Below are 67,467 nucleotides of genomic sequence, written 5' to 3' on the forward strand. Positions count from 1 at the left end.
GGGGGGGGGGGGGGCCGGGCATGGGGGGGCTCGCTGGGGGGGGGGGGGCCGCTCCGGCCAGGGCAGCACAAGCGCTGCGCAGGTCAGCTGGGGAGGGGCAGGTGGGGGGGGGGGGGGGGGGAAGGGGGGGGGCTATTTTGACCAGGTGGGGATTTTTCCCTTTTTTTTTTTTTTTTTTTTTTTGCATTTTGCTTTTTTTTCCCCATTTCAAGGTGTTTTTTTCTTGTTTTGGGTTTGGTTTTTTTTTTTGGGGGGGGGGGTGGTGGTGTTTTGTTGGGTTTTTTTGCACAATCCACAAAGCTGTACAGAAATTCCCAGGGACACACACACACACACACACAGAGGGGACTGGGGAGGGGGGGGGGAAGGAGGGGAGCCCAAAGCCCCCCCCTGGCACCCACGCACGCACCCACACCCTGAGCTCATCGCCGCCGCCGCACCGGGGGCCACAGGAAAGCCGGTGGCCCCCCCTTTTCCCCAACCCTTTACCCCAGCCCCCTCCCCGCCCCGGCTCCCCCTCCCCACCAAGAGGGTGTTTGTTTGTTTTTTCTTTATTTTTTTTTTTTTTTTTTAATTTTTTTTTTTGAAAATCTTTTTTTTTTTTTTTTTTTTTAATACAAATTTGGATCTTTGGGTGTGTACTGCCAAAAAAAACCCCGCCTTGTTCTTCTTAATAATAATAAAAATAAAACTCAAATCATCGTCATCGTCATTAAAAAAAGGCAACGGAAACCCAAGGAACCCATGCGGAAGTTGCACACCACAAAACCACAGCAGATGTACAGAATGCAATATACAAGACACGATTTATAATAAAACATTATATACAATAAATAGGTTATTGTTACTTTTTTTTCTTTTCTTTTTTTTTTTTTTCCGATCGATCTGTAAATAAATTTTTCTCAGTGCATACTGGTGGGTTTTTGCTCTTCTCTCCTGCATATTCGCCTCTCGGTTGTTTTAGGTCGCTGTTCTCGGTCACTTTTTGATTTCCCTCCGGTGCGTGGCTCTCTCTTCTTTTATTTTTTTTTTTTTTGTGAATTTTAAGCTTTTTAAAATTTTTTTTCCTTAAACTTTTTTTTTTTTTTTTTTTTACTTCTTTTCTTCAAAAGTATTTACAATTGCTGGTTTTGTGCAGAAAATGAAAATTAATAAAATAAAAAATAAAAATTAAAGAGTCCCTCTTCTGGCCGGGAGGAGAGAGAACGCGGCGCCGGCGCCACGGCCGAGGCGGGGGCCGGCGGGCGAAGCGGGGGGCGACGGGGCTGGGGTACCCCGCCGGCGGCAGCCCCCTCCTCTCCTCTCTGCTCCGGTGGCCGGGACGGGTGGGGGGCGCGGGGCCGAGGGTGCTGTGGCTGGCGGGCAGGCTGGGGGGGGAGAGGCAAGAGAGGGGTGAGTGTCCCGCCATCGCGGCACCTCGTCCCGGCTGGGGGTGCCAGGTGTGAGGTTGGGGCTCAGCGCCGTGCCAGGGCACCCATTCGGCAGGGCTTGTGGCAACTGGGTGGCAGGGAGCCCTCCGTGCCCCTGCCTGCGGTGGAGGGATGGAGCCCCCCCCCCCCCCCCCCATCAGCACCCACGTAAGGGCTACCCTGGGGTCCTGCTCACCCCCCATCCAGCACCCACATACCCAGGGCTCTGGGGTCCTGCTCACCCCCCATCCAGCACCCACGTACCCAGGGCTCTGGGGTCCCGCTCACCCCCCCATCCGGCACCCACGTACCCAGGGCTCTGGGGCACCCCCCCATACACCCCCAACTCTGGCACACGCAGGGTCCAGCACCAGCACCCCACCACCCTGGGGCCCAGCACCCCACCACCCCGGGCTCCAGCCACCCACAGATGCTGGGGCGGACGGGGTCCCCAGTTTGATGCTCGGCTGTGGGGCAACACCCAGGGCAAGCGCTTGCAGCCCAAAAGGGGTTGGGGCACCCAGCGGCTGAACCTCCCTGCGTGCATTTGGGTTAGATACCCCACCGGGAAGCGCGGAGCACCCAGCGCACCCTCGCTGCCCCCCAGGCTCCCGGCCCCCAGCCCCGCATCACCCTCCCAGGCGTCGGGCAGCGAGGGGGCTTGGGTGGCACTTACCGGGTGACGGTGGCATCTCCGAGCCCTGCTGGCGACGCTGCCGGAGCCTGGTGGGGGTCAGCTCTCCCAAACACCCATCGGTATCCATCCGGCAAGAAAAACACCCCCGGCAAGCGAGCGGACAGGGAGGGAAAAGAAAAAACCAACCCCCTACCAGCTCCCCGCCCCGGGGGTGGCCGAGGGGGCTGTCCTCGTCCCCCGGCCGGGCTGCGGGCAGGGGGCACCCAGCTGCTGACCCCCAGGCCCCATGGCCGCCTCCTGCCCAGCCCGCCTGCCCTCCCTGCCCACACCCCTGCCCTGGGCTCGGCGGGGGCCGGCGCCGTCCGTCTGTCCATCCGTCCGTCCATCCGATTGTCCTGCTGCGGGGCGGGAGGTGGGGGCGGCAGTCCGGAAAGCAGAGCCAGGCGGTTGGCAGGCGGAGCGGGTTTGAGTGCGGAGGGGGGAAAAACGGGGTTTTTCTCTCTTCGTCCGTTATTATTTTTTTTTCCTTTCATTTTTTAACTTTTTTTGCCTTTTTTCCTTTTTTTTTCCTTTTTTTTTTTTTTTTTTTTTTTTTTTAGAAAACAAACAAACGGTTCCAATCCCAGTTAAATACAGAACTTGAAAAGTGTTCCAGAAAAAAGTGCTGGCTAAATTACCTCTGAAAGAGAAACACAAGACGGAGGGGCGGGGGGAGGACACGGACATGACACACACAATGAGAAGGGCCCGGGGAGGGGGGGTGCCCCATCCCCCTCCTCGCTGCCCCCCCATCCTCGCCCCGAGGGGCTCCCCCACCTACCCTGTAACAAAACCTCGTTGTCCGGTTGGCACGTCAGCAGACACTACAATGAGGTGACCGTAAAAGTGTCCTCGGGGTGTTGTTGCTCTACCATGGGTCCCAAAAACCCGCTCTTCTGGGTGGGGGCCATGACGGGGTGCCCTTGGGGTGCAAAACTGGGGTACCTGTAGTTGTCCTGCAGCTGCAGCATTGAGTCTCTCGGTACGGGGGAGATGTTCAAGTCATTGATCAAGGGACAAGCGTAGGGTCCTCGGTGGTGAGCCCGGGACATCTCCAAGGGCTCCTTCTCACCCTTGGAGGGGTGGGTGCCGCTCGGGCTGCTCAAGTGGGGGTTGAGACACTGGGGGTCCGTCCTGCCCATGAAGTCTACCAGCATACCGGCCCCCCCTTTGCCGTCATACGAGGGGCTACGGGTGCTGGCGTTGGGGGAATACCAGTACGGGGGGTTTTTGCAACTGGGGGAGTCGTAGTGCGGTTGAGGCATGGGGAGATCGCGGCAAGCCAGGTGGGGGGCGTGCGGCAGGGCCCCCCCCTGCATGCTGTGTTTGAGCGAGTCGCAGGCGGGCAGCTTACGGATGTCGCCCGCCCGTAGGTCCTCCTTGAAGGCCAAGGTCGGGGAGCAGTTGGGCGAGAAGGCTTTCTGCAAGCCAGCCTCGAAGACAGTCTGCTGGCCGGGGGCTGCCAGCTGGTGCGGGAGGGCAGGGAAGTGCTTGCTCTCCAAATCCGGCTGCCCCAAACCGGGGGAGTCGCTTTGAAAACCCTGGACGAAGGTCCCGTCCGAGGGGGTGGAGGGGTTCATGGAGTAGGGGCCGGCGTAGTCGCAGGGGTCCCGCTCGCCCACCCCGAAGCCCCGGGATTGGGAGGGCAGGGGGGACATGCTGCTGTCCCCGCTGTAGTAGTCCAAGCCCAGGTCCGTGCTCTCCTGGAAGAGGGGGTTGACCGCCTGCGACTTGGTGGGGAACTTGGCCTTGCCCGTCCCCCTCTCCTTCTTGGAGGCACAAGCCCCCCGGGAACCCCGGGGCTGCCGGGGTCCTGTGCTCCTCTTGGAAGGGTAGACGGAGGAGGAGGAGGAAGAGGAGGAGAAGTTCAGGTGGGACGTGTCGAACATGTCCACCTTCTTCCGTCGGCCCCGACCGGGCTTGGAGTTGCTCTGGAAGAGGACGCTCTGGTTCCAGTTGTAGCCCGGGGCGGAGGATGCCTCGTTCCAGTCCATCATCAGCTTCTCCAGGCTGGAGAGGCTGGACTGGCCCTCGCTGGAGGAGGCCTCGCTGTTGGCGCGCCGGTAGCCGGCCGGCTGGTTGAACTGGGTGCTGTCGGAGGAGGACTCGGAGAAGGTCTCCGAGACCGTCTGCTGCTTGGCTTTCTGCGGGGTGTAGTTGGAGATGTCCAAGATGACGTTGGGCTCGTTGAGGTGGCACTCGAAGCCCGGGTTGTAGAGCTGGCTGAAGGCCTCCGAGCTCCAGTCCAACCCACCGTAGCCTTGCCGGAAAGCCCACGGCGCGGCGCTGGGGAACTGCCGGCAATTTTCGGGCGAGGGCTGGAAGGAGGCCGAACCCTTGGGCACCATGTAGCCGCCGGGCGAGACGGTGCTGGCCCGGCTGTCGCAGCGCAAGGGGGTGTGCGCCGCACTGGAGAACTGCCCCCCTTGCTCGGCGCTGTTGAAGAAGGCGGCTTTGCCCAGCGGCAGGCTGGGACCGGCCGTCTGTGGCGCGTAACCGGCACTGTGGGCGCTGCTGGGGGAGGACGGGAGGCTGCTGCCGCTGCCGTAGGCGAAGCTGCAGTCCTTGCTGTTGGGGCAGTCCTGGGCCGACGGGTACTGCTTCCCTGGTGGAAACACGCTGGCGGGTGCCACGCTCTGCCCGGCGCCGTAGCTGCCATACGGGGAGTAGCCAGGGGTGCCGCTGGCCACCGGGTGAGCCGTGGGTGACCGGGAGACGGCTGAGGGCGGCGCCAGCTTGGGGAAGGCCTCAGCCCCCCGGCACTCTGACGACCCTTGGGCCACCCCGTAGCCAGCGGCAGCGGCGGCGGCGGCACGGCCGGGTGGGAAGGTCGGCCGGCCCTGCATCGCTGCGTGGAAGGCGGCCTCGGCGCCGGGGGTTGCCGCGGCCACCTTGCCGCCCCGGGCCGGGTAGGTGGCCAGGCCCCGCTGGCCCGGCAGGGTGGCCGGGGGGGCTGTGTAGGCGGCCGCCGACTTGCGGGACTCGGAGCGGGAGGCCGAGAGGGCGAAGTCCAGCAGGTCGGAGGAGTCGTCGGAGTCCAGCAAGGAGCGGAAGTAGCCAGTGAAGAGGCTGTGCCTCTCCGGGCAGGCCTCCGTCTGCGAGGACGCTGCGCTCCCAGCGTAGAAGCCAGCCCGGCCGGAGGAGCCCGACTCCAGCCCGGTGGCATGGAACGACCTCGCCTCGGCCCCTTGGTAGCCACCATTGCGGCCGGCCTGGCCACTGGGGTGGCCATGGTGGGGGGCCCAGGGGCTGCCCTTCTCACCGCTGGCCCACTCGGCGGGGCCATCGCCAAAGCTCTGCCCAGGGTTGGGCTCGGGGAAGAGCGCTCCGTTCTTGCGGGCCCGTCGCTTCCGCTTGGGTTTGCCCACGGGGTCGGGCTCCGGCCGACCCCGCTTGCGCGGGTGCACGGTGTCGGCGTGGAGTGCGGCGGGGGCTTTCTTCTTCTTCCCGATGCCCTCGAAGAAATCGCTGAAGGAGCAACGGGCAGCGCGGGCGGCGTGGCCCCCTCCGCGCCCTCCGAAGCCCCCGGCTTTGCCACCGCGCCGGCGGAAGCCCTGGACGCGGTGCAAGAAATGGGAGATGCTCTGGGTGTCGGGGGCTTGGTGGATGGACTCGGGCTCACTGGGGGTCCAGCAGCGGGGCGGCGAGCAGCGCCCTGAGCACTGGCTCTGCCGGTTGAGGAAGGCCAGCTTGGCCAGCACGTCCGAGTAGTCAGCCTTGCTGTCGTTGGTGTCGGCAATGTAGGAAGGCTGGGGCGAGGCCAGCTTCTGCTTCCTCCTCCTCCTCTTCTTCACCTCTGGGGCGGGCTCCTTGGGCTTGGCTTGGCCCAGCAGCAGGTTCTTGGGAGGCCTGCCCCGCTTACGCTTCAAAATGATGGGCATCTCGCCAGGGGGGAAGACCACCACCACGTTGCGCCCGTTGTTCTTCATCTTGAGCAGCGGCGTGGGCTCCATGGAGCTGCTGGCCGCCAGCTCCTTGCCCTCCAGGTTCAGGTTGCTGCTGAGCGATGACACTTTGTAGGTGGTCTTGTTCCTTCTCCCCAGGGACACGGGGATCTTGGCCATCTTCACCACCATCTTCCTCACCCCTCGGCACTTGGTCTTTTTCCCCGTTGTGGGGGCCTTGGGCACCTCATCGGGGTCCAGGGGGGCAGGGGGTGGTGGCGGGGGGGTCAGCAGCGGGGCGCTGGGCTCCTCGGGCCCGGGGGGCACCTCGGCGGGCAGGGCGAGGGGGGACAAGACGTGGCTCTCGGGGGTGATGTCCGCCCGGCGCCCTCGCCCTGCCCTCCTCCGGCGGCACAGCATCTTTGGCTTGTCTGTCCGACGCAGGGCGTACTTGCGGTGGTCCTCGCCGCACCGCCCGGCCCCCCGGCCCCCGCAGGGTCCCCGCTTCACCACGTTGCCCAGGGGACACCCCCCCAGGCGGGGCTGCAGCCCGTGGGGCCGCAGCGGGTCCCTGGAGCCCGGCTGCGCCTCCAGCAGCTCCGACACGGGCCCCAGCGGCTGCGCCTCCAGCAGCGAGGGCTCGGCGGGCAGCAGCGGGGCCCGTGTGTCCAGCAGCGGCGGCTCCAGGGCCCCGGGCAGCGGCTCCAGCGTCTGCAGCCCCAACGGCTCCGCCAGCGGCTCCAGCGACTGCAGCTCCAGTGACTCGGACAGGGGCTCCAGCGACTGCAGCTCCAGCGACTCAGAGAGCGGCTCCAGCGACTGCAACCCCAATGGCTCCAGGTTTTGCAGCTCCAGCGACTCCGGCAGAGGCTCCAGGCTCTGCGAATCGAGCAGCTGGGGCTGCGACTCAAGGGACTGGGAATCCAGCAGCCGGGACTGGGAGTCCAGCTCTTGGGCTGGCAGCAACTGGGGCTGCGGTTCCATCGCCTGTGACTCCAGCAGCTGCGTCCCCGGGCACGCCAGGGAGGCCAGTTCGTTCAGGATGTCCGCCTCGGCCAGGTCCGAGTAATCTCCGGCGTCAGGCTGGGAGCAACCGGCTTCCTCCGCCGGCGCTTTGGAGGCCCCCCCCACGCCCCCGCTGTGGCCGGGGGGCTGTGGGGCGCTCCCCCCACCGCCGTCAGCTTCTCCATCGCGGGTCGGGGGCCGGGGATGCCGCGGCGGCTCGGTTTTGCAGAGCACCCCCCGTTCCTCGGGGCTGCGGATGCTGTTGGCCAGGGAGGGCGAGGAGAAGAAGCTGTACTGGAGGTCGCGGTCGGCTGGCAGGAGGCGGCTGTCCTCGTGGCCACCGCCGCCACCGCTGCGGAGGCTGCCGCAGTCCAGGTGCACCCCGCTGCTCTTGAGGTCCTCGGAGAGGCGGTTGAGGTCCTTCATGATGTCGATGAGCTGCACCACGGGGTGGAGGTTGATGTGCCCGTTGCCGCACTTGCTCCGGAGCAAGGCGAGGATGCTGTCGACGTTGCAGCGGCCCGAGGCCAGCGTCGCGTTGGGGAAGGTTTTGGGCGCCCGATCGCGGGCGGCTGCCTCCTCCGCGCTGCCCCCCAGGATCCGGGGCTCGCCGGCACAGCCCAGCAAGTCCTCCGCCGCCTTGGTGCCCCCGTGCACGCTCTGGCACCGGTCGGCCGGGTCGCCGTGCAGCAGCGAGCCTGCTTGGTGCTCCCGGCCGAGTGCGGGGCACGAGCCCTCAGGGAAGCTCAGCACACTGCAGGATAAGGCCTTTTCTGCCGGGCAGGCCGGGGGCCGCTGCGCCGGGTGCCCTGGTGGGTAGAACTTGGGCTCTCGGACGTAGTCGGGCGAGCCGCGCACAACGCTGGTCGTTACCACTGGGCCCGGGGGCTTCACGCGCATCCTGACCTCCTCCTCCCCCGCGTGCCACTTGGCCGAGCAGTTGCTGACATGGGGGTCGGGGAAGGTGAGACCGGGACCTGCGTGGGGCAGAGAGGGGGACAGTGAGGCTCCGAGGGCACCGCCGGCCGAAAGCAGCCAGCAGTGCCTGCTCCATCCCTGCTGCCCCCCTGCATTTGTCACCCGGCTCATCCCTGCCCCGTCACCAGCGAGGACCCAGCTGGCACTGCGGGAACCTGCCCCCACCGCCCCCAGCCTCCTCCCCTGCCCACCGCAGCGGTGGGGAAATGGGGTCCGACCCCTCCCTGGCTGGGGGGGGGGGGGGGGGCTGGAGACCCTCCCCTCAGCAGGACCACCTGTGCCAGCCCCTGGCGCAGAGCCACCTCCAAGGGGAAGCGGGGTGGCTGGTGCCCGTGGGGGTCTGGGCTGCCCCGTCCCCCCATGGGGCAGGGCTGGGGTGGAGGGGGGGGGGGTCCGGGGGCATCACGGGGCTGGGACTTACCCTCGGCTTTGCTGCTGCTCCTGATATTGCACTTGAGCTCTCTGTAAAGGAAGGGGTGCGGAGGGTTAGCCCCGAGCGGGGGGGACACACCTGGGTGCCCACCACTCCCACGGCTTCTTCACAGCGCCAGTCCCTACAAGGGACATACCAGGGGCCGATCCTCCCGAGCTCCCACAGCCGAGAGGGCAGCGCCCGCCCATCACCCTGGCGTCGGGGCTGCGATCGGGGCGGGGATGGGGAAAGGGGGGGGCAAGGCTGCCTCCGATCTGGGGGACAGAGGGGACAGGTTTACCCCCACCACCCCCACCAACAACCCCTCCGAGGGGGCCGGGGTGCTGGTGGTGGTGGCGGTTTGGGGGGTGAGGGGGGGGGGACGGACACACGGGACCCGGGGGGGGGGGGGGGGGTGGCGAGGCGGGGGCCCTGCGGCCGTGCTGCCGCTAGGTGTCCCCGGTGAGCCGCGCTCCCGCCCGCCGCCCCGGCCCGGCCCCCGCCGCCCCCCCCCCCCCCGCCCGCCCGCCCAGCGCCCCGGCCCGGCCGACGGGCAGAGCCGGGGAGGGGAGGGGGGGGGGACACACACGGGACAGCTCTTTGCCCGCGGAGGTGGCTCGGCGTGTTCCGGCACTCCCCCCCATTCCCACCCCCCCCACCCCCCACCCCCGCCCCACCTCTTTTCCACCCGCCCGTGGACACCCCACGCACAGCTGCTGCCCCCACCCGAGGTGACGCTGCCCGGTGCCGGCAGCCCCTGGGAACCACCCGCCTCACTCCTGCCTCAGTTTCCCCTCGCTGGCAATGGAGGCGCAAGTGAGGCCTGTGTTGGGGGTGCGTGGCACGAGCCCCCCACGGGTGGGTAGGGGTGTCTGGCACCAGGCATGGAGCCCACGCACCCACTGCACAGCCCACCTTGCACCCCACGGGGGGCTGCAGGCACCCATCTTTGCCCCCCGCCATCAGCCAAAGGCTTTGCAAAGCCACGGAGCGCCCCCCCCCCCCCCCCCCAGGGATGCTTTGCAGCCCCCCCACTCCCACCAAGGCAGGGACGGGCAGAGCAGAGGCGGCGAGATTTGCTGCCAACACCCCCCCCCCCCCCCAGCCCCCCTCCCGGTGCAGCCCCCGCTCCCCGTTCCCGGGGCGAGGGCCCCCCCGGGGTACCTGGGCCGCGGGTGCTTGCAGTGCAGGTTCACTTTGAAGCTCCTGCCGTCGCCGTCGCTGCCGGGCTGGCGGGGGCCGGAGCCCTGGGCGCGCGGGAACCACTCGGCTGGCGGGCTGGCACCGTTCTCCAGTGCGACGGGCTGGCAGGCGACTGAGCTCCCATCTGCTTGAGCAAGCACAGAGACCCCCACGTGTCAGCCTGGCAGCCCCCTCCCCAGGGAGCACCCCCTGCCCTGGGCTGGCGTGGGTGCCGGCAGGGTTGGGCATGCTGTGTGCCCCCCCCCCCCCACGCCCCGTTCACGCCTCCCACTCGAAGCCACAGCCCACGGGGACGCCACGCTGTCCCCTCTGCCCCACAGGACGGGGGTGCCTGGGCACAGGGTGACATTTTGGGGCAGGACACCCCTTTCCTCCCCGCCGTGGCTGTGCCTTGAGCTGGGGGGGCTGCCCACCCGAGGCAGGGCATCTCCCCCCCAGGCTGCGGGCGCACATCTGCGTGCCTACACGTGTGCGTGTCCACACAGATGTGCGTGTTGCACATGCGTGTGGCCCTGCCTGCTCTGGCCCCTGCTCCCCTGCATGACGCCAGCATCCTGGGGGTCCAGGCACCCCCAGCAGCTGCCCACCCAGCACAGGGGTGCACGGTGGAGCCCCACAACCCCTCACGGTCTCCCCGTGCCAGCGTGTCCGCCCGTTTCCCCCCCCCCCCCGCCCCGAGCGGCGTGTGAATCCCTGCCTGTTGGCTCCCTCCCCCAGCACACACCCGCAGACACACACACGCAGCCGCTCGGCGTGATCCAGGCTCTTCCCGGTGTCTGGATTAGCGTGACAACTTATCAACAAGGCAGGGAAAGAGAATTCAAACCTGTCAGTCCATCCGCATCCCCCCCCCGCCCCCCGTCTCCCCGCCAGCCTTTGGGCGCAGCGCTGGCACGGAGGAGATGCGGGCACCTCTCCGGCAAACGCCGCCGTGTTGCCTGCACGGTGTAGAGTTACACCAAGGGCAATGTGGAGCAGGAAAATATGTGCTAGAAATACCGGTCTAGTCTCTGATGAAGCTGCTAATGTGCCCGGAGAGCTGTTGGAGGGGAGGCAGGCAGGAAGGAAGCAAACAGGAGGTTTTCCAGAACAGCCGCTGGGAGCCGGTCCCCGCCGCACACGCTGCGCATGGCTCGACAGGGAGGACCGGGGCGTCGCGGGGCACGGGGCGCGGCCCCCCCATCTCTGCGCCGGTGTCCCCCCGCGTGCCGGCGGCGCGTGGAGCTGCGGATGCGTTGGCAAACCCCGTGGGATGCCCAAGGGCTCCCCAGCGGGGTGCACGGCACACACCGGCGTGCACCCATGGGTGCCAGAGGCGCTGGGCACGTCCCCACCACCCTGCCCTGCCCGTCCAGCCGACTCTTACCCCACACCGGCCGGCGCCAGGCTCCTGCCCTCGGACCCCCTCCCGGCCCCGGCAGGGCCACGTGTCCGGTGCCAAGGCGGGGAACACTCCCCGTGCCGTGCCCGCGCTCCTCCCTCGCCCCGGCTGAACCGCCGCCATCCGGCCACCCCCCCCACACAGCAGGGACCACCTGCGCCCCCCACTCAGCACCCACCACGCCACGGCGACGGGCAGCACCCACCATCCCTGCACCACCACCACCACCACCCACCCACGCCACAGGGCGCAGGACGGGAGCCTGACCCCGGGGCGGTGGGGAGGGGGCTGCGGTGGGGGAGCCGGGTGCGCCGGGATGCTCGCCGTGCCGCCGCGCTCACTTTCACCTCCCTGCTCAGCCCCAGGCAGCCGCCACATGTTTCGCATTAGGCTCTCCGGACCATTCCTGGCTTGCTCGCCAGGGGTAGGGCCTTTTTCCTTCTTTTTTTTTTTTTTTTCCTCCTTTTTTTTTAAATTTTTTTTTTATTATTTTTTTTCTCCTCGCTGGTTACAAAACACCAGCCGAGACCACACAAGCGAGGAGGGATGGAGGGAACAAAACGAGAAGGAGAGATAGATGTGGGGGGGGAGAGGCGGCGAGGTCGGGTGCTGCGGTGGGGCTTGGCGGGGGGGGGGGGTGCTTGAAGGGAGGCGGAGGGGGGGGGAAAGCGGGCGAGATTGCAGTCACCTCCGCTTCCCACCTCCTGACCCCGCAGCCCTGCAAAGATAACAGCCCCCGAAGACTGCTGACTCGCCTCGCAGAAATCCAATATCCTCGCCTGGTGAACTAATCGACTACCTGGGCTCGCCACCTCCCCTGCCCGGGCTTAATCCTGCTGCTGCAAAGCTTTAATTAGTTTAACGGTTTCAGGCTTGACGGAGGTTGGCGGCAAGTGGCATGTTCCCCCCCCCCCCCCGCTCCGCCCCCCCGGACAAGCTCCCAGTGTGCTCCCGCTTGGGTGGCAGGGATGCCGTGGGGTGGGAGAGGTGGCACCGTGAGGGTGCGGGGGGCTGCAGACCCCCCCTCGGGTCCCCCAAGGCTGCTGGCGCCCGTCCTCGACCCCCAGCGCTGGAAGGGAGCGAGGAGGGGGGGGACATGGAAGGGCTCGCTTGGCACCGGCGTGGCGGCAGCTTGTGGCGGAGGGATGGCCCCGCAGGACACGGACGTGGTTTGGTGCCCGGCTCCGAGGCCACCCAGACGTCAGGGTGGGGCCGGAGATGCCACCGGGAGACAGGCAGGCGGCGGGGACCCAGCCGCCACACAGATGGGGACACGCCGGCCCCACGCCTCCCACCCCGCCGGGGCGCCGTGCCGAGCTGTCCGCGGCGACAGCGCCGGGGACGGGGGTCCTCCCCATCACCCCGCTGCCTCCCGGGTCCCTGGGCGCCGGAGTCGGGGTGGCCCTAAATACCCCCACGTGGGTGTGGGGGGGTCTCTGGACACCCCTGTCACCCGTGTGCCGCACGCACAGCCGTCCCGGCTGTCCCTCGCGTGTGCACACGCGCATCTGGGGCGCTGCAGAGGTGCCCCCTCTTTGCGCACACACGTGATGTGGCATCACGGGGTGTCCCACTCCTGCGTCCGCCCTCGCACAAGCCTGGGGACACTGCGGCGGTGCCTCTCCCTTGCACGCTCACGCACACTTGCACACGGCCGGGGCATGGCGGAGGTTTTTCCTCCCTTGTATGCGTGCACACGCGCACACACACACACACACACTTGGGGCACGAGGGAGGTGCCTCCCTTGCACAATCCCTTCATCCGCTGCCGTCCCCTCTGTGTCCTGTCCCTCGCAGCCCCCTTGCTCGCTGACACGCACCCGGCCCCCCCCACCCCGTGAGTCCCCCCGGAGCCCGTCCTGCGCCTGCTGACACCAATGGAAAATCCCCTCCAGTGACAGCTTCCTGGCAGGCGCTTTCCGAGGGTTTCCGTGTTCCCCAGCCACCCCCCCCCGGCCACCTCCTCCCTGCGCCACGTGGGGGGTCGGGCAGGCAGGAGGACCCCTCGCCTCTGCCCCCACCACCCTGACCTCTGTGTCCCCCCCCTCAATTCAGCATCACAGCCCCCACCCCAAAGCACATGGGTCTTGCTCCCTCCTCTTCCTCCCCACACCTCGTCACCCTGCCTGCACCCCACGCACCAGGCATCCCCTGCCACCCCCCCTGCCCTCCTCCGGAACGGGGGCACCCATCGGCACCAGGGGTGATTTGGGATCCCACCTGGTACAACTGGGTACCCACCCGCCTCAGGCACCCACCGCCCCACAATGCTGCCGGCGCACAGGTTGGGAGCAGGGCAAGAGCCCCGGGGTCCAGAGGGGTGGGCACGGGTGGGTGCTGGGGCACAGGGTGCTTGCAGGCAGGGGTGCAGGGTGCTTGCAGGCAGCCCTGACCCCTCCTTCGGTTGTCACCCTGCTCCCACCGTGGTTTGAACCCGGCTGTCACCACGTCCCCCCGCCGCCCTGCCCTCTCTGCCACGCTGGTAATGAGGAGACGGAGCAGATGGCGCCTGGGCTTCATCTTAGGCAACGGGTCCAGCCGAGCTGCTCGGCTGCCGGTTCCCTTCATGGCGCCATCGGTCACCAGAGCAGAGGTTTTTTGGGGTGCCCCCTGCCCAAGGAGGGAGCTGGTGGGAGAACACGTCCCCTCCCCGCCACGGTGCCGGGCTGCGGTGCTGCTGCAGGGGATGGATGGTGCTGCCGGGAAGGGCTTGGCTGGTGTGTGAGGCAAACGCACCTGGGAGACGTGGCCCCAAGGGAGAGCTGGGGCTGAGCGCCACCCTCCCACGGCACCTCAGGGTGCCACGTCCCCAGGATGGGCTCAGGCACCTGCCCTGGCACTGGGGAGGGGGCTCGGGGCCCGCCGGGCTGGAAGCAGGGGTTGCCTGCAGGTCTCAGCATCCCCCAAACCACCCAGCGCTGCAGCAAGGCAGGGCGGGAAACTCGTTGCCAAAATAGCTCCGAAATCCCGGCTGGCCCTGCAAGCGGGGACCCTGGGGACACCGATGCCCCCACACTGCTGGGGATGACGCTGAGTCGGGGGACACAGCCCTTTTCTCGTTCCTGGCCTCAGGTGTGCTGCTGCCACTGGGGACTCCTGCGGCACAGTCCCCAGCCTGGCCGGTGGCATCCTCCAGGCCTGGTGGTCCCGGAGCTGGTGGGACCCTTGATGGGTTCAACCCTGTAACGTGCCACGGTGCCCTCGAGGTGGCCAGAGATGGCGATGCCTGGACAGGCTCCTCTTCCCCTGCCGCAGGAACCACCTCTCCTGCAAGAACCATCTCCCCCACACCGACCATCTCCCCTGCAATCATCTCCCCCTGCAAGAAACCATCTCCCCATGCAAGGACCCTCTTCCCCTACACCACAGACTTGGGGGACCGCAGCCGCCCATGGGCATGGACGTGGGGGGCACGCTGTCCTCCCACCCCTAGCGGCGTCCTCCAGCGTGGACGCAGCCCCCTCTCCCACCCCGACCCCTTTGGCCCCGGAGGGGTCTGACCGCCCTCCCTGGCTGGGGTGGGGGAGCAGGAGGCAGCGGGGGGGGTGGGGGGCCGGGGGAAGGTGGGGCGGCAAAACCGCTCGACAGATGGACTGCAGAGACGGTGGCACCTCGGCCGGCTGGAGCCCAGAGCCGCAGTTCAGAGCTAGCAGGGAAACGGGCTAAATTTAGCTGCCTTCCTCGGTGCCAGCTTTGTTCCCCCGCCCCGCCGAGCCGGCGCAGGAGGCGAGCAGCCGGCCTGGCCCCCTCCCCTGCCCTCTCCCCGCTGGGCGGAGGGGGGGATGGACACCCCGGCACCCATCCCTCAGGGTGCCAGGTCTGGGTGCCAGGGGCTCCTCGGGGTGCCGGGTATTTTTGCACGCACGTCTTCGCGCGACGGTCGTTCCCGGCGGTGCCACGGGGTGCTTTGCCCCAGCGTGGTGAGCGTGCCCCTGGCTCCCCCCCCCCCACCTCAGTGTGCCGGCAGGCCCGAGGCTGCGCAGACGGCCGCGGCCCCCCTCTCCGGGCTCCCTGTTATAGCCACAGCATGAGTCACAGCGCCGGTCCCTGCCCAGCGCCGGCCACGCCGGGTCATGTAACACCCACGGCCGCCCCGGCGCGGAGGGGGGCTCCGTCCCCAGCCCACGCCACCCCCTGCCCGCAGCCCGTGGCACCCAGGGTGGCTCCGCACCCCCCCCAACACCATGCTGGTGGTCCCCCGGGATGGGGGGACAGAGGCGATGCTTGGCTCCCCCCCCCCTCGTCCCCAGCCGGCTGCGAGGCCGCGGTGCGCTGCGGGTTAACGCCAGGCAGGGCCGGGATCCTGCGAGGCCAGTAACATTTGGAAGGCGCCAGATGGACGCGTGCCCGTGCCGAAGGCTCGCTCGGCACAGCCACGCTCCCCCCGGCGCTGGAGCTGGGGGGCTGCCCAGGGCAGCAAAGGGGCGCCCACCGGGATGCGGGGATGCTGACCACGTACCCGTCGGGGGCCTGGGCCACCCAGCACCCACCCACAGCAGGCAACGCCGCCGCGTCTCCCACACCCGTCACTTGCAGCCCCACAGCAGGGAATGGCGGCAGCGGGGTCCAGGTGCACCCGCCGAGCCCGCGGCATCGCCGCTGCACCCCTTCGGTGCCGGCCCAGTGCCGGGGCGGCCAGGTGGGGACCAGGGGGGTCCAGGCAGGGGGGGAGCAGCCAGTTGCCTCCCATGGCCAATTTTAGAAACTGGCTAGACAAGAAAAGCAGAATGGGCCGGGCAGGATTAACGGCCGGGCTGGTGTCAGGGTGGGTTGGTTTTTTTTTTTTAAATTATCTTTTTTTTTTTTTTCCTTTCTTTCTTTTTTCTTTTTTTTCTTTTTTTTTTTTTTTTTTTTTTTGTGGGAGGCACACACGAGTTGAGCGGAAACTCCTGGCTGCGGATCCTGTTTCCTGGGAGATGCGGCGCGGTGCGGGGCCGGCTGGGGCCGAGCTGGGGTGTGGGAGCCACTGGGGACGATGCCAGCACCGGCGTGCCAGGGGCAGGGGCGCGGGGAGGGGGGCAGCCCCCACTTTTGTGGGGGCTGCCCCCCTCCCCGCGCCCCTGCCCCGGCACGCCGGCACCTTGGCACCCCCCCATAGGTGGGCATGGAGGGGATGCACCCACCACCAGGTATGGGCGCAGGCAGGACTGCACATGCACAAGGCGTTTGTGCACACACACGCACACGTGGGTGCACCCACGTGGGAGGCTTGTGCACCCAGGGGTGCACCCACGAGGGGAAGGTTGTTGCGCACACATGGGTGCACCCACGCAGAGAAGCATGGGTACAGGTGTATGCACACACCTACGTGGGCGCAGGTGCGCGCACGGCTCTAGGAACAGGCACGGGCACTGGCGCGCACGCAGATGGGCGCGCACGCGGGTGTGCCGGCACATGGATGGCACGCGCAGAATCACGTCCGCAGAGGGGTACAATGCCGTGCCCCACGCAGCGCCGGCGCCCAGGCGGCACCCATGGGCTCCCGCAGTGCAGGGAACCCCTAGTCCCCCAGTACGGCCAGGCTGGCACCACAGACCCCCATCCCACACCCTGGTAGCGGCAGAAGCCCCCCGCTCCCGCTGGAGGGGGTACGTTGGGTTTTGCCCCCATCAGAACGAGTAACCCCGAAACACAATTCACCCTTTCCCTTTGAAAGGTGGTCCCCGAAAAGTCAGAGCACCTGCACCACAGGAAGCCGTGAGCGGAGGGAAAGCACCCGGGGTCCGGCAGCGATACATGGCTGGGTACGTGTGGGGAAACTGAGGCAGGAGCAGGGCGTGCTGTGCCCGGGGTGGGGATGGAAACAGGGAGCTGCAGCCAACTCTCCCAGAAGATCCAGGCATCCCGCGTCGCCCCAGCCCCCCGCTCCGCTCCGCTCCCACCCAGCTGCCCTCCCGGCTCCGGTTACAGCCGGGCCATGGCACAGCACGTCCTGGGGGGCCAGGCTCCCCGGGGCCGGGGGATCAGGGCACCCAGCTCTCCCCGCACCCAGCCACAACCCGCTGGCATCCCTGATCCAGCCACGTACCAGCCTCAGAGCACACACACCTATAGATAACGCCTATTTCCCCCCCTCCCTCGCCGGGGAGCTTTCCATTAAAATTGGAAGAACGCAACTTGCCGGCAGAGCCCCGGCGCGGATCGTACACAGCCTGTCACTCACACATCACTTTGTAGATGCCCATAAATTGCTTCATTACCTCTTCTAATTGAGGAGAACGCAGCTGCTGTGGGGCGGTGACAGAGCGCCTTCCCTTTGAAGGATGCCTCGCTCTCCAAAGACGGGTCCGGCAGAGCCGCAGAGCCCCACCAACATCCCAATAATAATAATAATAATAGTAATAATAAAGATAATAACAGTATCTGAGCAAAATCCCTCGGCAAAGGGCAGCGGGGCTCACGTGCGCCGGAGCCTGCTTGTGGGAGGGGGATGAGGTGCTTGGTGGGCCCTGCACCGGTGGGGAAACTGAGGCACAAGGGAGGTTGCACCACGCACGGGAGAGTGGGGATGCAAAGCCCCGCGTCGTGCCGGGACTCAGGGGGGGACCATGGCGGTGACAGCGTTTAGGGACAACCCCACGCTCAGGGGGGCAGAGGACAGAGCATCTCCCTGGCCCGCGGCGGGGATTTGGGGGGGGGGGGGGGGGCAGCGAAGGGGATCCACGGGACACGGCGCTACCAAAACTCCCCGGGGGAACTTCCCATCCTGGTCAGGGACTACATCCTCCCAGCTTCGCCGACACGAAGCCAGGGGTGCCTGCCACCCTCCCGCGTCCCCGTCCCCTGCGCCCCGTCCCCATGCGGGCCCCCCGGCTTTGTCTGGCAGGCAGCGAGCGGCTGCGGCTGGGCTCGGTCCCCTTGCAGGATACTGCAGAAGGATTTACTGTATTGCAGCTTGTGCTGGCTGCAGCCCAGCGCACAATAGATTAGCTGTAGCCCAGGGCAGCACGTTGCGGGGGAAGGAAGGTGGGATTCATTCGGATGCAGATTGCAGGGCATTTGCTGCAGTATACTGCAGGATCCGGCCACTCGCTCGGGACCCCCCCCCCCCCCGCCCCATCATCCCGCTCCAGCCCTGGCAGAGGGGCTTCAAGGGGCTCAGGCGTCCCCTCCCCGTCCCCGCGCCATCGCCCCTGTCAAATTTTATGGCACGGATGTTTTCCTATGGCTGCGGGTGCCCACACAGGCTGGGGGACACCCCGCTTGTCCCCCATCCCCATCCTGGGGGTCCGGAGGGGCTGCGGTCCCCAACGGCGCCCGGGTGCTGCTGGGGACGCCTGGGCCCCCCTCGCCGGGTGCGACGGCACAAAGCTGGTGCAGGGAGGAAGCCGGGGACTGCAAGCAGCACTAATTGATCGCGATTAATTCAGCTCCTACCTCCCCGGGTGGCAGGGAGAGATGCTGAGACACAAACCCAGCCCACAGAGCTCCCCAAACGGGCTCCGCTCTCCCCCGCACCCACCCGGGCCTGGGGGACCCACGCTGCCCATCCCTGGGGACGCGGGGGGGCTCTGGTGGGTGCCCGGCTCCTGCCCCAGAGGTGTTGGGTGCCCGTGCGTGCGGTTTGGGGACGGGTCCTTGGGGTGGATCCACGTCCCCAGGGTGCTTTTGGCTGCTGGGTGTGGGGGGGGTCCTGCTGGCACCCCGCACCTCTCCCCTCCCCGCCGGGACACAGGGATGGTGGCACTCCGGGAGACGGAGACGATGCTCAGGCGATGATGGCATGGGGGAGCAGAGGTGCCGGGGGTCACCGACGGCCTCGTGGTCACACCACGGCACCTCCGGCAGTGTCACCAGCCGGCGCGTGGAAACCAGGGGACCCAGGAGTGCTGCTGCCACCTCCTCCGGCACCCAGCCCCCACCCCGGCGGGGACGGCAGGCGCAGGCAGGCGCAGGCAGGCACCCCGCGGGCAGCACCGCCGCGGGCACCGTGGGCAGGGGGGCTGGCGTGGAGGGCTGGGGGGGGGGGGGGCCCGGTGACCGTCTGGATTTCGAGGGGAGTTTGGAGCCTGCGGATTCAGGCTCCGTAATCCTACGTGGGATGCAGTTTCCACAGCAACAGCGGGTCAGAGGGCAGCGAGGGGAGCCGGCTGCTCTGCTCGGGATTGCAATTGTGCCGCTGCTGCCGAAAAGCCGCCGGGGCGAGGTGCCGGGGCGAGGTGCCGGGCCGGACGGCGGGGCCACGGCGGCGAAGGCGGGCGGCGGTGCGGGGGCCGCGCGGGGTGCGGGGGCGGCCAGGCTGGTGCTGCCGGGGAGGCGGCGAGCGGCTCAGTGTGGCGTTGTCAGCAAAGATGTCACTAATTGTCTGCAGGAGCAGCAAACTCTCGTTAACCCTTGGGCAGCCGGCAGCGGGTGCGCCGCCGAGGCCGGGGACACCCAGGGACCCTCTGGATCAGTCCCACCTCTGCCACCGCCCCGCTTGCACAGCCCTGGGCAAGTCACCTCGCGGTCCCCACGCACACCTTCCCCCAGTGCGGCTACTGGGACCCCAGTACATCCCTGTTGGTGACCACAGCCAGTGGGGTGACCTCAGGAAGCCCCCCTCCTTGTCCCATGGGCTCCGGCTTTGCCCCCCGCTGCTTGCGGCTGTGACAGCACTTGACCAAGCAGGAGCACGGAGGCAAACACTGGCAGTGCCAGGGCCACCGGGGCAGGGCCACCTCCATCCCGGGCCACCTCCATCCCCGGCCACTTCCAGCCCCTGCCACCTCCAGCCCTGGCCACCAGCCCCATGGGCACACCCGGTGAGCGCAGTGGGGTGCGAGTGCAGGCGGAGGAGGATGCAGCACCCACACCGTGGCCACCACCCAACCCGTGCCGCGCTCCGCACATCACCACGGCTCTGTCCCCACGGGAAAAGGATGCACGGCCCCACGGTGACACGCGGGGACAAGGCACGAGCACCCACCCTGCCCGCCTCGGGAGGCTTTGCCGTGGCTGGCAGAGGCATGAGCACCAGGGCAGAGGCAGAAATGGCTTTTCCACCTCCTGGCCAGCTCCTCTACCTGGGAGCGCTGCCGGGAAGCGCTGACGTCGGCAGGAGCGGGTGGGGGCGGTGGGGGGAGGCCGGGGCCGGGGCAGCCGGAGCAGGGTCAGCAGAAAGCCTCCGGCTCCGCTCACCCCTGCCAGCCGCCCCGCAGACCTTTTGTTCCCATTCAGCACCTTTCCGAGCTCCCACCGCCTCCCGTGGCTCCTCTCTGGGGGGGCCAGGGCAGGGTGTACCCCCCCTCTTCCCCGGTAGCATGGTTTTCGGTGGGCAGATGCCTCCTGGGTGAGCCCAGCTTGGCTCACGGCACGGGAGATCCGTGCGGTGATGGGGATGTGGGCGCATCCTGCCCCAAGGTGGGGTGACGGGGGGGAGATGGCAGCTGCTCTGCATGGGGGATCTGAACCCGAACCCGAAAACCCGACACCTCCCCCCCCCCCCGATAGCACTGGGATGTGGCGGGGGGAGGGAGGGAGGGGAGGAAGGCAGCACGGTTCCCCATCCCCATGTCCCCCAGCATCACCTGGCTCCCCAACTGCTGCCCCTACGCGCAGCCAGCCCGCCGTGCCCAGGGGAGGGGACAGATCCTGCACCGCGCTGAGGAATGGGTACAAAACCAGTGCTCCCACTGCAGACAGCCACGAGGACTGGGAGGACGCAGAGCACAGCCCACAGCCCCCACCCCCGGCATCCCAGCACCCCAGCAGCACGGTGGGGACACCGAACCGCCACCCCTGGCAAAGCCCACCCGCAGGGTGACAGCACCGGGGACCCCAGGAGAGCTGTGGTGGGTGCAGCTCTCCTGTCGTCCCCCCCACAGCCGTCACCGGTGCCCAGGGAGGAGCCGGGCCTGGGCAGGTCTGTACAAGGCCGGGGACTCTCCCAGCCTCCAAGGACTTTTGGCTGGGATTTCCTGAGCAGGACACGGGTTTGCAGATGTCGCAATGCTCCACGATTTCTGCTCCACGAGCTCCTCGGACCCACACACGCAGCTGGTGGCCTCACGGGCACCCATCGGTGAGGAGTCCCGTGGGTCGCACCCGTGGCGGCCGAGCCTCCTCCCTCTGCCGAACGCCTGGCCCGGCATGCCGCCGGTGCTGGGCGAGCACCAGCCCCAAACTGGCTACTGGGTCCTTGCAGAGCTCCCTGGGTAACACTGCCAGACAGGGCTGCGGCCGCAACTCTTACTGGTCATACTGGGCGTGCTGCAGCCGGTGCTGGCCCTAAGCAGTTCCCCCCAGTTCCAGCACTGCTTGGGGACCTCCTGTCCCCCGGCATCCCACCATGTGCCCTCCAGCTGGGGTGCAGACCCACTCCCGGGTGCAGACCCACCCCTGGGTGCAAACCCACCCCTGGGTGCAAACCCACCCACAGGGTGCTGCAGCCCATCCCATCACCCTTCGGCCCAGCACCCCTCTCCTTCCCCAGCTGCCCAGCCCCGTGCCGCCCCGTCCCCCCGCAAAGCGCCGCAGGTCCCCCCGCTGCCAGCCTCGCCCTCCGGATACAGCAGACAGGTCTCTTCCCCCCAGGCTCCCTGCTCGGCGTCTGGCTGAGCTAAGCGTATTTAGCGCTTTTAATTGTTCTTAATAAATCAATCCCGCCAGCCCCTTAAATCATTTTTGTGGCTTCCCTCTCAGCCGTCCCCGCGGCCGTGCTGGTGTGGAGCCTGCTGTCTGCAGCGCTGCCGGGGGGGGGGGGGAACCGGCCAGTGCGGGGTGGGGGGGGCCGGGACGCACCCTGCCTGCCCCAGCACCCACCTCGCTGCTCCTCACCCGTGGGTGCAGCCCAGGGGCAACTGTGAGGCCCCAGCAAGCAGAGCACCCACCCGGGAGCTGGGTGATGGGGTGCTCTGCCTGCCTGATGGGTGCCCGTGCCTCAGTTTCCCTCCCTGCATTGGCTGCTTCAGGGATGTGCCTCTCCCCGCTCTGCGGGTTCGGTCACCCCAATATCACCGTGTTTTGGGGGACACAGAGGGAGCACAAGTCCCTTCTCTTGCTGTGACTATGGCCTGGCTCCACACCCCGCGCCCTGCCCAGCTTGGACCCAGTGGGAACAGCACCCTGCCGGCACTCTGCCCAGGCACCGCGTGCCTCAGTTTCCCCCAAAGGCACAGCCCCAACAGGACAGGCCCTCAGCCCCGGCTCTCAGGCAGCAGTGTTGGGGCTGAGCACGGGGAAACGTGGTGTGGGGGGACCCTCGCCGAAGCTGAGCCCGTGCCCACAGGTGCTGACAGCGGATGCCGCTTCTGCCCCAAGCCGGCGCACGACGGACGCGTGCCTCCCCCTCTGAGCCCCCCGGTGCCATCCCCTGCCCGTGCCCAACCACGGGACCACCCAGCACTGAGCCACCGACACCCCAGGTGGGATCAGCGCAGCCCTCAACCACCTCCGGGTGACTTCCTGGGGCTCGGTGCTGCACAGGGGTGACAGTGATACCCGGCTGGGCGACAGCACTCCTATTTCTGGAGACGCACCACGCACCCACGCCATCACCAACACCCTGTAGCATCCCCTGGCGCACCCAACCCTGCATCCCCATCCATCCCGCCACCCAACCCCGCATCCCCATCCATCACCCCACCAACCGCTCCAGCCCCGCCGGCATTTTTTTTGTGGAAGGGATGAACACCCAATACCCAAGACGGTTGCTGGGGGGGATACGTCACCAAACAGCCTGAGCTGGCTTTGGGCGAAAAACAAACCCGGCAGGGCTTGGAGGGAGAGAGCTAACCTTGACACAGTTGCAGCAGTCACTAATAGCAGGCAATATGCCTGTTCTTGGGGGACTGTTGCAGTTGCTAAGATACTGGCAGCCGTGTGAATGGAAATGGGTCAGTAAACCTGTGGAGAGATAGTGTGACACTGTAACCGGCACAGCTGTTGCAGCCTACATCGAAATCCCACCCTTTCAATATTTATCACTCTCCGCCTTCGGTTCCTTCCTCCCAGCAATTTTCCACATCGGTTTTTCCCGGGGTTGGTGAACGCACCCCAAAGACTTGAATGCGGCGGAGACAGGAGAGAAGGTGGGATGGGGTGGGAAAGGCGAGTTGGTGGAAGATGGGGAGGGGAATTAAAGGCCCCCTTTGGGTGGGTGTCCCCCCCCCACCCCCCTGCTCCCTGAGCAGGATGGAGCCAGTTCTTGGAGAGATTTAACAGGAAACAGGCTATAATCCCCCTGGTAGGAAAACGGGTTAAAAGGTCAATTTACTTCTGTCCCTCGTTTAGGCACTGTGGTGAAATTACACACTCGCAGGAGCCGCTGCGCACGGTTGGGAGAGGACGGAGCGGGCGGTCGTGTCCGTCCCCGACTGTCCGTCCGTCCGTCCCCACCTGCCGCGCTCCCCGTGCCTTCCCGAGGTGCCCCGGCCGGGAAGCGTTCCGGCTGGAGCACCAGCGGCATCCACACGGCCCCGAGAGCGGCATCCACGCGGCCCAGCGTCTCGCCCCGCGTGGCTCGGCGCACGCGTTGCACACGCACCCGGCGAGGGGCCCGCACGCACACGCACGCCCCGTCCCGACCTGTCTGCCCGCAGCACCGCTGGTGCAAGAATTCAGCTCTGCTGCCTGCCCCGGCGCTGGGGCAGGTGTGAACCGGCAAGGAGCTCTGTGCGTCCCCCAAGTGCTCCGGCATCCCCCCAATGCCCAAGCACCCCCACCCCAAATGCTCAAGCACCTCCCTAAATGCTCCAGCAACCCCTCTAACGCTCCAGCATCTCCCCAAGTCCTCCAACATCCCTCCTAATGCTCCAGCACCCCCACCCCAAACACTCCAGCATCGCCACAGTGCTCCAGCACCTCACCCCAAACACTCCAGCACCCCCACCCCAAACACTCCAGCATCCCCCCAAATACTCCAGCACCCCCCTAGTGCTCCAGCACCCCTACCCCAAACACTCCAGCACCCCCCCAAATACTCCAGCATCCCCCCAGTGCTCCAGCACCTCACCCCAAACACTCCAGCATCCCCCCAGTGCTCCAGCATCTCCCCTAATGCTCCAGCATGCCCCCCCAAATGCTCCAGCATCCCCCAAATAGTGCAGCATCTCCCCAAATAGTCCAGCACCCCCCCCCAAATACAAAGCCCTGGTGCTGCGATCCCTTCCCCAAGGGCAGGACACCGGTCCCCTGTCCCCGGCTGCCGTCCAGATGCGGGGCAGGAGGAGGGATGCCGGCAGGCGGTGTCCGTCCTGGCGCGGCCACGGTGGGCTGGCTCTGGCCCGGACCCCGTCGGGGGGAGGAGGGTGAGAACATCTGGTCGCAGGGAAGAGGGACAGTCCAGGGAAATGTGCAGAGCTGTTGGAAGAGGCCCTCGCCGCTGAGGCTGGGGCGGAACGAGCCCCGGCATCCCTCCTGCGCCACAGCTGCGCCGGGGCTCGGCGGGGAGCGGAGGCGCCCAGTGGGTGCGGGGGCATCGGCCCAGGTAGGGGCTCGCTGCACCCCAGCTCCTCCACTGCGGCGAGGGGAAACTGAGGCACGGCAGAGCCAGACGATGCAATTTGGGGTTGCGTGAGTCGCCAGCGCCAGGGTCACCCCCCACCCTGTCTCCCAAGCGCATCCCAGGTGGCTGGAGGGTGTGCGCCTGCGCCACGATTTATAGTCTGGGGCCTCGCACCCCGGGGGCGAGCAGGGAGGGGAAAGGGAGGCTGCAGCACGAGAGCGAGGAGCCAGCGGCGAGCGAGCTCTCCTCCTCCCCAAAGGCGCTCCCTGCCACCCCCCCGCAGGTGGCTGGAGCAGAACGGTTGATATGGAGACAGGGAAGCACAGACTGTCTGGGTAAGGTGACATTCGACAGATGCCAGGTTCAGACTCGCTCCAGCCAGTATCCTCCCGCCCCCCCCCCACCTCCATCGCCTGCCTCCGGCCCCTGCGGCCAGGCGGCCTCCCCGCCGGCCAGCCCCAAGCAAAGGCATGTGCGGGCAGGGGGGGACGGGACAGGGTGGGCAGGGGGGGCCGGGGAGACCAGGGCACCCCGTGATCTGCTGGTGGTGGTTTTCCACGGTGAAATCCCACGCTGTCCCCAAACCAAGGGCAGGTACCGGCACCCTGCCCGTACCCTCCCGGCACGCTCCGGCCAAAGGGGCGGTGGAGGAGCGTGACTGGACCCCACGGTGCAAGCGAAGGTGCCACGTCCCCCGTGGGCAGCCCACGCCAGGCATCCACCCAAACTGACGGGGGACCCTGCCCCACGCCAGGCAGGCACGACCGGAGGGGGCAGATTGGGGGAGGCACCTGGAGGAAGGGACCCCCCCCCCCCAATATTGCAGAACTTTGCAGAGGGGCCAATTAGCAGCTGACACCTAACGAAAGACACCCCAACCTTGGGGGGAGCACAGGCTTCACATCTCCCGCCCAGGCAGGGTGACGCTGGGCACGGCAGCCCCTCACCCCCAGGTCTGTAAGCCAGAGACGGGGTTCTGGGGTGCTCGACCCCCCCAACCCCCCCCAGCCTGCAGCCCCGTCTCTCTGCACCCCAGCTGGGCCCCTCTCACCCCCATGGTGCTGGACCCCCCGAGCGGGGCCAGGAGGGATTCCTGGCACGCGTCGGGCTGGCAGACACCCTGCTCCGTGCCGGACAGGGAGTGACGGCGCCTGGGAACACTGGTGGGGGGACACAGGTACCCCCTCCTTGCACCCAGACCAAGAGCTCATTGTCTGCAATGAAGGAATCCGGGTGCTTTTCAGGGGGGAGAGGGAGGAAAAATCACAGTGGGGTGCAGCACGGGGTGGGGGGAGCCCCTGGAGAGCCCCCCCTTTGGCACTGCCTCCACTTTGCCTGCCGGATCCCCATCCGGTAACGTGGCACCCCCAGCCCTGGGGACAAGCATCACAGGAGCCGGGACGGTTGGTGGGGGCCGGTGGGGCTGCCAGCCCACACAAAGCGCCTCCAGCCACGCTCCCCCCTCCCCGCCCCAACGCCCCCCGCCCCGGGCTGCTGCTCTCTGACCCCCGGTGCTGGGGAGGCTGGAGCCTGCTAATGAGCTCAGCCCTTTCTCAGCATCCCGGTCCCCCGGCGGGGCCCTGGCAGGTGTGGGTCACCGCTCGCCCCGGGATGGCGGGGACGCCGCGGCCTGGAATCGGTGGAAACGGGAGGCACCTGGCGAGGGGGTTGCGAAGCCTTCGGCATCGCCTGGTCGGGCTCCAGCACTTGCTCAGGGGTTGCTGCCTCCTCTTCGTCCCCAAAACGCCCCCGACTCGCTTCGCTGTGATGCTCGGCAGGGCCCCGGCCGTAGCACGGCATCTACCTGGGGACACCCAGCGCCCCGAGATGGGGGGGACGCAGCACCTCTCACCCTGCTCCCTTCACTGCATCTTTCTCCCTCCTCCTCCTCCTCCTCTCTGCCCTAAAGCGAGACGGATTTCACCGCTCTGCTGAGCTCCAAACTCCACTTCCAGATTTTCAGTGCGACCTTCTGGCTACCTGGATCCGGCACTGCAAGATGCCCCCTCTGATCTCCCCTCCCCTCCGGCCCCCCAGCATCCCCGGGGGAGCCGGGGCTGGATGCAGCCAGGAGCTGGATGCAGGGGGGAGCCGGGGGTGGCCAAGGAGGAGGGAGAGGTCGGGCTGCACCTGGATGCAGCTCCGGCCTCGGGGGCTCGCAGCCTGCCTGGGGATTTTGGGTTGTTGTGTTTAACCCAGCCCGGCCCAGGGAGAAGCAGGAGCGCGGCCAAAGGGCGCCTGGCAAACTCGTTACATGTGTGGGAGGTGCTGCCATGGCTCCTCGGGCAGCGTTTGCCCTCGCTGCCTGCACGGTGGGTCCCCCCCCGAAGGGCCCCCGCTTTCCCGTGACACCGTCCCACAGGGATGTGCCCGTTCTCCGGGTTGCTCCCAGAGACCTGAGCCCGGATCTGGCCCCATGGGAGAGGCAGGGATCTGCAGGACCCCACGCCCCGCCGTCACCGACCCCCGCGTCCCCCGGCGCCGTGCCAGATAACCGGGGGAAAGAGGGGAGGAAAGAGGTAAAACCCCCAAAACACACCAACCCCCTGCTCGGGCAGGGAGCGGGCAGGAGGGAAAGGGGCCTGCAGGCGCAGGCAGCGCCGCGGGGCACCTCCTTCAAAAAAGCAGCAAAAAAATAAAGGCGAAGAGATGGATTAAAAAGCCCCAAAGCGCCAGGTTCCCCCCGCCCGGTGCCCCCCACCCCACTGCCCCGCCGGTTATTTCAAGCCCTCTGCATCCCGCCCCCCCCCCTCACCCCCCCCCCCCCATCCGTCCGTCCGTCCGTTCCCCGTCATTCCCTCCCCGGCACCCTGCTCTCCTCCGCTCGCTCTTGCATTCTGGTATTTGGTGTGTTCCTCAGCTGCAGGAAATTCCTGATGCTCTCCATCATGCAGCCTGCGCTCGCATCCCCCGCCCTGCCGCGGCTCCCCTCCAAAGGACAGCCATGTGCTGGACAGCCAGCACCGCCGCCGGCATCGCTCCCCTCCCCGCCAGGGATTTGCTTCTCCCCGCTCGCCTTCTCTTTCTCCTTCAGCCTTTTTATTTTAAACTCTAACCCTGCAAAACAAGCCCCCTCCTTCCCCGCCGGGGTCTGAAGCCGCCCAGCCCCGGCCGTTCCCCTGCCTGCCTTTCCCTCTTCGTCTTCCTCTCTTCGCGAGACCGCTCCTGATCTTATTTTAATTCGTCTCAGACGGTGTTGGAGTGTTATTTTAAGAGAGAGGATATGCACAGACATTGTGTTTTCTGCTTTTTCCTGGCCCCAAGCCAGGCTCTCTGGGCTGTCAGCTACCCACTGTGTTGCAGTCACGTGTGGGAAGAGGCAGCCAGAGCCAGCCTCACAACTCCTGGTAGCAACATGGAAATCAAGTGTGCACTTTCTTCCCTCTGTATGTGTCTGTATTATTAATAGCGTCTCTCTCTGTGAGTTATCCATAATGTATCTTAATACCTGTCCGTCTGTAAATGATGTATTACGGTGCGCGCACACAATGGCGGCAATGCCCGCACCCACGGCTCCGCGTGCCGCGGGGGGAGAAGGCGTCGCACCGGTGCTGGCGTCGCCCCCCGGGGCACGGCGTGGGGATGGGGGACGGAAGCGAGGGATGGGTGCCGGGATCCGGTAGCCGTGAGCGGCTCCGGCCGTGCCCCGGCCCGTGGTGAAATCGGCTTGCGGGGAGTGGCGGGATGCTGCGGGCAGGATGGGACCGGTCGGTGCCGGGACGGCGCTGAGCGATCCCCATCACCGGCCGGGGGACACCGACGTCCCACCCCACGGATGCCGGCTCCTGTGAGCTCATGTGAGAACGCAACATGCCACTGCACACCCGAGGGACCGTGGGCTGAGCTTGCACACGCCCGTGCGAGGTGAGCACACGCGTGCAGGAGGTCGGTGAGCGGCGGGGAAGGCGCAGGCTGGACGGACGCGGCACGGCATGGCGCAGGGCTCGGGGCTCGGCTCTGTGGGATCCAAACGTGGCTCTGCTTTGGCTGGGAGGGCCAGGCTGCCCGGAGCAGTCTGGGGGGGCTCTGAGCCCCGGGGGGGGGGCGAGCAGGGCCTCCCCCCACAGCCATACCCCTGGGTTTGTGGCAGCACCCAGCACCCAGGTCCCCGTGACGGGGCCGGCTGGTGTTGCCCCTCTCCAGGCTGCTGGGGTCCCCGGTCCCCTCTGTGTCCTGGAGCCGGGGACACGAGGGCAGGGACAGGACTGGGAACCACCACGGGACTGGGGTCCTCCCAGTGCACACCAGTAACACTGAACACACAGACCACAGGTTATTGATACATGCCGTGCCCACGCCCCCCTTACACCTATACAGCGCACGTGTACATCACACCCACCCTCGTGCACCATCCAGATGTGCAGATGTGTGCAGATGTCGCCTGAACTTGCCTGTGCACGGTGCTGCCTGCAGTATCTCCTGCCCACAGTACCCCCTGCCCACGGTACCCCCTGCCTGCGGTACCCCCTGCCTGCGGTACCCCCTGCCTACTGCACAACACTACTGCGCAGAGCGCGCACATCTCCATAGGCTGTGCACCGTGCACGGGTGCTGCACCGTGCAAGGACGCGGGAGCACCCCAACCCTGTGGGGTGCCCAAGCGGGCCAGCCCTGCACCCCAGCACGCTGGGAGCAGCGTGGGTGCCCCACGGCCAGCACCCAGCCAGCATCCCGGGGCCACGGGGAGCGGGAATCCAGGAAGGCGAACGGCAGCTCGAGGCTTCGCATTTCTGGATTCTGGTTCCCATTTCTGCTCCCGGCTGTTTCCATGGAAACTGGCGTCGGACCTGGGAAAATAAGGTTAGGGTTTGCAGAGAAGGCCCTCCGCCAGCGCCCGCCCGCCTCCGCACCCCGCCGGCCCCGGCGCCCCGCCAGGGGCACGCGCCCGGGCACCCCCCCGCTCCCTCGCCCAGCGGCGATGCTCGGGTTCGGGGGCTGAGCAGCACCGGCACCCTCCGGCACCCTCTGTCCTTCCACCCGGTGACCCCTGGGAGCCCGGCACACACCGGGTAATTTGGAAACCAGCAGCGCCGTGCTGCTCCACGGCACCCTGGGGAGGGACACCGCTTTTCCCGGGTGCAGCCGGCGGTGGCACCCACCGGACCCACGGCCCATCCTCACCATCCCGCTCTCCTCCCCGGCACTCAGAACCCGGCACAGCCCAGCCTCGACGGGAACTTCCCAACGATGCCCGTGTGCCTGCGACGCCCCATCAGCCCCGCCGGGACGGGGGACGCCGGGACGGTCTCCGAAAGCCCCGCTGCCACGTCCTCAGGTTTTACAAGGACTCGGCGTCTGCTGGCAGCGTCACCCTCCCCGTCCCCGGCTCAGGATCCCCGCTTGCTCCAGGGAAGGTGGGAAGTCGGAGGGGGGAGAGAACCAGGACACGACACCTCAGGGGAGCCGTGAAGACTAATGAATGGAGGCTTTTAAAAAGCACTTTGAGTGAGAAGTGCTATAGTAGGAACTAATTATCCCTCCCGCCTGCGCGCACACTCGTACGCACACGCGCGCACACACGCGTCCCGCTCTCTTCCAGAGTCACGGCTGCAAAATTGCAGCCAACCTCGGCACCCAGCACCACGGCAGCCGCCGCCTCGCCAATCGGCACCGCCTCAGCCGGGGTGATTTCCACCGAGGCTCTGGTTCTCCTCCTGCCCCCTGCGTTTCTGTCCCCTCCCCGGCATGGCCGTGCACCCCGCCTTTCCTGCCGTCGCCCCCCCCACCCCCCCCCCCGGCCAAGCTGGCGGCCCCGGGCTGGGGGTGTGGGGAGATGCTCACCCTCCTCCTTGCGCTGGGGTTTTTGGAAGGGTTTCCTTTTTTATTAAAAAGCCGCCATTTTACAGCGACGGAAGGCCGGGCGGCCGGTTCCTGGGGCCGCTCGGGGATGGACGGCACCTGGCGCGGCAGGGTGGGCGGCAGAGCTGGCGCGGCCCCCCCCGGCCCCTCGCAGGTGCGACCCCAAGTCCCGGCGCAGCCCGGCCGTGCCAGGCCAGCGGGACCGGCCCTTCGCCGGCGCAATTAGGGGCTGGCTTGGAGCGCAGCCCAGCTCCCGGCAGCGGCCGCGGGCAGCAGGCAGCAGGCAGGTGTGGGGGCTGAGCCCGCTCCCCACGCATCCCCCCAAAACCCCGGCCCCACTGAACCCAGACGATCCCCGCACTGCTGAGCCACGGAGCCCAGAGCTTTGGGGCGGTACCACCATCGCTCCCCATCCCTCTCCGGTCCTTGCGCCGGGTCCCACCGTCCCGGTTCTGCCCGCTGCACCATTTTGCATTCTGGTGCTGGCCGGCCCTGCTGCCCTCCCACTCCCACCCCCACCCCGGGCTGCGTTTCAGCTGTTCTTGAAATCTGTCCAGGCTGGATTCATCACAAGAGCCCTCAAGCGGCTGCAAACAAACAGAAAAAAAAGCGAGCGGGAGCGAGCAGAGCAATCGATTGGTGCTGGCGGGGGGGGGGACGACGACGACCGAGTCCCTTGGGCAACACCGAAACAGCCCCAAATTTGCCACTTTGAAGAGAAAAGGGGCCGGGGTAGAGAGGTAGGGAGAAGGGGACAGAGAGCACAACCACCACCACCTCCCGGACCGTGCCAGCGAAGCCCCCGGTTGCGGTGCTGCGGTGATGGGCGGCAGCGTCGTGGCGGCTCTCCCTTCCCAGCGGAGCCGGGCTCGTACCGCTCCGAAACTTCCCTCTTGTGGTTACTGCAGTTAAAAAAGCAAACAGGAGGCTCGGGCGCATTAAGAAAGAAATAGGAAATCGTGCAGGGCAGATCGGATGGGATCGGATCAGATCGGAGGGCGGGGGGGATGCCTGTGGGGATGGGGTTCGCCCAGCACCGGGGCCAGGATGGGTGCGGGGTCAGGGTGCCCGTCCCTGGGGCCGGGGGAAGGAGCGAGCCCACACCCCAGCAGAGGGGAAGGCGAGGGGGGTCACCTCGCCGGGCACCAGGCAGCAGGGACGTGGTGGCACGTGAAGGGTGGCCGCGGCCCCGTTCCCGGCCTGGGGATGGACGGTAACGGCAGGGGAAGGGAACACGGACACCGCTCCGGTGGGAATTGCCACCACCAGAGCCTGTGGGGTCGGGTTGCTGCGCCTGGGTTTTTTAAGAGGGGCTGGATAATTTTTACCTCTGCTAATGATCCCATCTGTGCCTGACACGCTCCAGCTCCGAGCCCGGCGTTCCGGCAGGACATCCCCCCCCCACCCTCCCTGCCCAGCCGCGCCGATTTGCCTCCCCCTGCCTCGACCGCTGCTGGCTTGGGGCACGGGTACGGCCCGTGCACGGTGCTGGCGGCCACCCTGCGGCACCGATACGGCGATGTGCCGGGCGCCGGGCGGGAGGGTGGCTGCAAAGGTGCCTTCAAACAGCATCCTCCACGCCAGCCGTGCCAAGCCCAGCTCCTGAGAGCTGATGAGACGCACGCGGAGATTTACTGCTAATTACCCGCACCGCGGCTGTGCTCGCAGGCCTGGGCAGGATCAGGGCATGGCGGGGCGGGGGGAGGCACGAGGGGCGGCTGAGCCCCCCGGCCAGGCACACCAGGCTCCTGGCATCTCCTGGTGCCACCGCTGCACACGCCCGCGGTGCTCCCGGGGACGGTGGGTGACAGCGGGACCCGTGGGGTGGCTGCGAGGTGTGCGGTGCCCAGCGGGGACGGGGCTGGCAGTGATGGGGGATGCTGCACAGCCTGGGGACGCCAAGGGACCTCTCTGGGTTGCGCACATGAGAAGCAGCTAACGGGGGGTGGTGTTTGGTGGTGGTCCTTTGCAGGGCTCTGCAACCCGCTCCCACGGGCACACAAGGGGCTGCTGAGGGACTGATCCTGCCTCCATCCCACGAGCCGTCCTGCCTGCCCGGGGACGAGGAGCCTGGGATGCGCTGGCACCGGCCACCCTCCTCCCCGCTCCGAACAAAGACCTGTCGGAGAACGCTGCTTTTCGGGGCCAGGGTTTAGCAGCATCCTGCAACCCATCCTCCCCGCAGGACCCCCCCCCCCCCAGCCCACTCACCCATCGCCCGGGTGGGAGCAGAGGGGCGCAGGGCCAGTGCCCGTGGCGCAGGGCTCCCTTCCCTGCAATGTCAACCTGCTGCTCCGCATCCGCCAAGGCTGCCCTTGGAAAAGCTGTCGGCTGCGCCGGCTGGTTTGCCAAGCCCAGGACAAGGTTTTTAGCTCGACTCTGCCAGAACAGATGCCTGGGCTACTGTAATTCTTCCTAGCATGGACGGGGGGGGGGGGGGGCGGTGGAAAAAAACCCAACCCCAACCTCATTTAAGCATTGCAGCGGCCGCTCCTCCTAACCCCACCCGCTGCAGCATCGCAGCCCTGCAGAGGGTCCTCCAAAAAACCAGGGGGGCAAAGCAGGGTGGCGGGGAGAGGTGGGGAGGCTGGGTGATGCCGGGAAGGGAGGCGACGCGCGGCAGGAGGACGGCGATGCACGGCATACGCCGGAGCCAAACGTGGCTCTGCCGCCAGCTGGGGAGGAGAGAGCGACCCGCTGCAAGGACAAGTGGGAACCGCAAGCTCCGCGTGCCACCGGTGTCCTTGCAGCCGCTCGCCTGCTTCGTGTCGATGCTCCCCACAAAACAATGATCCCGTTCTCATGGCAATGTCCTCTGCAAAGAGCACGGCGCGGGGAGGAGAGCACCGGAGGAGCGGTGGCCGGTGTCGCGCTTGGGAGGGTCCGTGCTCCTTCTCACGCCCTCTGCGAGTTTCTCCTTATGCCAAAAGTCGCCCTCTGCACCCAAAACCCCCTGAAGACACCCGGCCGTGGGGGCAGGAGCTCCCAGCCCAGCCGGTCTGAAACAACCATTGCAGCGCGCGGAGGAGGCCAGCAGCATTTCCACACAGATATTTTCTTCCATTGGCTGCAGTTTGGGGCTGCCAAAAGCCAAAACAAGAATGGAAACATCCCATTTCTTTGGCAAAAATTCAACGCAGGGGTTGGTTTTTTCTTTTGGTTTTTTTCTTTTTTTTTTTTTTTCCTCTTGTCTTTGGTTAGGAACGGAAATTCCCTGCCATGAAAACATGACGAAACCCCAAACCAAAACACAGCTCAGACCGAAACCTTCACCCAATTCCCCGGGGATCCTGTGCAGGGCAGGTCCCAGGGCTGACGCTCACCCTCACACGGCCCCAGGACACAGGACCGAGCCCGGACCCCAACGCCGGCACCGGCCATGTGTGAGGAGAGTGGACGTTGTGCTTTGGGGATCTCCCTCTGGTGACCCAACGTGTTTCCCGTGCCAGGATGCACCACTTCCAGCCCTGCTCTGCATCGCCCGGCCTCGACGATGGCACCCAGGAGCCAGCAGCTGGCCCGGCAAGGCGCTGGTTCGCCCACAGGGAAGCCGGTCCCTACGCACGGGACCATACGTGGACCGGGCTCGCGCTGCCAGCGTCTCCGAGCGTGGTGTTACGGCAGCGTTCGCCCACGGTGCTCCCGGGAAGGTGCCGGTGTCTGGCTGCCCTGAGCTCCCTGTGTGTCCTGGAGACCCCTGGGCTCCTTTGCAAGAGCAGCCGCTGGGAATGGGCTCCTCCAGCCCGTCCCTGGAGCCTGGATCCAGCCGAGCCCCAGGACTCATCCCTGCGGCATCCCCGGCGTTCCCCCCTCCCCAGCCCTGCTTTCCACCAGATGTTGGGGCCAGAGGATGAAATGGCTCTTCCCACCCCAGTCCCCGCCGCGTTTCTCTCCGGCTCCCGTTCCGGAGGCTGGATCCGACCACGCAGGCTGAATAAGGCTCTGCCTTTGTCCGGCTCCCCCCGCCGCGCTTCCCCTTATCTAGCCCGGCCGCCTTGCCAAGAGCAGGCAGGAGGATGGCGGCAGCGCCGAGCCGGTGAGGGAGAGGCCATTAACTCTTCTCCTGCTCTGGCTCCAAAGCCCCTGGGGCTGCCACTGCCCCTTGCAAAGCGCCATCATCACCTCTCCTCCATCCCTACCTGCTCCCCAAAACCGGGGGATCCCCCGTCATTGCTCAGTGCTGCACCCCAAACTGCCTGGCTGGGCACAGCAGTACCCCCTCTGCATCCCCCTTTCCACTCCTCTATCCCGGGGGGAGTCCGAGCATCCTCAGGGGGGACCGAGCACACCCTGGGGGGACCGAGCACAGCCGGGGGGGCTGCAGCCAAGGCAGGGGCTGGGCGAGGCGGGTGTCCTGGGGGCAGCACGGAGCCCGGCTATCTGTCTGCAGAGCTCCGCGCGCAGCAATTAACCTCGAGAGAGCAGCCGCGGCTCCTGCCAAGAACCACATTAGGTGTGTGTGGCAGCGTCTAGACATGCGAGAGACCAGAGGCCTTGATCTGGAGGAAGGCGGCTCCGTCCCTTTCCCCCCGCCTGCTTACCCGCCTCCTCCCCAGGGATCCCCTCGCAGGGGTCCGGCCAGCCCCGGAGCTGGAGCACTGAGCACCAGGGGGGATGCGGGGATGGGAGCGTGAGGCTGAGCTCAGCCCCGCATCCCTCTGAGTGGGTGTGGGATGAAACAGCCCCATGCTGGGCTTTTAAACCAGGGCTCTGCCGCTTGGCACGGTATGGCATGGCATGGCATGGCCGGACCACCGCGTGCTGCATCCCTACGGGTGCCGGACCCGAGCCATCTCCCAGCCAGGAGATGCAGCGACCATCCCAGGCAGCAAACCCCGGGATGAGTCGCGGAGCTGGGAAGAGACCCAGCTCGCCGCCTCCCTGTGCCCATCCCAGGGAGCGGGTGGGTGCCGACAGCCTGTTCACCCAGGCAGGTCGGCGCAGGTGTGGCGGAGCCGGGTGGGCACCGTGGGGGCCGGGCACCCTCCCCGCCGGTGCCCCTTGCGCCCGTGACACCCCCTTGCTGTCGCCTCCCGGGTGCAGCCACCCCAGACGGCTGCAGGATGCTCGGGAGAAGAGATTTTCCCGACGTTAATTAATTAAAATAAACAGCAAATTAAATACAGCAAAATTAAAATAGCTCCGGAAATTAATTTTCAACAAAACCCACCTGGAAAGGCTGGATATTTAAAGAATTAATGGAGCCCTCTGAGACCATAAAGAACCGCCGAGCTCCCAGCATCCACCAGCCCCCTCCATGCCCCCCCAGGGACCCAGGGCCGTGGGGAAGCCAGGATGGGACCCCCGATCAGAGCCCGTCCCCGAGCCCAGCTTCCTCATCCCCACGCCGGACATCTCCATGCGCTGCCTGCGTGTCCCCCCTCGCAGCTGCCTCGCCTCACCGCTGCCCGCACGTGCCTGCACGCTGCCACGCCAGCGCACCGCGGGGAGGGAGGGAGGGAGGGAGGGATGCAGGCGAAGGATGCAGGCACGCTCGCTGCGGTCCCGCCGGAGGAAAGCACCGGCCCCAGCCCCGGCACGGCTCGCCGCAGGGCTGCCAGCCCCCTGCCCAGCGAGGCCCCGCAGGGACGCGGGGCTCCTGCCTGCTTTGCCCCCCGGGCGGGCAAGCCAGCGGTGAATACCAGCGGTCCCCGGTCGGCGGGACTCGCTCTGGCACAAGGACTTCGCCGTCACTCTCCCAGCCAAAACCCGCGGCAATGAGGGAAACCCCGACCTCCAAAAGCCAGCTGCCGGCCCCTGGGTGCTCCGGGCTCCCCACAGCTCTCCCCACGCATAATCCCCCCCACCAAGCAGGATTACCGTGCAAACAGGCTGCGGGCAAAGCTCCTTACCAAGCACGACGGGCAGATCGATGGGCTCCCGAGGGGCCCGGCGGGGCACGGGCAGAGCACCAGGCGGGCGGCGGACGGGGTGAGGTGCCGGGGAGCATCCCTGCGCCCGGCCAGGTTCTGGCCCGAGAACAAGCACAACTCGTTGCACGGTTGGGGTGGGCCAAACCAACCGTGGCGGGAAGTCCCGTCCGGCGCGCGCCGGCCCTCCCACGGCACCGGTGGCGTTTCCTCTCCCCGCGTACGGGTGTGTGCACAGGCGCAGCGACAAAGACACCGGCAAGCGAAAAATGGCTCCGGAAGGAAATGGAGAAAGCAAGAAGCCGGCAGGTGGAGAGCAGGAGGGGCCGCGGCCGCCCCTGCCCTGGCACGGGGTGCGAAGGGGCATCCGGGGCTCCCCACCTCGCCGGGGCGTCTGGCTGCGCTGTCAGCCCTGGGCTGCCCCGCAGGCGGTTCCCCACCTGGGGAAACCGAGGCACGGCGGCAGGTGGGGAGCAGCTCCGCACCCCATGGTCCGTGCGGAGCCCCCTACCCTCCCGGGGAGGGAAACGCTCCCCCCCCCGCCGTGGCCAGGATGACACCAGCTCCCCGGCCTCCTCCCGCTCCACCCTGTTCCTGCAGGAACCCAGGAGTCCGGGCTCCGGGCAGGCAGCCAGCGCCTCCCTCCTGCCTGCGCCTCCCGCCCTGCCTGCACCGTGGGCGCCGGGGGCCGGCTCCAGCCCTCGGCACCCACATCCCCAGCCCGGCTCGCGCCGGCCTCCCTCCTCGGGCGTGCACCTTCCCGCGGCATGTCAGGGCGACCTTGGAGCGGTGCCGCGGCCGCTCCGTGCCAAACTTCCCGGGGCTCCGCAGCGATGCCCACGGCAGAGCTGGGGGTGACGGAAGGGATGGGCAGGGGGATTTTTTTCCCCCCATTTATTTATTTATTCTTTGGGTGGGGTTTTTTTTCCTTGCCAAAGACAAAGGCAGCCTGCGTGCCCGGCCGCAGGGTTCGGAGGGTGCTGGCGGTGCCGGGACCCGGTAGCGATGCCGGGCCAGCCGTGCCGGGGGCTCTGGGTGGCCGGTTTCCTCTGCACACAGATGGCTGTTTCGACTCAGTCGAGCGCTTGACCTAAATCTCCTCCTGATCCACGGGAGCTGCAGTCCCTCAGCAGCACAGCTCAAGGCGAGGAGGAGGAGGAGGATGAAGGGAGGGGGAGAAACCGAGGCCAGCTGCAGACCGGCGAGAGGGTCGCGCCAAAGGGCCCCCCCACCCCGGGCTTGGCAGCGGGGCTGGCGGAGGCGGCAGTGGAGGGAAGGAGGGAGGGGGGGGGAGAAAAATCTCCCACGCTTCAACCTCCAGCGCCGGCTGCCCGCGCCTGCGTGCTGCACCCGTCGGGGCTGGGGCAACCGCCCCGCTGGGCTCAACACCCCGGCAGACCACTTCCTCGGAGAGGGGCCCCGGCGGAGGAAGCTCCAACGGCTCGAAAGTTTCGGCTGTGACTCAACCGCTGGCTGGGGTGACCGAGCCGGCCTTGGCAAGGGGTGTGGGGGGGCGTTCGTGGGACCCCAGGGGTTCAGGACGCCGGGGCGGGGGATTTTTTTTGGGTTCCCCAGACGAGGGTTGTCTGCGAAGCATCGCGCTCCACCCCCAGCGTCGGAGCAGCCCAAACCGGCTTCCCAGCGACAGCAGAAAGCTTTTAAAATCCCCTACGCGCGGCATGACTCACTCCAGAGCCAGTGCCCAAAACAAGCTCCGACACGGAGAGGAATGGCGAGAGCAGAGATGCTGGGGGCGGGCAGGAGGGGCTGGGGAGGGCCGGGGAGGGGGAAAGGGGGAGACAGAAGGAGGGAGAGAAAAGAGAAGAGGCAGAAATAACAGCATCTGAAACTCTGCCTGCTGGAGGCTAATTGGTTCCGGCACAGCCTGGTTTGTTTGGCAATGTTTCCTCTAATCCTTCAGGCTCCGAGCTCCCAGCCCCAGGGACGCGGGGACATCTCGCCGCCCGGCACCGACACCCGGCCAGCGCCTCTGCGGCACTGCTGGCTCGGGGTGCCCCCCCCCACCCCCCCACCCCAGGATGCAGCGGGGTGACACTGGGACTGGCTCTGCCCACCCTGGGGTCCCCCTGGGGCTGCGCCCCGCCACGGGGAATGCCCTGGGGACCGCGTCCCCTCATGCGGCGCTGGGTGCGAGGATGCTGGGAGGACCCGGCAGGCGATGGCCAGGGTGGCGGAGGAAAGGGAGGGGAGGGGAAGGGAAGGGGGGGCCCCACAGCCCAGCATGGCCAAGCCAGAGCACTAGCCAAGAGTCGGCAGCTTTGTTCCAGGTGCCGGCTCCCTTTTTTTCATTAGGCTAATGGGATGCGGATGCATTATTCCATTCCACATGCTGCTAATGAACCACTCAGGCCAGTGCATTTGCATTAATGTGCAAAGCACTGGAGGAGGGTGGAGTGGCTGCATCTGGCCAAGGCTGACCTTCCCCGCGCCGCCCAGCCTCCCCGGCGCGCGGCCCCGCAGCCCCCGAGCCACGCCGCGCTCCCGCTGCTCCGCCGGACCCTTGATCTCCCCGGGACGGCTCCAACGCGCATTCCAGGACACATTAACCAACCCTCAGCAAGCCCCAGCCGGGCCACCCCAAGCTCACTGCCCGCTGCCTGCGCTGCCCTCTCGCCCGTGCCGTGCCCCGCCGGCTCCCCCCGCCTCCCCATATGGATCCCAACGATGCCCCGCTGCCGGCACCCCCCTCCGCACCCTGGCGCTCCAAAAGCAGCGGGGACCGGCGCATCCCTCCTGCACACCCATCGCTCCCCAAGAAGTCATCGCTCCCACATCCTGCAAGGAGTCCCGCTCGGCGTGTTCTCCCCCCGCCAGTTATTTTTACTGGGACCTCCCAGCACCACCCCAAAGCTGCCCTCCAGCACCCCAGGGGAGCGGGGCGGCGTCTCCCAGGCCTTCCCCTCCAGCGCTGGCAGGCAGCGCGGGGCGCGGGCGTCATCGGAGCCCTTGGGTTGTTTGTTACGGCTCCCAACTGCCTCCGTCCCCGGAGAGGTTTCGAAGGCGAGTGACCCACGAACTGGAATGCGCAAAGCCTCCAGCAAACAGAGCCAGCTGCCTGCGCCCGCGCAGGGGGGGCGGCGAGGGGAGAGCAGCCGGCCCCGCTGCACGGCACGGCACGGCACGGCTCCGTGCACGCGGATGCGCAGCCCCGACGTGGATGCTCGGCCCTGTCACGCTCTCCTGGGGTGGGCAGCTGCTCGGCTGGGGTGAGATGAGAATGGTCCACTGGCCTTGTCATGTCCCCAGCACCGCCAGCCCTCACAACGCATCCCCCGAATCCCCCAAACCTCCGTGTCCCCCTTCTCACCTTCCTCCCAGCCCATTTTTTTGCTGCACGCAGTGCCGGGCTACAGGGCGGCTGTACCAGGAGGATGCTTCACCCCTCGCCCGGCTGCAGGACCTGCATCCCTGGGTGGCCGAAGGACCTCTAGGACAGGGGACAGCACGGTGGCAGCGCCAGGCCCCCGCCTTGGCTGGTGCCACCCTCCCCAGGTGCCGGGAGGGCTCCCAAGCTGGTGGCAGTAGGGACGGGCACGGCGGGGTCTCATGCGGCTCCGTGCCCGGCGAGTGTGCGAAGCCCCCGCGCCCGAGCGCGCGCACGCGGGTGTCTGGGTTTGTCACAGCCTGGTGAGCAAGTTAATCTCAGGCTCCCTGACACGTGGAATAAAATCGCGATCCCGTAATGGAATTCATTCGTCTTCCTGTCCAGGCGGAGAACAAGCCCCCCGCCGCCCGCCGGGGCCGGGGCCGGGCCAAGGCAGCCCGTGGGCCAGCACCCAGCCGGGGGGGGCTCTGCCTGCACCCACCCTCCTCTTTGCAATGGGACCCGACCGGCACGGGAGGGACGCTCCTGAGAGCTTCTGCCCAGGGATGTGCACAATATCAGGTGCTGTGATGCGTCCCCTGCCCAGGGGTCCTCGGCCACGTCCACGGGGGGCAGCCGGGGTCACTGAGGTGGGTTGAACCCCTCCCAGGGCGATCTGGGGTCCCATCATGCCGGACAGCAGCCGTGGTGCTCACAAGGGACGAAAGGGAAACCGAGGCACATGGCGGTGCTGGGGAAAGGGCAATCATGAAGACAGCGGAAAATGTCCCTCCGTCCCCGTGACGTCCCTCTGTCCCCACGGTTCCTTCCCTGCTCCCCAAGCCTTGGCCAGCCCCGCTGGGGAGGACCCACCCCAGGGACCCCGCAGGGACGGCACCGCCTGGGCTGAGAGACCAGCACGTCCCCAGGGACCGGCTCAACCGCGGCGCGTGGCCCCTGCTGACGCCACCGGTGTAAGCGATGGAGAAAAGCCCTTGTGGGAGCCCAAGCAGGACAGGAGGCCACGGGGCTGTCATGCTGCCCCGTGCCTCAGTTTCCCTCCAGCACCCACGGCAAGGCCACCCCCAGGCGGGAAAGCGGCCCCGCAGCTGGGGAGGAGGAGGAGGAGGAGAAAAAGGAGGAGGGCTTCTCCTTCCCAGGCACACAAAGCCCCTTTCATAGGGGCTGAGTTTGGATTTCCTTCGCCAGCCCAGCACCTCGCTGTCTCCTGCCCTGCCAGAAATGCTGCGGTCGGAGCCGGGGGCTGGCGGGTCAAATGCCTGGGGGGGACACGGGGACCTTCGGGTGGCTTCATCCCTCGCCCTGACCGTCCCCGTGATTTTCCCCTCCTGTCAGCTTTTAATTATACCCCTAATAAAAGTCATTTTGCAGGGAAACGGGAGCTTTGTTGCTCAGGAGCTCATCTGCTCCCGCTGCTCCTTCCCTGCTTTAAACCGTAATCCTCAGCTGGGGACACTGCAATTAGCCACCACGGAGCTGGGCACCGTGTCACGGAGGATTAGGGCTCCTTTCGGCGAGGAACTGGGGGACCCGGCCCCGGAGTGGATCGATGGCTCTGTGTGGAATCGGCTGGCCCCCCCTCTGCAGCCCCCGAAGGAGGGGGACGAGCCTAAGGGCCCCCCCCCGCAGCCAGGCAGCCCCCAGCCCACCCTGTCCGTGGTACCCACAGACCTGCACCCCGGCACTGCATCAGTGCCCCCGGGTTATTTTTGGAGTGCACAGGAGCCACAGACCCTTGACCGACCCCCCCCAGAGCCCCCCGTGCAGACAGACCCAGGGAGGGGTCGGGTGGCTTCATACGATGTGACTACAGGGACAAAAATGGGGCTGGGGGGACCACCACAAGCCTCAACCCACATCCCCGTATGCCCACCCAGCAGCCCCTGCCCCCAGGGCCCTGTGTCCCTGAGAGGGGAAACTGAGGCACGGGGCACCAGGTGCCCGTGACGCACATCCCACAGCGGCCCTGTGCCGAGGAGCCAGGGAGAGACGCGGCGCTGCCACGTCCGCGCACGCCTGGAAGGACGGTGACAGCCCTCAGCCCTCTCCCCAGGTACGGTGCTCTGCTGCAAAATCAGGCAGGCTGCAGGCAGGCTGCAGGCAGGGAGCTGCCGTGCTGTCAGCCCCCACTCGCAGACTGACAGACATCGGGGCCACGAGGGCTGCGAGAGCCATCGGCGCTCCCTGGCACACCAAGCTGGTGGACCATCCGGCCGCGGCACCGGCACGGCAACGGTGACGCGGGACCCTCGCGCACGGCGCGAAGGCCACATCCGCGGCAGCAAACGTGGGGTCACTCGACCCCTTAAAGCCCCCGAAAAGAGCGTGTGCATCGCTCCCGGGTGCCTGCTCACCAATCAGCCTCTTACCGGGGCTGGCGAGGTGAGCAGGGAGCGCAGGCGCTCGTTAGCGGTCGCTCATTAAGAGCCCTCTGGGAGGAGGAAGGTACCGGGGCACCTGCACCTCCGTTTAATGAGCTGCAGTGCCATTAAACGCTGGAGGGGACCTCGGCCACGGTGGGGCTGCTGGTGCGGAGGGCTGACCCCCACCCTGACCCCCACCCAAGCCACGGTGTGGGTCCTTGTGCCGGCGTGGCCGGGGGGAAAGGGAGGGATGCGAGGAGTCGAGTCACGGTGACAACTGCAGGCAGCAGCGGTGGCAGGGCCAGGCAGCTCCTGCCAGGAATGCCTCGAGCTTCCCGCCAACCCCGGGGGGCACCCGGCAGCGGCCGCATCCCCCTCCCCACGCCTGCACCCATGGGTGCTCAACAGAGCGCGTGACGGTGGCCGGGGCTGGATAGTGGAGCCGTGCACTGCACCGGTGCCTGTGCGGAGCGGGGACGGGACCTCTGGGTCCTCGGGGTCAGGACCTCCCCACCGTGGGTGCCCCCGAGGTGGGAAGGGGACCCAGGCATCCCGCTCTTTCCCAGCACCCAGAGCTCCCAGTCTGGCCATTAAAGCATGGCCTCACGCAGCACCTCGAGGGGACCCAGGCGTCTGGGACGATGCTCCCGAGCGCACCCTATGACGCACGGACGATCCCATGACCCCCCACCTTGGCACCCAGTCCCGCAGGACACCTGGGTCCCCAGACCCGAGCGCTGCGGCCCCCCACCTTCCCTTCCACCCACCCCGTGTGGGGCTCTCCCTCGTTAATGTTTACTCGGGTTCGTTAGCGCCGGCACATCGCCATGGCAACCGTGCAAGCTGCGCGCCGCCATCGGCGCCACCGCCACGAGGCACGGGGACGTCCCTGCGCGTGGGGTCACCGCGAGCACCCACCGCGGCCACCACCCACCCGGGGCACGTGGGGCTGGGAGACGGCGCGGGGAGCAAGGGGGCACGGAGACACCGGGGTTTGCCTCCTCCCCACCGGGATGGCATGGCTCGGTGTCACCCAGATGGGGTGACAGCACCCGCTGCTCGCCCCCGAACCGCCCGCTGCCGCGCCGGGGCTGCAGGCGTGTGTGCGGCGCTGCCAACACGCCTCGGTGCTGCATTATTTATAAACCGGAGGAGCAGAGGGCTCGGCAGCAGCTGCAGAGTCCTCGCGGGCCACCCTGCCCGGCGTCACGCAGCCACCGAGCCCGCTGGCACGGTGGCACCGCAGCCCCGGCAGCCAGGAGGGACAATGGGGGCGAGGCTGGCCATGGGGCTGGCAGAGCCACGGGGCACCCAGATGCCACCCCGGCGTCCCCTGGGACGTGGCGCGTGGCTGCTGCAGCACGTGGGGATGTCCGGTGCGTCCCCGTGCCCCCCGTGCCGGCGCAGCACCCCAAGCTGCCTCCTGCCACTGCACGAGCCCATCGCAGATGGGTTTGGGTGATGGCAGCAAAGGGGTGCCCCCACCCAAGACCCAGCCAGCGCACCACCCCCCCAACCCCCCCCCCCGCCATGGCACACAGCAGAGCCCCGGCTGTACCACTGCACCGTTCACCAAGAGCAGGATGTAGCCCCGGGGTTTCCTTGCACCACCGGGCTCCGTTTGCTACGGCAAACAGGTTTTTCCTTAAGCTTTGCAGAATCTTCCCTCCTCCTCCCCACTGCGAGTTCCACCTCCAGGCTTGGGGGTGGTGGTGGGGCGGGAGGAAGGCTGAGTTTGGGCTTTTAATTTTTCATTATTAATTTCCCATCGACGCCGAGAGGCGCCGGGGCTCGCTCAGCCGCCCCCAGCATCGCCCCCCGCGCTCCCTCGCGCTCTCCTGGAGCTCTGCACCGGCTGAAGCCGAGCCAGGCTGCCGATAGGATTAATTCTGCATGACTGCCCATCTCCGCGGGGGGATCTAAGACCCTCAGGCCTGCAGCAATCTTTAAAATTCCTCCAGCCCAACTTAATTCCCTCTTCCTGCAGAGCTGGCGCATCTGCTGCAGTCAGGCACAGAGAGAGGGAGACGGAGGGAGAAGGGGGGGACGCCGGCACCCAGGACCGCCGTCAGCTCCGGCGCCAGGCGGTGGCCCTGCTACGGTGGTCGCTGTCCTGCGTTGTCACCGTGGGGTCACCCAAAGCCAGGCTGGTCACCCATTTTGCCGCCATCCCCCGGGCCCCGGGCGGTGGCATAGGGAGAGGGTTTGGGCTGGGGATGGGGGAAACTGAGTCACGCTGGGGCAGCCCTGGGGACGGTGGCTGCATTCAGCCCCCTGCACCGCGGCGCCGGCACGCTGCCACCCCCCCCCCCCCCCAACAGCTGGGACTCCTCAAACCAGGACACTGACTTAAAAACGGGGGTTTTCAAACACCTACGGGCTCTGTCTCCCCACGGGGAGCTTATTCAGCCACTGCCCTCCCCGCTCTCCCCCTCGGCAGCCCCAAGGGACAGACCCCCACAGTCGAATATCGCCCAGGGACACTCAGGGTCCAGCGTCTCTGGATTTTGGGATGGATTACGGAAACGCAGCTGCTGCTTGGGAAACAGCCCCGCAGCCCGCGAGCAAAGACCCCCCCAGCCCCGGCCCCTCTCCCAGGGGACAAGGACCCCAGCGTCACCCGGGGGGCTGCGCACACCCAGAGCCAGCACCACGGGACCCCCTGCCCACGCGAGCCACCATCAAACAGCGGCAGGGCGAGGAGCCCGGCCAAGCCGGGGGTGCTCCCCCCCAAACCCCCGCCATGCACCGCGGCAGCCCGGGGACGGCGGCGTGTCCCCGCGCTTTGAAGGCTCAGCCGCCACCACGCTGAGGCTGGCAGCCGGCGGGCAGAGCTAACCTTCAGGGGGGTGGCGGGGAGAGGCAACGGGGTGAGGGGGGGGGGGGGGGGGGGGGAGCGGATTCAACCACCAAACTCCAACCCCTGCCTGCACCCACCGTCCGGCAGCACGACCACCTTCCAGAGGTGTCGGCAGCTGCCGGACCCAGGAGAGCCATCCCTCTGCCGCCTTTGCCTGCAACTTGCCCGGTTCGCCTGGCAGCCGGGAGGAAGGCGAGGAGCGCAGCCCAGCCCAGCTGCCGGCGGAGCTGCGGATACATGCATTTAAATCACTTATATCTTTACTTTCTCCTGCGCTGGCTGTGAGATGGGCTTTTTTTGCATGCGTAATTAGGGGGTGGAACAGATGGCGGAGGGTTCGTTTAAAGTAATGCATCCATTAAAATAACCTTCGCTGTCGGGGACTGCGCTCCGACAGGGGCCTGTTTCACCGGGGGCGGTGGGGAGGGGGTGAGGGGGGGGCTTTGTTCGGCAGGGTGGGGGGGGGGTGTGTCGGACTTTGGGAAGGCGACCGGGGGGCAGGAGCGCGCAGTCCCTCTGGGATGCATCATCCCGGATCGCGGGATGAAGGGACAAAGCTGGTCCGGATACACCGACCTGTAATTGCCACAGATGGATTGTACATGAGAGGTGGGATTAAACTGGGATCAAACTGGGACCAAACTGGGGTTGAACCGGTCCTCTCCGGGGCTCAGTTTCCATAGCAATACGATGGCAGTGAGATGGAGGGGATGCAAAGCCCAGCCAAGGGTCAGCAGCCAGCCCTCTGGCATCCCCCGGGCTAAGGAGGATGCCACCGGGTGGGCACGGTCCCCGCGGTCCCGGTGAGGGGCAGCTCCGGCCTGGCCGGAGCTGCCCCTCACCGGGACCGCGGGGACCGTGCCCACCCTTTTCCCCCCCACTCACCTTAGAAACCCAAAAATAGGTCGGAGGAGGACATTTCGCCTTGCCACGCAGCACCAGCCGCCTCTCCTGTTTCAAACCCCAAGGTTCCCGGGAGAGGCAGAAGGGCTTTGTTCAGGCACCGGAGGAGCGGAGGCCAGAGAAAGCAGGAGTGCCCTGCCAGCTCTTGTGTTTCACTCCCGAGGAATGCCGGGGAGGGGAGGGGAACGCTGTTCCCCCCCCCCCCCCTCCTTCTGCCCCGACAGGCGCCCAGCTCGGCTACAGGGTGTTGAGGCAGGGAGGAAGAGGAGGGGAGGGCGAGGAGATGAAGGATGGGGAGGCGGGCATCGCGCGGATGCCGTGGTACCACCACGTGCGGCCAGGGCTGGCAGCGGGTGGGTTGGGGGGTGGTGGGGGGGGACACACTCACACACGCACACAGTGACACGCACCCGAGGTGGCACGGCAATGCACCGCGCTGGCTCGGTTGGAGCAGAGCAAGTAATTCAGAGCAAGAACCGTGGAGCAAATATTACACCCCTGTCCTGGAGGAGAGGAGAAGACCCCACGCGTACCCCCTAAATTTGGGGGATCTAGAGAGGGAGATGCCAGGGAAGGGGTGGAGAAGGGCAAGAGCAGCGGTGAACCCGAAGCCACCCGTGCGTGTTCAAATATTTAGTGTGCACTTGCTAAGGTGCTTCTGCTGCCTTTAGGGCATCGCTGTGTTTGAAGCATCAGAGAGGTGGGAACTGGGGGGGGGGATGGGGAGCAAATGCCAGGGCTGCACTCTGCGGGGGATTTCTCTCCTCTCCAGCTAGGCTGGGGGGGGGGCCAAGGCTCGCCCCCCCAGCCACAGCGCAGGGAGCCCAGGGAGGGCTGGGACAAGCTCGGCTTCACCCTGAGATGTGCAAAGGCTGGCCCCTGCCTCGCCACCCCCTCCCCAGCCACAGCCCCCAGACCCCACAGGGCCGCACTCCTCTTCCTCTTCTTCCTCCTCCTCCTCTGTCTCCTATGCACCTCACCGGTCCCCTGCGCTCCCACTCTCCGGCACCCTGGGGTATCCCCGAGCACCGGTGGCCCAGGGGACAACCGGCAGCTGCGGCAACGCGGTGGCTGATGTCGGCAGCGGGACGGGGCCGCTGCTCTTGCCAACGCCTCCGTGCCCGATGCTGGAGGCAGGACGCGAGACGCCGACGGCAGCGGCGGTGTGCCAAGGGTGGCGATGGCAGGCGCCGGGGCGAGGGACAGAGGGGACACACAGGATAGTGGCGACGGGCTGGGGACTGATGGAGAGATGCCAACAGCCAAGAGGGGATCACAGCGGGACCCACATCGCGGGGTGACAGGGGTCCCCAGGGCAGCACGGGGAGAAGCCCCTCCAGTTCGCCGTCCCCACCCCCGTGCACGTGTCGAGGAGGAGCCGACGCGCCTGCCAGCCGAGGGACACCAGGCTTTGCCCCGCCACCGCTCGCACACCCCATCCCCACGCCGTCCCCGGCCGCCAAGCCCCCGCTCCGCCACCCCCACCCTGCCGCTCGCTGATCCGAAACTCCCCCAGCTCATCCCTGTCCCCTCCCCGGCTCACCTGCCATCACCCCCCCCATCCTCCCACCAGGCCCCGGCACGCCGTCCCTTCGCCTCCCCCGGCATTTCGGCCGGTCCCTTTGGCGCACCCCAACACCGTGAGCTCTTCCCACTCCCCAGCAGGCAATCCGCCGGGAAAACCAGTCCCAAAAAAACGTTCCCCACTTCCGCGCCAGCTCTGCGGGTCTGGGGGGGCCGCGGGCCGGCCCCCCGCTCGCCAAGAACAATAGCGCCTTGTTCCAGCCCGGCTCCGTCCTCTCCTGCCGGGTTGCAAACACCTCCCTGGGCAATGCGCTGGCCACTCTCACCTCTACGTCTCTCTCGCTGTTTCCCAGCTCCCTCCTGACAAATCCCCGTTCCCGATCGCTTCTCCTCCCCGCGGGTCCATATTAAGCTACATTCTCCTTTCAGCTGGGTGGAAAACAGCAGTAATAACCATGTGGAGAGAGCCGTGCCCCCCACCTCCACTTCCCTCCCACTTTGGGGTTCAAATTTCATTTCAGCAAAAAAGCTTCCCCCGCCTCCAATTTCTTCCCCCAAACCGAGTCGCTGTCGTCTCGTCTGATCTCGGCAGGGGCCGTATGGATGCTCAGCTCCTCCTGGTTCAGGATCTGCTGCCAATCTGGACCTCGCAAACTGGTTCTCACACAGCTCCCGCCTAGCGCCTCCCTCTCAGCATTTATTGTCCCTCCTCAGCCACCCAGCACCAGCTTGTTCCCTGTCACCCCGCTCCCAGCCACCCTGCTCCCTGTCACCCTGCTCCCCTGCCACCCTGCTCCTGTGTCACCCCGCTCCTGTGTCACCCCGCTCCCGTGTCACCCTGCTCCTGTGTCACCCCGCTCCTGTGTCACCCCGCTCCTGTGTCACCCTGCTCCCCTGTCACCCTGCTCCCCTGTCACCCTGCTCCCCATGCCACTCATCCGGCAACGCACAGGGTCCCCTCCTGCCTCTGCTTCTGCACGGGCGCATCCATCCCAAGCCAAGTCACCGAGTTCGCCGGGCGAGATTTATTCCCAGCAAATTCCCGGGGGTTCAGCGGGGCCGGCAGCCGGCGGGGAGAGGGGCAGCCCCGTTGCCTCCAGCTGAACAGCTTCCTCCTTTCCCGCAGCTGAAGAGCTCATCTCCCTCGCCCAAGGCTCTCCGTCCTCCTCCAGATATTTTAGGCCCAGGTTTTGCGAGGAATGTACAGGCGCCGAGCCCAAGACGATGCGCTGAAGTCAGCAGGAGGCGAAGAGCGTGCGCGGGGCTCGGGGCCCCGGGGGCGGCGGCGGTAGCGGCGGCCGCGCGGTGATGGGATGGGATGGGATGGGATGGGATGGGATGCTGCTCCCTCCGCCTGGAGCTCGTTTAGCAGCAGGAAGGGCAGAGGTTGGAGCTGGCGGATGCCAGAACTGCTTCACTCTCCCTCCGAGAGGATCAATACCACATTTTGCCGCTCCCCCGTCTCCCCGCATCGCGCCAGGCCAGGCTGCATCAGCGCTCGCCCGCGTGCACGCCTGCGCAGGGTGGGCTTCGGCACGGGGAGGGGGCGTCCCTGCTGCCGTCTGTCCCCGTCCCCTTCCCCGAGGAGGGCAAGGAGGCGTTTTCGCCACGGTGGCGTGTCCCCCGCCAGCACCTGCCCAGACCCGCCTTCACCCCCAGCTCCGCACGCCAGCCCCGCGCACCAAACCCTGCCCGCGCACGTGCCGATGCCTCCCGCCAACGCCCCCTCCTGCCTGCCCGCCCCCCGCTGACCCCCCCTTGCACCCCCAACCCAAGCACCCCACTGCGGCCCATCCGCCGCAGCCCCCCCCTTGCACCACGGCAGCTCATCACACCTCCCAGCCAGGCTCGGCGTCCCCAGGGGGGGTGGTGGTGGTGGTGATGGGGGGGGGGGGCTGCCGCAGATGGAGTCCCCGGTGTGGCGGCGTGCAGCCGCCCTTGTCACGGCCCCGCTGGCACGCAGGCCTCCTACGTGCTCCAACAGGTGAGCCCCCGGGGCAGCGTTCCTGCCTGGGCCGGGAACTGTCCCCACCGGGCAGCCGGTTTGCAGGCATGTTCCTTCCCAGCACGTCCCTCCCTCCTTTCCCTCCTTCTCCTCCGTATCCAGCCTCCCTCGGCCGGCGAAATGGGGGAGCCGACGGATTTTAATGAGCTCCCCGGAGGCATCGCTCTGCACCCCCACCCCCCCCCCCCACCACCACCACCCTCCCGCCTCTTCCCGCGCCCGGGAACCGATGCTCTGAAACACAACCCTCGGTGGCAAGCCTGGAAAAAAACCACAGGGCACATTTCTCCCCCCTCCTCCTTTCCCTCCTCGCCTCCCCCAGCTTTTTGCTCTCCTGCCGATGCCAAAGACCCAGCCGGGCTCTTGTGCTTTCACTCGCAGCTGCAGCTGCCGATTTTCGCTGTAAGCCCTTGTGCCTAGAAGGCCCAGAGCGAGGGATTCTGGGACGCGGTGATTGAAGACAGCACCAGCGCGGAGACCATTGCTCAGACTTTCCCTGTCTGTCGCCCCAACGCTCAACCCACAGAGAGGGAAAAAAAAAAAAAAAAAAAAGAAAAAAATGAAAAAAAAAGGAAAGAAAGGGGAAAAAAAAAAAAAAGGGATGGAGAGAAGAAAAAAAAAAACCCGACCAAAAACCAAAACGGACTGGCGCTCGCCCCTTCCCACCCACGCAGAGCGGCGGCACCAAGCGCCACAAGCCTTCACCCGAGTCAGCCAGCCCATGGGGCCAGGGTGAGCTCCCCAGCCCCGTGACACCCCAATGAATTCCCAGCTGCTTCACTTTGCAACACCGAATCCCACCGCGAGCGCGCCGGATCCGTCTCACCGCGCAGCCCGCCGTACATCGCCCTAAAAACTCACAGCGGGCACCTTAACGGCACCCCATTTGTCTCCCCTGTGTTATTTTGAATGAAAAATAATAACAACGCAGCTTTCGAGCCACCGTTTGCGGCACAAGGTAAATAAATATCAGGGCACGGGTGCAAGGGGAGGCGACGCCACACGTGATGCCGGGTCCTCATGCGAAGCCGAAACGCTCACCCGTGGCAGTGGGACCGTTGGGATGCACCCGGAACCGAGCAAACACCCTGAGCGCATGACACCGTGTCCCCTCTGCATGCACAGACCCCCGAGGGAAGGGGTCCCCAGTGTCCGGGTGTGCCTGGGGAAGGTCCCACGGGACCAAATACCTGCCCTCCAGCACATGCGCCAGGCCAAGGCATCGCTCAGCGTGTGCCCCCGAGGCAGAGCAGGAACAACTCCAGCCTGGACGGACGGACGGACGTGCGGTGGGGAGCAGGAGAACCAGGCTGTGACCGCACGGACCCCCATGCCAGCGAGAGGGGGGGGGCCTGCAGAGCATCTCCCGGCCAGCCGAGCCCTCACACCCCGAGAACCGCCCCCGGCATCGCCGGCTCCCCGAGGACCGTGGCCGGACTGCACGGCGCATCCCAGCTCCGAAGTTCGGCGGGTGGCGGAGCTGGGGAGGGGACGGCGGCAGGAGGGGGGAGGACATCTGCGACGCATTCAGGGGCCATCCCGCATCCGGGCAGCCTGGCCACAGCCCAGCATCCAGCCAGCCGGCCCCGGGGGGGGGGGAGCCCTGCCCTATCGCCAAGCAAAAATCCCCCCCCCCCGCCTCCGTCCCTCCCGCTCCCCCCCCCCCACGCTCCCGTTAACGAGCCCGGAAGAAGGAAACAGCCCTCCCCACCGCTGCCCTGTTTACCAAGAGCTGGTTCCAAGCACTCGGGAGAATAGCAGGAGCATTTCAAGGCCCTGTTTCCACTCGGCTGACACACACTATTTATAGAAGCCCACAATTCTCCCAGAGCTTTCCTCGGGATCTCAGCAGAAATAGCCTGCCCCGGGTCTCTGCTGCCTCCTCTAAGGAGGCCAGGGCAGCGCCGGCCCCCCCAGGCTCCCCGTAACCTTCCACGGGCTTCCATCGCTTCTCCTCCGCCGGCCGCCCCGCTCCCGGTGTGTGTCCTTGGCTACCCCGTCCCCACCACGGTGCCAACCCTTCGCCTTCCCCACCCCCCCCACCCCGGCCAAAACCCTGGGTCATCTCCACCTCCTGCCAAATCGGTTCCCGGTGGGCGCACGGTGGCTCCGGCGGGCGCGCGGTGGCTCCGGCCGGCGTCCGCTCGCCGGACAGCGGAGGGAGGGAACCGGACTGTGGTTTGACGGGGTGTTGGAGGCGGGGGGGGGGGCGGGGGGGAGGCCAGCAGCCGGACGAAAGCCACCTCCCGCCTGACTGCATCGGAGCGCGGCGGAGCCCCGGGGGACTCGCACCGGGGATGGAGTTGGCCTATTCAGGTTACAGAGACATGGCAGAGCGGAATTTGGCGCCGCGCCATCCCTTCTCCAGCCCCCCCCCCGCCCTCCTCTTCCCCCCCTCCCCACCACCACCACCACCACCCTCCCCTGCAAATTCCTCAGCCCAGCAGGAGAAGCCAGTGTAAGGGGACACCTGGGGGGGTGAGGAAGAGGCGGGAGGGGGGGGGGAGGCCTGGAGGGGGGCCCCCCCGATTCGGAACATGCGCCCCCAGAGCCCGCCGGCGCCTGGGTCGAAAGCAAGCGGGCAGGATCCGTGCCCGTCGCCCCGGGGGTTTGCTTCTGCTCTCTGTCACGCCAGGATAAATCTGGAGCGACTCCACCGCGCGCCGGGGCTCACGGCGGCACACAATGAGCTCAGCCCGTGGCTTTCGGTGGCGGTTCTGGCAGCCACGGGCCGAGGGGCTGGATGCACGAGGCCACCTGGTCGCAGCCGAGACCGCGTCCTCCCCCAGCACGTAAACAAGCAGGGACCCAGGTGTCTCCACCTGCCCCGGCCTTGGGGACGCCAAACACGTCCCCAGGGTGGGCAGAGGGTCTGGCGTTAGCGTGACCCCGTGGGGTGACACCAGCCACCGCCAAAGCCACCGGTCCCCCCACGGTCTCCGTTGCCGTGCAAGCACCGAGGGGCCGCGCTGGGGAGAGGGGTGGGGGGGGGATGGATTTAAATCAGCTGATCAATAAAAACAAATCAGAGGGGGGATGACAGGCACCGAAGCGACAACCGCTCGCCGAGCCCCGCGCCGCGGACCACGCAACTTCACCGGCGGGGCTGGGGTGAGACCCCCCCCCCGCCACCTACACCCCCCCCCCAACATCCCCCCACCCCCTGGGGCTGCCTCCCGCGGGCCAGCCCGCCGCTCCCCGGGGCCGGCTGCCAGGGGAAGGGGGGTGGGATGCTCTGCCCGGGGGGGGGCCCCCCACGTCCCCCGGGAAGCCCGGCTAACCCCAAACGTTGTTGACACGCTCGGCTCCGGCGGCGGCCTGCCTTCTAGCGGACGGAGCCGGCTCTGACAGCTGTCACTCAGCGCTCGCAGCCCGGGGAGGGGGGGGGGGAAACGGCGGGGGGGGGGGGAGGACGGGGGCCGGCCAGGGGGAGGCGGCCGAACTCGTGGAGATCGCAGCCCCCCCCGATGGGGGCTCGCCCCGGGCCCCCCCCCCCCCCCCCGCAGGCCCCTCCCCGCCCCAAGTGCCATTAAACTCCTGCAATTTGGCAGCAACTCGCCGCGCAACTTCAGCGGAGGGGACGGCGGGGACACACACACACACACACACACACACACACACACACGACACGCCGCCTCCTTCCCCCCCCCCCCCCGCTCTGCCCGAAGGGGGTGTCCCGTGTGCCCTCCCCCCTTCCCCCCCCCCCTCCCCAGCCTCCCAGCCCCACACAAAGGCGGGGGGTCCCCGGTACTCACCCGCCGGCTGCTGCGCTCCGAGCCCCTCGGAGCCCGCCCGCTTGGGGAGGCTCCTGCCGTCCGGCGGGGCTGCCTCCTGACCGGCCGCGGGAGTCCCGGAGCCCTCGGCACCGCTCGCCACCTTCAACGAGAGCATTTCCAGCGCCTCCTGCTCACATTCTCCCCAGGCAACTCCGCTCCTGCCAGCCCGCCCCCTCCTCCGTCCCCTGCCTGCTCTTTCCTCTCCGCTTTCCTCCTTCCCTCTCCCCCCCCTCCACCCCTCTATTTTATTTTTTTTCCGGGCTTTTCTCTCCCCTCTGCCGCTTAGCTTTTTTTTTTTTTTTTTCCTCTAATTTTTTTTTTTTTCTCCTCTTTTTCCCCCCCCTTCGCCTCTCACACACACAAAAGGCAGCGGAGCGGGAGGCGGAGGGGAACCGACCTCCCCTCTGCGCCTCCGCCGCTCGCCGCCTGCGGAAAGCAAAGAAAGACACAGCGCAGCAGAGCCCTGGCTTGCCGCTGCCTCCCCCCTTCCTCCTCCTCCTCCTCCTCCTCTTCCCTCCTCCTCCTCCTCCTCCTCCTCCTCCTCCTCCTCCTCCTCCTCCACCTCCTCCCTCGCTCTTGCCTTCTGCCGCTCCCGGCTTTGTGGGGGCTGGGATAAAAAAAAGGGGGGGAGCGGAGCCGGCGGCGAGGCGCGCCCTGCCCCTCTCTCCTCTCCGTGCGCGGCGGGGACCGCGGCTCCGCTTCGCTCCGCTGTCAGCGGCACGGCCAGCATCCGGCACCCCGGGGAGCCGTGCAGCACCGCCGGGGCATGCCGGGCCTTGTAGTCCTTCCTTTCTCTCTTCCCCCCCCCCCCCTTTTTTTTTTTTCCCCTCCTTCCTTTCCTCCCCCCCCCCCTCCGCCCCTCTTTCTCCTCCCCGCCGCTGCGAAGCGCGCAGGGAGGGGCGCAAACGGGTGCGCCTCAGTTGCGCGCTCCTTAGGGAGGGGGATAATTGAGGTGGGGACACCCCGGGGGAAGGGGGGGGGGGGGCAAACCACCGAAGGTGGTTTGCCCCCCCCCCCTTCCCCCGGGGTGCCCCCCCTCGAAGGTCCCAATGGGATGCGCGGGGCATTGCTGCCCTCTCCCGGGATGCACCCGCACTGCGTACCCCCTCCCTGAGGATACAGGGTTGAAAGAGGGGAGGACGGATAGCCCCTGCAGCCCCCCGCCACAATCCGGGGTGCACATCTGCACTTCGTCACCCTTTCCGTCTCAGCACCCATGTGCTGCCCACAGAGCTGGCCAATCACCCCCCTCTTTTTTTTTTTTTTTTGGTTTTTTTTTGGTTTTTCCCCCCACTTTTAATTATTTTTTTTAAAGCAGAAGCTCTGTCTAGGGCCTGGAAACTTCCCCGCTGTTTGGTAACACCCTGCTCCTCCACGTTCTTTGGGGTACGGTGCTGTGTCACCCCTCGGCCAGGTCTCAGAGGGGATGCCAGGAGGGCAGATGGTGACCGAGGTCCCTTGGGACAGTGGTGGCACAGCGGGGTGCTGCCCCCCAGCTCCCTGAGCACCCCATGACCTCCCTCCCTGTGGCTCCGTCGAGCATCTCTCCAGCTCCTTCCCTCCAAGTCTCCGCCAATGTTAATGTTCCCGGAGCCGGGTAGATACAATATAATTAAAGTAGATAATACCACTGATGTTTGTTATGACATTGTGTTTTTGTGAGTGACGAGTGAAGGGTTAACTCCAGGGAATTGGGAATATTGCTTGGCTGCTAATAACACGTGAGTCATCGATGAAATAACACATGGGTGCAGGGAGAGACACAGCACCTGGCTTTACAGCAGCCCTCCGCCTCGCCTGCGTGGTGCAGGTTGGGGTTTGATGTGTGTTTCTGGATCAACAGGCAGCGAGGAGCGAATCTGCTCTCAGGATACGTGCTGGGCACCCCAGCTTCACCACCTGACTGGGATGAACTGGTGAGCCGGGGTCAAGCTGAGAGTTGTCTTCCAGCGGGGACCTATTGCACCCGAAAAAGCTGGCAGCTCTGTCCCTAGGCTCTGCGCACTCCAGTGGGATCGATGGGGATGGATCGGGGACCAGCTGGGCTCTGCACACCCCGGATAAGGATGGGGAGCCATCCGCATTGCTCCTGGAAGCGGTGCGGAGAGGAGGCCTGGGCTCCAGCCCGGTCAGCAGAGGAATCTGCACACGCAGACAGGATCGCTGCAATCGCTGGTGGCTGAGTGAGCAACTTTGCAGGCTTCCTCGTCCCCTTGCCCTGAATGTCAGCTTTGAATTTTCTTGCTATTTTTAGGGACAGTTCAAAAAACGAGGAGGATCCCTCCCTTCTCGCCTTGCAGGGCTTTGCACCCTATGAATATTGCAAGCCCGTGTATTGCTGTACCTGAGTGCGCACCGGGGGAGCGGGAGGGAGGGATGGGTCAGCTGCTTTGCACGGGCAGGGAGAGAAGGAGGTCGTGCAAAAAACATTACATTGCAAGCGGAATGGGTTAGAATGTAAAAGATTTATTAATTTAATCCGAAGCATTAAAAGGTCATGTATTAATCAAAGAGATGCTTAAAACTGTCAAAGTCCTTTGTCAGGTTTGAAGTGCATCTCTATAGTTATCATAAAATATATATATCAGTCTGGCATGGAGCCCTCAGCGGGGCTGGGAGCCGGGACGAGGAGCAAAGCAAGGCACTTTCCGGCAGGGTCCCAGTGGAGGGCCACCCACGTTCCGGCCCTGCCAGGCTCCCATGGGTGCTCAGCACCCCCATGCTGAGCTGGGTGCCTAATGGGTCACCCTGCTTGTCCCCAGGCCTGGGTTTGTCCCGCCTCAAGTCAGACTTGTGCCCCACGGTTGTCCCCAGCTCGGCTGCGTGGGGTGCTTTGGGTTTGGGGGATGGATGCCATGGGTTTGGGAGCGGGGGTCCTCCCCTCGCCCCCGGTTCAGAGAGCCGCCGGCAGGCACGGGCAGCTCCCGGCTGTGACAGGCGGCACTGGGGCGTGGGAGCCGTGCCCACGCCACCCGTGTCACAACTGCGCGGGTGCTCAGCCTCGCCGGCATCTCTTTTTACCGGAGGAGGGGGGGGGTGGCGGAGGCGGGTCCCCAGGGCCACCCGGGTCACCCGGGCACTCTGTCCCTCTCCCAGCCAAGTGCTGTGTCAGCAGCGTTGGCGTGGACTTACGCTACCATCTAGTGGCTGCTTTACCGAGCCGGGGCCACCGCTGTCCCCGGCTCTCAGCCCGCGTCCCTGCGCCCCGCGGGCGGCTGTCCCGGGAGTCCAACCCCCCCCTTCCCAAACCCGGGGGGGGCACAGGTCCCGCTCGCCATCACCCTCGCCAGGATCAGGCCAGCGGGTGACCCGCCTGGGTTTGTCCCCTGAGAGCTCGGGCTGGCTTGGCTGGGTGGTGGTGACACTCACCAGCTCCCCGGGGTGAGAGCAGGAGGTTCGGAGGCAGCGGGGTGCAGCGAGGTGCAGCGGGGTGCTGCGGAGGAGAGCTGGGGTGCACGGGCACGGGGAGGAAAGGGGACGGCAAAAGGTGTTTGATGCATTGCTGGGATGCAGGAGCTGCCTTTGTGGAGAGCGTGGGTCACAGACCCCGACTGGGGTTGGGGGTTTTCTGCCCCTCTGGCATCCGCAGAGGATGGAGCCAGCTAGATTTTTACCCCGATAAATGTAACTGCAGCAGAAGAGACCCATTCAACCCTGAATTCCAGCCCCGCGTTGCCCCGGAGCAGCAAAACCGTCCTGGATTTCTCCCCAACACAACCAGTTCTGAGCAGCACTGCGCCCCGGGCAGAGCAGGGCTCCTGCTGCGCCTCCTCCCCATCCACGTACATCTGCGCTGCGCCCCGACTGTCCCTACGCCTCGCTTTGCCCAGGAAACCTCCGTTCCCAAATCCTGCTGCTCCCTGGTTGCTGTCACGGCTGCTGCTGTAGCCGGTGTGTGGCTCTTCCCAAATATCAGTTGGTTTTTTCCATGGAAAAATGTGTCCCCTCCCAGTGACTGGTGCTGAGCTGCTGGGTGACTGTGGCTAAGTACCTCCGTGTCCCTGCAGGCCTGGACCAGCAGTCCCGAGCTTGGTCAAGCCTAAAGCCATATTTTTGGCCATCTTCCACTGTTGTCTGGCCATTGCTGCCGTGGGCATGCAGGTCTGATCCAGGACCCAGGAGCTCTGCGGGCTCCGCCAGTCCCTGGGGAGCTTGGGCTGAGGGGAACAGGGACAGATCCGGTCGCCAGGCCTGTTTTGGGTGGGGATGGCTCTTTCCCGCTCACAAGGGAGACACAGCTCCCAGCAGCAGCTTTGGGCAAGAGGACATCCCCCCCCCCCCCCGCCGCCCCGGGTAGGGTGGCAGTGCCACGGCTCCCTTGTTGCCAGGGTCTGCAGCGCCGGCCATCTGCAGCGGTCTCACACCTGCGCCCACCGCGCGCTTGGCACCGGGTGGGCATGCTCGCTCCAGAACCCCCCCCCCCCCGCCCGCAAACTCCTGCCACGCTCGCATGGACCCAGGCTGGCACGGTGCAGGCAGAGCAGCCAGCCGGAGCGGGACCGCTTGGGCTGGGCAGGCGCAGGCAGGGTTTACAGGCGGAAGCGGGGAAGATAGGTCTGGGTCTGATGAGGATGGAGGATCCTGGGGAGCACTGGGGGGGTCCTGATCCTACAGCCCCATACTGGATTCGGCCCTTGGCTGCAGGCAGGGGTGTTGATGCTGAGCTGCTTTTGCTTCCTCTCTGGAAGACGCTGCAGCCGGGGCTCAGCTCTGCGGCGCTGCCTGCGATGCTGCAGGGACCGGTGAGCCGAGGGGGGACGGGGCCAACCCTGAGCCCCTGGGTCTGGGTGCTGAGCACTCACAGCCGTGCTCCCCTTGAGCACCCAACCTAGGCTTTGCAGCGAAGATAAGCCCTGCAGCACCTCTGGGGGGTCCCAGCCTCCTTCCCCACCTCCCCATCACTTCTGGCTGGTGGCACCCCAGGGTGGACGCTGCCTTGGGCCGCCGGGAGCCGCAGGGGCTCTGCAGAGGGTGGCCCTGGGAGCAGGCGGGTGGCCATGCCCCACAGCAGCCGTTGGTGCCTCCATCCCTGGTTGATGCAGCCCACCATTAACATAAAATGGATGCCCCCTCCCCTGCCCAGCCTGTGGTCACCCCAGGGTGAAACCCTTTAACCCCTTTGTTCTTGCCTTGGGGCACCCATGGGGCGAGAGGAGGGAAGGACGGAAGGACAGAGGTCAGGACGGGGGTCCTTCCCTTCAGCCCCTTCACCCAGGTCCCGGCAATCTTGGGCCCCACTCACTGTCCCCAAGAGCTCATGACACCAAAGGGGAAAACTCGGGACACACCACGGTGACGTGACCATGGTCCCACGGGGACTGCTGTGGCACAACCACATTTAAAAGCACGTGGCCAAATCCACGTGGGTCCCCGGGGCACGGCCAGCACAAACCCCCTGACTTGGCCCTGGGGTGGAGCAGGGAGCGCCCACCCACTCCTGCCACCAGCACCTCTGGGGACCGGGGTCCTAGGCTGGGGACATGAGGGGTGGCATTGCTTCCCATCAGGAGCGCAGGATCTGGCCCAGGCTGCAGCGTGGTGGTGGGGGGCCGAGCATTAGGAGGGTGGCAGCGGGGAGTCTGCATCGCCAGCCTGCCCCTCCGCGCCAGGCCAAGCCCCAGATTTATATTTTTATTTCTTTTTAAGTGAATTTTGTGCTAGAGGGAATTGCCACGTTGGCAGCCCGGCAGAGCGAGGGGCTGATCCTGCTCGCTGCTGCTGCGGTGTAACCCTGCCGGGGAGCTGGAGCGCGGTGGGGTCAGCCCCTCTGAATGCCCGAGCAGGCAGGAACGGGCAGGAACCGGGCAGGAACGGGCAGGAACAGGGATCGAGTTGGGGCTGAGGGGCTGGCACAGCCGGGGCCCTGCACACCGGTGTCTGTCCGTCAGCATCCGTCAGTCCATCGCGCCCGGGATGGCGGGGCTGCCTGTGGGCGCAGCGAAGGCGATGGTGGGCCTTCCTCCCCTCCGCTGCCCAGCTGCTCCCTCCTCCCACTCACCTCCGCTCTCCAGCCCTCTGCTCTCCACAGGTGCCCGCCGTGGTCACGCAGCCGCGTCCGTCTCCTCCCCGAGCCAGCACCGAGCAGCCCTGGCCGGAGGCTGCTGCCTGCCCCCCCCCCCCCCCGCCCCAGCCACAGCTGGGGTGTGTGGGGTTGGGGTCCCCATGGCCCCCCCCGAGCCAGCCCTGTCCCCCCACACGGGGCTGGAGGGGGCAGCACGTGTGTCCCCGTGGGCCTGGGGACAAGGGACGCGTTGCACGGGTGAGGTGTGTGCCCCTCACACCAAGGAGCGTGATTTTGGGGTGCTGGGTGTGCGTCAGAGCCTGTGCGCACGGAATATTAGGGGGTGCGCGTGTGTGCACACGCGTGCACGGAGCTGCGGGCAAGGTTGCACCAAGGGAATGCACGCGTGTGCACACCCAGGACAGGCAGCACGCACGCGCGTGTACACATGTGCACTGAACACACGGGTGTGCACACGTGTGCATGCCAATCACGGGGGTGATACGAGATGGGGGGCAGCCGGGCGGGGTGTGTGTGTGTGTGTGTGTGTGTGTGTGTGACAGAGACGCTGCCGTGCCCGTGGGGTGCCCCTGGGTGCCCAGCCCCAGGCGTGGGGCGGCCGGAGCCGGTGGCTGCAATCTGGCACCGGGGCTCTGCCCGCCACGGGCCGGTGCCAACCGCCTCCTCGCCTCGGCTGGCGGTGCCACGCAATCTGCTCTCCTCGCCTGGCCCCCCCGGCACCGGGCATCGTGCCACGCTGCCCAGCCAAGCCTGGCCGGGGGCCTGGCCCTTCCCGCAGGGATTTTTCCCTGGGATGGGGAAGCGGGGGGGGATGGGGGGACACACACACACACATCCAGCCCTGCTCCGCTGCACACCCCTGCGCCCCCGTGATTTGCGGCCCTTGTAGGAACTGGGGTGAAGCAGGAGCCAGGGAGGTGCCCGGCGGTGCCCAGGGACGGTGGCACGTCCCCAGACCCGTTGGCACTGACCCTGTGCCCCCCTGCCCACCTGCCCGGGGCCTCCCCCCGCCCCCCCCCAGCCTGAGCCCCCCCTGGATGGGGCTGGGGCCAGTCCCCCCTTCCCACCAGTGCTGGGGAATTCATTACCGGCCACAGCTGGGCCCTGCTGGGGAGGCCAAGCTGCAAGGAAAATTAACCCCTTCCTTCCCAGGCTCCGAGCGCAGGACCCCCCCACCGGCACCTCTGCCCCCACACAGGGGAGGGGGCCAGACACTATCCAGGGACACCCCCCCACACACACACTAATTAAACCCAGGCTGCTGCTTCGTTAACGCACGTGCCTGGGAGGTAGCAGGAGGGGATGTGGGTGCAGGGGGGGCTGGGTGTGGGGGGGAGCTGTGGGGTGCCCTGGGGGGGAGCAGCTTTGCAAACCCAAATGCTTCCCCACGCCGTTTTTCCAGGTTTCTGTTTGCGAGGGGAGCTGGTGCTGCAGCCCCACACGGCCGGGGGGGGCAGGGGGACCCTTCTCTGCTCCCCCCTACAGAGGTGGTCCCCCCAGCCCCGGGTATGTCCGTGCTGGAGGGGGTGAGGATACGGCCCTCAGTCCTGGCTTGGCTCAACCTGGGAACCCCCCTGCGCGGGGATGGGTGCCCGCACCCCAAATCTTGTAATCCAGGGTTGTCCCCCCAGCTCTAGCCCCCCCCACCCCTCCCTGACGGGTGCCTGTCCCCAACCGGGGCAGCCCCTCTCCCTGAGGGATGGCAGTTAGAAGGACCCAGGCACCCCCGCTTGTTAGAAAGGTTTTATTTCTCTCTATTTACAGATTGGATTTTAAAAAAACAAAATCAACAACAAACCCCTCCCCTTCCCCTTCCTCACCCCCCCAGGATGGCACTGCCTACCCACGGCCCTGCCCCACGGGTGCCAGAGCTGGGGCCAAGCCTGGGAATACAAACACCCCCCCCCCCATCCCAAAGGAAAGGGGGTGCCCAGGGGGGCAGCCGGCCCCCAGGAGCCAGCCAGCAGGGTGGCATCCCCCCCCCCCCAGTTCACATTCACATTGTGCCCTGAGTCCCCCCCCCCAGCCCCCATTAATGCTTGCCACAGGGGTTTGAGCCAAGCTGCAGCCGGGACACCCCCCCAGCGCCGTGGGGGTGACCCCATCCCGTACCCCCCCTCCTGCCCTGCCCGAGGCAGTGGGAAACTGCCCCCAGGGCAGAGCTGCCCCCTCCTGGCCTCGGCCCCTTCTGTCCCCGTCCCCCCCCCAGGACACCTTGTCCCCCCCAGTGCAAGCAGAGGTTTATGGCTTTCAGGATTTGGCTCTACCATAAGGAGAGGAGATAAAAGGGGGGTCAAGGGGATCCCCCAAATACATCGATCCCTGGAGGTGAGATGGTTGCCAGGGTGAGGGTATAAAATCTTATAAATTAAAGATGATATAAATGGGGGGGGGGGCATTGAGGTGACCTTCCCCAGGTCAGTGCCAGGATTTGGGGGGCTGAACCCCCCCAGGTGCGCAGAGCTGAGCTAGGGGAGAGGAGATTGGGGTGGGGAGATATCCCCCCCCTCCCGTCAGACCTCTGCTGCTGCGGGGCTAGGGGTGTCTGGGGGGGCACAGTGGGGTACCCCACTTTCCTCCCCCCCCAGCCAAAGCACTTCTCAGGTTCAAAGCTGGGTGTGAAGGCAACGAGAGAGGGGCCGGGGGGTGAAAGGGGGCTGGGGTGGGGGGCACAGCTTTGCCCCCTCTCTGAGTCCAAAATCCTTGTGCAAAACCCCCTGTCCTCCCCGGGGCATCCTGAGCACCCCTCAACAGGCGTTTTTCGGGGGGGGGGGGGGTGGCACAGGCAAAGGGAGCAACAACCGCCCTGCAGAAAGGAGGAGATTTGCCCAAAAGCCACCCCAGAGCCTGGCTGGGGGGTGCCAGCGCTGGGTTTACTGGTTGTCCCCCGGCTGGTACTGGGGCTCGGTGGCGGTGAAGTAGTCCTCGAGGAAGGACTGGAGGTACTCAAAGGTGGGGCGCTCCTCGGGCTCCCGCTTCCAGCACTGCACCATCACATCGTGCAGGGAGGGGGGGCAGTTGCCCGGGCACTGCATGCGGTAGCCCCGCTCCACCTGCTCCAGCACCTCCCGGTTGTTCATCCCTGCGTGACAAAGACACACACACACACACACCCCCCTTCGGTAACCAGCACCCCCATAGGACAAGCCAACAGGGAAACCGAGGCACGCCGAGGGATGCGGCGGCATTGTCCCGTGGTTTGGATAGGGAGCCCAGCTTAGTGCTGGTCTCTCTGATGGGGAAACTGAGGCACGGGACAAGCCTTGCTGGTGGCATCTGGGGAGGGTCAGCCCCTACCCTGCCTACACCCCGCTACCCAGCCCACCCCAAGGGTGCCCGCTGCCCCAGCGGGGCCGTACCTGGGTAGGGCACCCGGCCTTTGGTCACCAGCTCAGTCAGGAGGATGCCGAAGGACCAGACGTCCGACTTGATGGTGAACCTCCCAAACAGCGCGGCCTCCGGGGCCGTCCACTTGATGGGGAACTTGGCACCTGCAAGGGGAGGCAGGTGAGGCATGGCCAGGGCACCCTGCTGCACCTGCACCCGAGGTACCCCACACTCGGGGCACCCAGCACCGGGGGCACCCAGCACTGGGGGTACCCTGCGCCTGGGGCACCTTGCACTAGAGGCACCCGGCACCTGGAGCACCCTGTACTGAGGGCGTTCGGCACCCAGGGTATCCTGCACTGGGAGGATCCAGCACCCAAGGCACCCTGCACCTGAGGTACCCATCATCCGGGGTATCCACCACCCAGGATACCCATCACCTGGGGCACCCATTGCCCGGGACACCCAGCACTGGGGGTGACCAGCTCCAGGCCCAGGGTGGGACGTAGCACGGAGGGGACAGGGCAGCGGTCCCCACAGCAGCGGGACACCAAGCAGACTCACCCTGGCGTGCCGTGTACTCGTTGTCCTCGATGAGGCGAGCGAGGCCGAAGTCAGCGATCTTGCACACCAGGTTGTCTCCCACCAGGATGTTGGCAGCGCGGAGGTCCCGGTGGATGTAGTTCATCCGCTCGATGTAGGCCATTCCCGCTGCGATCTGGGCGGGGGGAAGCAGTGAGGACCCCCCAGATGTGCTCCCTGGGGGGCATCCCCGCCCCGTGCCAGCCTCCCCGGTACCTGGGCAGCCATGTCCACCAGCTGGGGCAGCTTCAGGTAGCGACCGTCCCCGTCCTTGAGGAAATCCAGCAAGCTGCCTGCGGGCAGAGGGTGCCAGTCAAAGCACCTGAGAGCCAGCCGTGCCCACCCAAAGGTGCCCTCCCCTGCAAGCCCCCAGCCCTGGGACCAGCTCCCTGCCTGCCCCGGCTGTGCCCAGGCAGGGTTAGGCTTGCAGAAGAGCTGGGGGGTCCCCCAGGCAGCGCCCCCCGCTCACCCTGGCTCATGAACTCAGTGACGATGTAGATGGGCTCCTCCGACACCACGGCGTAGAGCTGCACCAGCTTGTCGTGCCGCAGCCGCTTCATGATCTGAGCCTCCTCCAGGAAGGCTTCGGGTGACATGGTGCCCGGCTTCAGCGTCTTCACCGCCACCTTCGTGGTGCCGTTCCACGTGCCTGGGCCGGGGACACGGGGTCACCGCGAGCCCAGGGGACGTCTGGCCCTGGCAGGGCTGCGATGGAGGGGTGCATGGATGGAGGGGTGCATGGATGGAGGGGTGCATGGATGGATGGATGGATGGATGCATGGAGGCATGCATGGAGGAGCAAGGTCATCAGGGCAGGGCAAGGAAGGGGCACGGTACCACCACACCCCACCCAGGACAAGGAGTGCCCCTCACGCCATGGTGTGGGGACAAGGCACCCGTGAGGTCACCTCCTAATGCCAGCCTTACCCCATTCCCCATCCCTCCACGAGGGAGCCCGTGCCAAGCTGCCGTCTCCCCCACAGCAGTGGGTACCACCCCGCGATGCTGCCTGCCAGGGCAGGACCGGACTGCTCCTGTCCCCCCGCAAGCCCCCCACCCCGGCCGGCTGGGCCAGCCTTACCCATCCACACGTCTCCGAAACATCCCATGCCGAGTTTCTTGTCGAGGCTGATGGATTCCCGCACTATCTCCCAGGCGTCCTTAGCTAATCCCAGGGTCTGGGGCTTCATAGTGGGGCACGCGCGGGTTAGCAGATGGCACAACCCGTCGTTACGCTCTGTGGGGGGGGCAGGGAGGGGAGGAGGGAGGGAGGGGGTGCGATGGGATGAATGCAGCATGCACGCCGAGCGGAGGGAGCACGGGGCGCTGGAGGAAGAGGATGACGAGGAGGGGACCCCCCCGGCCTGGTTTTGTCTCCTGTTTGTGGTCCCATCTGAAATGGGGGGGCTGCTTGCCCACGCAAGGACCTCACGGGGCATCCTGGGGTACCCGGTGTGACCCCAGAGTGGGACACGGCATATTTCCCCACACCAGCAAACTGGTGTAGCTCAGCCTGTCCCGGCAGGCAGAAACCCTTCCCCGGGGGGTGCCAGGCCTGGGGGTGCCCCCACCGTCCCCCCCAACCCCAACTCGCCCCGGCTTGCCCGCCAGGCCCTACCCATCCACACTTCCCCGAACTGCCCGTTGCCCAGCTTCTTGAGGAGCTGGAGGGACTCGCGGGGGATCTCCCACACGTCTTTGGTTTTGACCGAGAGGTCGGCCAGCTTGGGCGTTCCCTTGTGGCACGGCACGGCCAGACGGCAGCACAGCCCGGCCGCCCGCTCTGCCGCGCCAGGCGGTGGGGACAGGCGTCAGCCCCGGGCGTGGACCCCCCCCCCACCGGCACTTTGCCCCTACCCGCAACCCTGGACATCGCCCAGGCTCCTGCACGGTCTGGTCACCCCCCAACATGCACGCACATAAATGGGGTGCGCCCCTCTCCGCCTCCCCCAGGGATGGCCCCGCGCCCCCTCGGGCTGGACCGGACCCCCAACCCCCCCGGCTGTGCCTGGGGAGGGGCTGGTGCCCACCCAGACTCAGGGGCTATTTACCTTCTCTGGAGAGGTCGGGTGCTCCCTGCACCCCTGGGGGTGCCCCCAAAAGCCACCACCAGAACAGCCCCCTCCTCCTCCAGTTAAACCCAGTTAGCCCAGCCAGCTGTCTCTCGCCAAACGGGTCTCCTGGGCTTTCCCTACCCCCCCCCATCACCCCACCCTCTGCCCCCCAGCCCACCCTACCTATATAGTTCTGGACCAGCTGCTGGATGGTGTCGAACTGGGCGCGGGTGGTGATGTAGTAGCCCCCGTTGTCCAGTTTCCGAATTTTATAGTGCTTCACGTGGTCTCCCTTGGCCTCGTCCCAGTCCCGGATGGAGAGGGAGTAGGCACCTACATGGGGGCACGGGTCAGGGTGGGTCAGGGAGGGACACGGGACGCAGCCCCCGGTGTCCCCATCCCTGTCCCCGTACCTTTCGTCGTCTCGCTCTCCCGGATGAGGAAGGTGCCCCTGCAGTTGCCGTGGCACAGGAGCTGCCGCTCCGCGTCCTTGCGCCCGATCTTCCCGAAGTACCACCTGCCGCGGGGCCGGGCTCAGCACCGGGAGGGCACCGCCGAGGGGCACCCACAGGGACCCCCGCGCCACGGCCCCCCGCCAGCACCGCAGCACTGCCAGAGCTTGCCATGGGTGCCGAGACACCTGGGCTCGAGGCAGACGGAGTCGGGGACCCCCTCCATCCCTGTCCCCCCACCCCGTACTCACTCTTCTGCCTGGATAGAGTCCACGGGGGCCACGTAGTTGCTGGGGATGTAGCCCGTGGAGCCCGAGCTCAGCGACCTGGCCTCCCACCAGTCACCCTCCCTGGGGAAAGAGGAACCGAGAGTGAGGAGGAGGGACAGATGGACGGACCTGGCCACCCTGCACCTTCCCTCCCCGCACGCAGCACCCCCAGACCCTGCTCTTCCCCACCACAGGGGGCACCCATGCCGGCGTCACTGCTGAGAACGCCCAACTCATGACACACGTGGCTCTGGTTGTGGCCCTGGTTCTCTTGGTATCTGGCAATGGAGCCGAGGCAGAGCCTGGGTCCTGCGGGGGGTACCCACGGTGTGGAGGCACCTCCCCAGGGTGGCATGGGGCGCCTGGGGGTGGCAGGGGGTCCGGGGTGGGGGGCTCACGTGTTGTTGATGATGTGGAATTTCTCCCCTTTCTGGAAGGTCAGGTCATCCTCCGTCCTGGCCTCATAGTCATACAGGGCGATGAAGAGCGTCACGCCCCCGCCTGCGGCACACGGAGGGGACCGTGATGAGCCCCTGGGTCCCCCCCGGTGCTGCAGGGGTGCAGCCGGACACCCCCCTCCCCCAGCTCCCAGCCCCCCCGCTGACCTGTGATGCCCCCGCTCCGCATTTGCAGCGTGTTGGAGGTGAAGCCCCCCGGCCCCGTGAAGGAGGGAGCCGATGGCACCGCTGCGCCGTGGAAGTTGTTGAAGTCGGGGATGCGGGTGAAGACGGAGCCCGGCTGCGTGGGGTCGGGGTCGTACTGGGAGGCGGGGGGTGGGGAGGCACCCACCTCGCCCCCCACCTGCCCTTTGCCGGACCCCTTCTCTTTGCAGTGCACACAGCCCATCCTGGGCACAGCCTGTGGGACAAGAGGGACCGTGACCCCCGTGCCGCCCCGGCAGGGCACACGCATGGGCACATGCCTGTGCACACACGGTCCCCATTAGAGACACTGGGGTGCACGCGTGAGCCCCTGCCCGCCCCACCCCAGCCCCAGCAGGAGTGGGGTCCTGCCACCCCCTGGCTGGGGGTCTGTGCTGTGACACGGGGACACCGGGGTCCCCACGGGCACCGCCACTGGCAGGGACCAGCCCGTGAGGAGGGCTGTGCCGCCCGGGGCACCCCGCGCCCCCCTGGCCCCCGTGAGTGCTCCCGTTCACGGCGACCCCACTCACTGCGACAGCTCCTTGGGTCACTTCAGCTGCTCCATGTCACCTCGGGGAGGAGAAGAGGCACCTGTGGACACCAGGGAGGGCATCAGGCAGCGGGCAAGAGCCCCACACGGGCTGTAACATGCCTACATGGGCTGCAACACCCCTGCACGGGCTGCAACACCCCTACGTGGGCTGCAACACTCCTACGTGGGCTGCAACACTCCTACGTGGGCTGCAACATGCCTACATGGGCTGCAACACCCCTACGCGGGCTGCAACACTCCTGCACGGGCTGCAACACCCCTGCATGGGCTGCAACACTCCTACGTGGGCTGAAACCACATCCTTGAGTGGGTTTTTTTTCCTCAACAAACCCATCACCTCCCTCCAAGAGGGAGGTGTCTTCCGGCTGCCCCAAGGCTGGAGGGAGCCAGGCTGGGTGGAAAGGTAACCTCAAAGTGTCCTCGTCCCCGTCCCCATTCTCGTCCCCTCCGTGCTGCAGGGGAACTGGTTTCTCGGGGCAGGAAGGGCCCTGCTCGCCTGGCTGCGGTCGGAGCCACGCTCTTCCGGCCGGGGCTGCGCTCGGCTGCAAAGGTGTTACAGAGGAGGAGGAGGAAATCGGACCTCTCCCGCAGTGGCTGCGAGGAGACATTTCTGTCCCCAGCCCTGACATCTCCCCTGGGTGCTGGCCACCCACCTGCACCAGTCTGCCCAGTTTGGACTGGGCAGAGCTTTCCGGTCAAGGGCTCTGCAGCGATGTGGCAGAGCTCACCCCGTCTCCAGCCCAG

At 66.7% G+C, this 67,467-nt stretch overlaps 2 protein-coding genes across 11 annotated transcripts in view; both read right to left on the reverse strand.

Annotated features, from left to right (window-relative positions):
- Positions 1 to 612: 612 nt before the first annotated feature.
- AHDC1 (AT-hook DNA binding motif containing 1) lies at positions 613 to 53,584 on the reverse strand. Of its 8 annotated transcripts, none has more exons than XM_075774047.1 (7): positions 53,401 to 53,584; positions 52,800 to 52,920; positions 9,529 to 9,691; positions 8,374 to 8,414; positions 2,867 to 7,951; positions 2,086 to 2,725; positions 613 to 1,367 (listed from the first exon to the last, which is right to left on the reverse strand). In XM_075774047.1, exons 1-5 carry the CDS (start codon positions 53,548 to 53,550, stop codon positions 2,910 to 2,912), a joined length of 5,517 nt encoding a protein of 1,838 aa, XP_075630162.1. In that variant the 5' UTR covers positions 53,551 to 53,584; the 3' UTR covers positions 613 to 1,367; positions 2,086 to 2,725; positions 2,867 to 2,909. The 8 variants fall into 8 exon arrangements, with proteins under 8 accessions (XP_075630162.1, XP_075630161.1, XP_075630167.1 ...); XM_075774046.1 differs by having other exon boundaries at positions 9,529 to 9,694; XM_075774052.1 differs by lacking the exon at positions 53,401 to 53,584 and adding an exon at positions 53,218 to 53,302.
- Positions 53,585 to 61,607: 8,023 nt separating this feature from the next.
- Positions 61,608 to 67,467, reverse strand: part of FGR (FGR proto-oncogene, Src family tyrosine kinase) — a 9,758-nt gene continuing 3,898 nt past the window's right edge. Inside the window, exons 2-13 of one of the 3 annotated variants that reach the window (XM_075774057.1) lie at positions 66,701 to 66,761; positions 66,132 to 66,384; positions 65,925 to 66,027; positions 65,509 to 65,607; positions 65,219 to 65,322; positions 64,989 to 65,138; positions 63,833 to 63,988; positions 63,221 to 63,400; positions 62,968 to 63,044; positions 62,734 to 62,887; positions 62,202 to 62,333; positions 61,608 to 61,924 (exon numbers count right to left, since the gene is read on the reverse strand). In XM_075774057.1, coding sequence (XP_075630172.1) covers positions 61,716 to 61,924; positions 62,202 to 62,333; positions 62,734 to 62,887; positions 62,968 to 63,044; positions 63,221 to 63,400; positions 63,833 to 63,988; positions 64,989 to 65,138; positions 65,219 to 65,322; positions 65,509 to 65,607; positions 65,925 to 66,027; positions 66,132 to 66,372 — 1,605 coding nt within the window. In that variant the 5' untranslated portion in view covers positions 66,373 to 66,384; positions 66,701 to 66,761 and the 3' untranslated portion in view covers positions 61,608 to 61,715. Of the gene's footprint in view, positions 61,925 to 62,201; positions 62,334 to 62,733; positions 62,888 to 62,967; positions 63,045 to 63,220; positions 63,401 to 63,832; positions 63,989 to 64,369; positions 64,535 to 64,988; positions 65,139 to 65,218; positions 65,323 to 65,508; positions 65,608 to 65,924; positions 66,028 to 66,131; positions 66,385 to 66,700; positions 66,762 to 67,467 lie in introns of all 3 variants that reach the window. The other 2 variants (XM_075774055.1, XM_075774058.1) reach the window with 2 other exon arrangements.

The sequence above is a fragment of the Balearica regulorum genome, chromosome 22 (genome assembly GCF_011004875.1).
Source record: "Balearica regulorum gibbericeps isolate bBalReg1 chromosome 22, bBalReg1.pri, whole genome shotgun sequence".
Taxonomy (NCBI): domain Eukaryota; kingdom Metazoa; phylum Chordata; class Aves; order Gruiformes; family Gruidae; genus Balearica; species Balearica regulorum.

Excerpts from the sequence above, each read along its gene's own strand:
- AHDC1 (XM_075774046.1), bottom strand. The coding sequence starts at position 53,550 with ATGCTGGCCGTGCCGCTGACAGCGGAGCGAAGCGGAGCCGCGGTCCCC. Across the intron at positions 9,695-52,799 it reads CGGAGCGCAGCAGCCGGCGG|CAGATGGGAGCTCAGTCGCC; the intron begins GTGAGTACCGGG and ends TGCTTGCTCAAG. Across the intron at positions 8,415-9,528 it reads TGCAAGCACCCGCGGCCCAG|AGAGCTCAAGTGCAATATCA; the intron begins GTACCCCGGGGG and ends CTTCCTTTACAG.